A 72,089-nucleotide genomic window follows, 5' to 3' on the forward strand; every position below is an offset into this window, starting at 1 on the left:
CAATGATGTTAACCTTAAAAAGGTCTTAGCTGGTAACATTTTAATTGAGTTATTTTATTCAAGAATGTTTATTTATTAATTTATCAATGCATGGAAAAGATCAACAATCTTTTTTTTCTTCTTCTTTTTTTAATCATCCTCTTGTTTCACAATTTGGAATGACATGAGGATGAGTAAATGATGGCAGAGTTTTTATTTTTGGGTTAATGTTCCTTTAAGACTTGTCTTACTGTGCTGCTAGTGCACCCGCTGTGGCCCAGTCCTTATTTGCAACTCTATGCCATGATGTGTTCCACAATTAGCATCCAAATTAAGAGTATAAAGAAGGAACATTGGCCCTGAGATTTATTGCCCTGTCCCAAAATGCACTCCCACAAAGGGCACAGCAGGGTGACTGGGTTTTAGCCCAGTACTGACAGCCCAAGCGCTTTTTGTCCCCAATAAAGGGTATGTCTAAATTATTAAGTTGTTTTTTGATATACTTTTTTACACATAGATAATGAAAAAAACAAAAAACAACTTTTAGTCTTGTCAATTTAAATGTTAAAGACAAATATTTGCTAAAAAAAAAAAAAAAAAAAAAAATTCTCAAGACATTTCAGTTTGCCCTCCAGCCATTGCTTGGTGGGCACGGGATACAGACCTGGTCCCAGAGGTTGGCCTGAATGAACAGTGGGTCACAATGAGCCCTTTCCCTGCTGCTGGAGCAGCTGCAGTCCTTTGATAGAATGAGGTCAATTCAAGAATGGAGATGGCTGGAACTGATTGAGGGGCCTATTCAAAGAAATAAGGTACAAACTGTTTTGTATTGGTGAAAAAAGAGTGGCACACCCCCTCCCCCCTTTCCCTTCCCCTCCTCCCACTTTTATTGCTTTGCTTGTCGGTGTCAGGAATAAATCATTTAAATTGTTCTCTGATTCCCCCTCCTACCATTTGGCAAAATGATAATTGAAACATTAATAGGACATTAATAGGATGTGTGTCCCGGTAACCTTTGAGATAAATCTCTGTATAATAGGATGAATTCACCCTGACCAACAGGAATCTAGAGTAATTAAACATGAGGTGACGAGGCTCATTTGGGCATGTCTTATAATTCATTTGTAGCTCAGAGCAGTGTGCGCTGCGATTGGAACAGATTTAGTAGTCAGAGGAAGAACTCATTTGTTGGTCATTACACCGAGTTTGTTTGCAGTACTAATGATGGGGACTACAAGCCTTTTTGAATTAGATGTGTAGAAGTGTAGTGTCCTATTAGCGCCCCTACTTCTGAACACCATTAAAACAACATAACATAGTGCAGTGCAGTCAGTCCAATGCATGTTTGAATTTTGTGGTCCAGGTCCTGCTTAAAATTTGTAACGATGAGCCCCTTTCTCTTTCATTTTGTCTTTTGTCAGATGTTATTTTGACAGATAAGTAGCATAGCATTGCACTGGGTATGAATCCAAGTAGTGATGTACTTGGCCAGAATTGCGTGCATCATCCACTTCAGCAAATTAGAACGACCACCGATTTGAAATTGACACTCCTCAGTTGGATGATTCTCAAACGGCTGCTTTGTTTGGCAGCATTAGGTGTATTTTCTGCTGTCGTTTGTAATTTTTGCAATTAGTCAGAATCAGGATATCTAAAAAGGATGTTGCAGAATGATTTTGCAGGGAAGCATTCAGATTGGACCTCAGCGAAAACTAATTTTCATTTGATTGTCATCACAGCAGCCGCCATTGCCACACACATTAGCATTTTACTTTCGGGGAAAATTAACAGTAGATATTCATATCACATTATAGATTTTAATGAATTATGGCAAGACAAAGGATCGCTTAAGAAAGGATAATTGCTGTATGCTGAACTCGGGTTGCGCTCATTACTTTTCAACAATGCCGTCTCACTCTTTTCCTCTCCAGTCGAGACGGATCTATTCCATTATGAGCCATTTGATGGCAAATTAAAAAGAGTGTGATGGAAACATGCAGAACTGATGAATTTAGACAAGGAGACAAAGTGGAGAACATTTAATAGTTTAATAATAAGCTGCAGTATACATTCAGTGATAATTCTGTTTTTCATGTTGCCAGAAGCTGTTTGGTGAGACCAGCAAAAACATTCAGCTACTAGATCTATATCTTTTTCACACATTGCTGCTGTTTGTACTTTCCACATTATAAAATGAATATTGCAAAGAAACTGATTTTGCAATTTCTCTCCGTCCGCTGCTATGGTAATTCCACCAAATCAGTTTTTTTTCTCCTGCAGTAAAACAAACTTGTTTGGTTGGGCTTGGTACAGCGTTCTTATATGATCTGGAAAAATGGAGGGCTGTACTCGATGATAGATAGCAAAGCAAGTCTGTCTCAGAGCATCTGGGTTTGCTTTACATGGAACTTACTTCCATTTAGCGCCTCTCAAACACTTCAGAAATGAGTGAAACCACTTCCAGTGACTCGAAATGGTAGTTTTACTCTTACCCTTACTTGAGTATTAAGATTAAACAACAACCTGTTATCTTGAAAGTTTAATGTTTGTTGCAATTTTTTGGTTTCTTTTGCTATCTCACTCTAAGCTCATTGTACTGACACACAACTGTTGGTGTTGAATTTTTTTTTTTTTTTTTTTTTGTCTTTTTTTTTTTGCCCACACAGAAACTTGATGGCACGAAAACTGACCAATAAGAAACTCTTTTACAACAAGGTAGACTGCAATCAACAGTTGCCAGGGGTAACACAGTCAACAAAAATTCAAGATCAATTGAAAATGTAAAAAAAAAGGATAAAAGAAGAAATAACAAAGTCAATAAAAAGGGGACAAATAAAGAAAAAAGCCAGTTAATTTCAAGTATAACTTACTGATAAAATAACTACACAGCATTAAATATTCTCATTATACATTTTAAATTATTTATAAAATATATTTTGGCATATATGTTTTTTTTTTTTTTCCTTTTTGTCTTTGTGTACAAACGCTACTGTAGCTTTAGTTGAACACCAATGTTTATTTTAATTTTTTTTTTTACTTTCGCAACAAAACATTAAAGGGATTGTCACATAACAACAGATTATTAAAAATGATAGTATTAAACCCTAAACAGAGTTTCACATAGCAAGACGTAAGTGACGACCCCTTCTATCCTAGCCCCATAGTCAAAATCCAAAAAAGTACAAGACCAGAGCACGAAGTTCTAGTAAACTGCGCTCCACTGGCTACAATCAGGAAAGGGCACAGGAGATTTCAAAAGCAACAAGTCTTATGTTTTTTTCTTCTTCTTGTTTTTGTCCATATATATATATATATATATATATATATATATATATATATATATATGGCTGTAAGTCTGGGGGATCGGTCTCTCCCTATTCCAGTTTTTCGGTGAGCTTGAGCTGATAGCGCAAGTTCATTTAGCTCCATCAGAGATAAAAAATAAGCAGTGTAATGACCTCATGGTTTGCTGACATTGGAATATCTTGAGGGAAACAGAGAGGGGTTGTCTTATCAGACCAGTGAGAAGCCACTGAAATGAAATGAAATCTGAGGGAGTGTTCCTGTGCGCTCTCCCGCAATTGGACGGCTTATGTCATATGGGAAGAGTCTCGCTAATCTGTAGCGTCAGAGAGACCCACGTCCTCTTCGGGAACAGTGAGCGGTTTGGCAGCTGAAGCAAAAACTGCATACCAAAGAAGGCATTAGAAGAAAGTTAGAAGTCTCTTTCGAGTCTACAAGGCATGACTTTACTCAGGTGTCACTGGCGGTGCCCTGGAAGGTCTTTCTCCTCTAAGGGCAAGACGTGAGGGCAGGGTGGAGCGTGTCACGCAGCACAGAGGAACCAGCCTGTCCACTGCAGATAGACGATTGCGACGAACGTACAAGCGTTGTTGTTACTACCAAGCCACGATGACAGTCTGAGCTCGCAGACACATTTTCAACTTAGTTTGTTCGGTCTCTGGAGAATACATTGTGCTGCACATGTGTCTCACCCTTCTTTCCCCAGGCCCGTTCGGCTCAACGCTCGCAAAAGCACACAAATATACACACACGCACACGTCGGCACACACTCGTAGTAGCGTATGCGTTCTGTGTACACGTGGGAGCCGTTTAAAGCACGATGTCCTTCAGCCGCTTGCTGCCAGGGGACTCCTTCTCACGGCCGTCCTGCAAGAGCGTGTTGATCTCCCGCATAGCCGGCTCACTGTCCTTCCCCTCCGGCTGCCGCAGCAGGCTGTGGTTGGCTATGCGCTCTACGTCCCGGCATTTCAGTGTGTTGTAAGCAGAGGGTGGTTTGGACTGGGGGCTCTTCAGGTGCACTGGGGAGGTGATGGGGCTAACGGCCTCTCGGCCATTTCCGGCCTCGCGAACTGTGCCGTTGGTCTTGGGGCTGCAGACGGCCGGCTCTGCCGTTTGCCGCCTGCCCCTCTGTTCAGCCCGCTCCTCGTCCGGCCCATCTTTGCCAAAGGTGGCAAAAGTCCTTTTGGTGGTGCCACAGTCCTCGTAATGAGGTACGTCCACGGTTGTGGCCTCGATGGACAGAGCGATGACATTGCGGCCGTGTTCGGGAGACTTCACTTTCGCTGGCATCGGCACCCGGGGCATCCAACAGCGATCCGAGTGGCCAAGGATACGACATTCGTCTTGGCAGTGGAACCCCTCTGACTGATCTGCACAAAATGAGAGAGAAAGAGAGGAGGAGTTAGTTTTGTTGTCTAAACCAGGGCTTTTAAAACTGTGCATGCAATCACTTGGTTTCAGTAAATGACACACACACACACACACACACACACACACACACACACACAAAAGCAGTTTAGTCTAGGGCTGCACGATATACCAACATTAAATAGAAATCGCGATATTGCTTATGATTTACAAATAAATGCTGTGATTTAATTGTATAAGTATTTGTGCTAGCTGCGTGTTATATAGAGAAGCGTTGGCGTGCAACTTGTAAAAATGTTTTCTGTGTCTCAGAGGGGCTCATTTCATTATTAAGCTGCTTGGTGCACATTATTAACGAAACTCGTTCGCATTACACCAGAGAATTCAAATGTCACAAAAGGCTGTTTCAGGTCTGTTCATCTGTTCAACTTAGCGCTGTTATCTTTCAGAGACATGGTTGTAAGAGTGCGTTCTTTGCGTTCTCCTATGTGCATTTGGCTACCTACCAACACAAGAAAAATATGTCTGTAAAAAGCTTTTTACATGTACACACAGAACGGACATGAGAGCGTTTTCTGGGCTAAACACCCCAACGAGTTTAACACTCGCAGCGCGGATCACAGTTCATATCCAGACCAGTGCGAGCATGTTTCAAAATGCTATGGACATATTTCATCTCATCTAATGCTCCAAACGTGAACCAGTGGCGTGTATGATGGATTATTCACGTAAACAGTACTTTGTTGTTATGGGTTTATTTTTTAATAAATAAACCCCCCTTCCCCCCATAGTTCACTTAAAAATATTTTGGTGCATCTTGAGAAAGATGCTTGTTTAGGCGGGTCCTGGAATGAAAATGTTTGGGAACCCCTGGTCTAAACTGTGCCATTTGCACAGATTCTGCTTATTTGGGGTTTCTTTCATAGATTTCAGGCATGGTTTGTTTTGGGGCTTTCATCTTTCCAGCACATGTCAGTGCTGGAATAGGGGGAAAAAAAGACTCTGGCATGCTGAAGAGCCCTGCTCCATTTTAATGTAAGCTGGCACTATTTCTTCAACAAGTTTTAATGCTAGAACTTTTGAGGGCCTTTTAATAAACCAATTAAAGGGTGCATTGTTAAATCAAAAGTGGATCCACATCTTGTGAGTAATTGTTTCACTCTGTTGCCAGGCTTGATGAAAGGAGGGTTTAGACAGTGCAATCACAGATTTCACAGTGAGGGACACTGGCAAAGTAGCCTCATTGTTAAATGCTGAACATTTTGCTCTGTCTCTGTCATCTAGCTGGCAGTTATTAATATGTAATGATGTTTTAAAGCTGTTGTGGAATAAAAAAAAAAGAACTAAAAAAAAAAAAGGATTTGTCTGAGTCCGTATTACTACAGATCTGTCCTTTGTTGTGTTGGAGGGAATTGCTTTCAAGCTGCTTTTTGTATCATTATAACTACAAAAAAGCCAAGCTCTCTCTCGCTCAAGTTGAGGAGCTGTCTGCCTCTTTCAATTCCCTTTTATTTAAAAGAGATGCATCTGTGATAATCAAGGCAGCTCTCTTTTTATTAGCAGTCAGCCCAAAACAGCTTTCTGTGTGAGTCCTTTTGACTCCATACATATTTCATTATTGGCCATCTGGATAGACAAGCACGACAAGGGCACTCTCTCTGCTTATATGTTTGCTAATACACACAAATGGTATTTGCATAACAAAATCACATTTTCAGATTGCTGTTTCCACATGCACCGCTCACATATAATAATAATAATAATAAAGAGCGTAATTAGGGATGCACTGTTAATTCTGGCCAATAGAGATAATACTAATTATTTTTAGATCGCTGATCACCACTAAATTACTGATATTAAAACTAGTTTATTTAGGCATCCAAATTCTTATTTGAATCTTTATTCTGATTGCACCACAATATTTATACATAAAAAATCCATTAAATAATAGCATTATAATTTATAATATTCGTGTGTGTGTGTGTGTGTGGAACAAAACTGATAAATGTTTTAAAAATCTCTGCTATCAATAAATAACTGATATGGTACCAATATATGAGTATGTAAGCATTACATTCCAAAGTCATATTGATGAATGTTGATATAGAGTTTGCAGTAATTGTAAAGCCAGAGAACACCTGTTATAAGTTCACATCCCATCAACCAAAATAGACAGATAATATTCCACACAGATGTTTGTTGACACATTTGGTCAGCTTTCTTATTGGTAAATCAGCCCAAGGGTTGAGACCTTGCTACATACTTGTTGCCCTCGGTGACAGCGAGAGATTGTGGGAAGGATTCACACATTTACATCTGAAACTCTGAGCTTGACGGATCATCCAATTAAAATCACTAATTATCTGCTTTTCCTGCTCTTTCAGGACTCGGAGGGACAACACAGCTTTGGGGCCTGAATCAATATTTAAAGATTGGAGCGTTACTTTCCAAGATCTCCACAGCCAAAACTGTCACCCTTAAAATGTGATCTAATGAGATTGACAGATTACTAACTTAAGTCTGGAGACACTTCAGATACCCTGCAACACATGTGAGAAGATAAAAGCTCCTGTGTGCTTGTGTATCTGTATCTCGGTGTATTATTAGAGATTTGACCCACATATATAGTCGCACCATTCACACACAGACCGTCACACACGCATGCTTCCTCATACTAAAACTCAGCCGAGCAGCAGGGAGAATGGAGAAATTAAATTGAAAAAGTAAAAAATAAATTGGAAAGTAAAGCTCTGGATCGACTACGGTATCTCAAGTGGCTCAAATTTAGCCCATAATTACCAAGCCCTGTGAACACACACACAAGTCCACATCTTGAAAGGGCTTTTCATCACCAAAAGTCAATGTTATCACCATAGCAACAAGGGTGAGTCTCACCATTATCCACATATACAGCGAGCGAGTGCCGAGGACACCACACCTGCCACGTTGCAATCTGCCTACCCAGAATTCCTCCTTTCATTTCATAAGAATCTGCTTTTCTACAGAAGCATGGATTTATCTGCATCCTGTGGATCAATAGGAGGCACTTTAACAAGATTCAAATCGTGTTCACCTCTTGAATGGGCAACACACAAAAATAGAGTGCATTTTCCAATTCCCCTTCCTTATGACAGTAGGGACACGTCCATTCATTGAATGTTGTCATCTTTTTCAGCCTCTGTCCTTTAAGGGGACCCCCATGGAGCGATTCTCTTGTAAATTACATCACTGTGAAAGCAGAACGCCATTAACAGCTCTCTCACATCCTGTCAGTGGTTTATCCACAAAACTCACAGATGTTTCTCTCAAAGATCTACGCTAACCACAAAACAAATTGCAGTAAGACATGACAGCCTGTCAACCCCTGACAAAACAAGAATCTCTTCCTATCTTTTTTTGCCCTACGAGAGATAGAAATATAATGCCAACAAGTGAAGCAATTAAAGCTTCAATGCAGCTGATCTTTGAGTTGTGCAGAAGAGAGCAGTAAAAGGGAGACGGCCCTCCTACAGAGAATGTCTATTGAAAGTCATCAGGAAAATACGCTTGCCAATCAGTTCCGGGAAAAGACTTAAAATACAGTCCAGAGCACTATGTCAGAAGGAACATTTGCTGTCTAGGATTTAAAGCCTAATTATGGGCTTGGCTCTTGCTGGAGCCGGAAGCATCCTTACTCTTCCACATTTGTAAGTAAAGCACAGAGTTTATAAAAAAAAAAAAAAAAATCATGGGGATGAGAGTCCCACAGCAGTGCTGAGTATCGGAAATATTAGGATTTAATTTTTGCACTGAGAGGATGAAAGAATGCACAAGGTGTTTTGGACTGTTTTAAATATGTGTACCACTATCTGCATTCTGCAAAGCTGAAGAATAATAAATAGTCCACTTGTAATGCAAAGGCTCTTGTGATAAGAACCCACCACTGCTGTCAGCTTGTAGTAGAATGGCATCAGTTTACTTCATGAGAGAAGAACTCTGTCCCATAATGAGGCTAGAGAGAACCTTAACTCGTTCCTTAAGCCCCAGCTCCGGCAGGTCAGAGGTCTCTACCAATAAACAGGTTGTACTCCATTCAGAATTGAATATGGTATATCTTCTAAATACCAATTCGGTTCATGAGTTTGAATTAATGTAGCAAACACGATGCAGAAATTTACAGAAAGACAAGATGGATGGACGGATGGATGGATGGATAGATAGATTATGAAATCAGAACTTTGCACAACACTGCTACCAAAAAAAAGGGATTTTAATCCATTTAAAATGTCTGTTATCTTAAACATGGCTAAATGAGCTAAATTTGTGGGTGGGCTGAGTTTTGCATACCCAAAACAAAAGGAATGGCTTTTAATCTGGAAAAAAATTCTGAACATCTTTTGTGTCACTGCCAGACTTTCATCTTGTTTGGAAGCTATTATGCTCCTTCTTGGAAAACACACTTTCTTTTCTCTCCAAAAATCCGTGTACGAGCGCTGGAGGTCTGCATTGTTGATGTAATGCGAGAGAGGGCCAGAGAAAATGCAGCTAATGTACCTGTTTAAATAGGCTCGGGCTCAGGGAGTATGTAAGGGGAAAGTGGGCATGCTCATACACTCTCAAACACTCGACTGGGGAAGAAATTGCAACCACGGGGCTCTGCAGTTTTCACAGTGACACTATTCAGTCACTTTGGATTTACAGGCTTGGGGAAAGAATGTCATTTCTTTGAGGAACAAGGTGAAACAGCCAAAGAAACAAGCAAGACGTTCCTAATAAATCAAACTATTCTGAGCAACATGATGCATCGGTTTAAAGATTAACTATATTAAACCTGAGCATGTTTTGCTGCGGTTTTGAGCATAATGATCATATAAATCATATTTAGATGCATTCTGCCTCAAAAACTCATTTTTCCTCTTGTTTGTCTCTCTCTATTGTTGTTCCGTGTAGACTGATGAAACGATTCAGCTGCAGCCGACTCCTGTGAGAAATAATGTACTGGAGTGAGAGGCCAGACATTGGTTGTGGCGCTCACTTTTGCACATTCTTTTTTATTATTCTTATAATAATAAATTTGTGTTTAATTTCATGATTTCCCACCAGTGTTTAGAAAGCTAAACGAAACAGTAATGTTAAATTATGTATCTTGTTTACTAGTATTATTATTATTTAATAGGCTACTATTATTATAATTATGGCTATTTTATTGTCTTATTTTTGTCCCTGTTTTATTTTTATTTATTATTTCTCTTATTTATTTATATTTTATGTATTACCTCTGGACCTTTGTGGGACAAGCACTTGGCAATGGCACATTATTTATTATTTAATAATAAATAATACATTTAAAAAAAAAATCTAATTTCCTGCCAGTCGTTAGAAAGCAGAATGAAACCGTAATAATGTTGTTTTTTTTTTTTTTACATTATTATTATTATATTTTGTTATTTTACTTTTATTTATTATCTCTCTTATTATTTATTTATTATTGCTGGACCTTTCTGCTGACCCACACTTTGCAATAGGTGGCACATTAAACTGTGCGTTAATGTTAATTTGGCTATATGAGAGACTTAAATAAATGTCATGCAACTATGGTTCATCTCATTCGCATCATTCGTTGGAGGCACAGGAAGTGACCGGGAGGTCCTGGGTGACATTGCAGCACGTCCGTCCAGGATGGGGGTCATGTTGTCTCCACTCTAACACTATCGCAAGCTGCCATGCACAGGCTACAACAAGCCAGGCAGACACTGAGGGCTTCCCACGAGGGAGAGTCCAAGTGCTGCTGTCATCCCAGCCAGGCAATTCAGTCTGTGCACCATAAATCAGCCGCGAGCCCTCAGCCCTGCGGGACCACAAGATGGAGTGTGATGGTCTTGTTTTTACAAACAGTGGAGGAGGATGCGTCACTGAGCCACGAAGAAGGCACTCCATGCAGAGACCTTGCCATCTAGAGCAGCTCTCCAAGATTCTCACTCCATCTGCTTGCTCCCTGTCTTTCTCTTTTTTTTTCCTCCCTCCCTCTTTCACACCATTGGAAAAATAGTTTCTGTATTACACCTGTACATCTGCTTTTCTCTGTCTTGTACCTTCAATATCTGTGACTCCTTCAGGAAAGTGACCTTGACATCCTCCGTCTTCCTTTGGCTCGGATATTAATTATTGAGGATATTATACCTGCTGCTTAGCCTTGTTAAGGACTGTCACACGGATGGCAAATCAAGGGTTGCCTGTGCCCGCTTCTGTGTCTTAACATTAGTACCAGTCAATTTATCAGGAAGTAAATCAGGGTCTGGTCTATCCCGCTCTGGTAAGTGTGTCTGACAGCCAGTCTCCTCAGTGAAGCCACCTGCACTCCTATAATCTCAAACTCACACTGACAGCTTAACTTATATCTGTGGTTTACTGCTGCATTGTTCTTTTTTTGACCGCTGCCTTTGTGAGAATTAGTAGCACAGCTCCAAAATATGTCTTTCCACCTCTCTTCCCGCCCCATCAGACCCTCTGTGGCTGGTCCTAGTTAAAGAATGAATTTCTAAACTGGTGCTGACAAACAATGCAGTATATAGATTGGTACAAACAGTATCTGCTTAGCAGCTGTGTAACTACATGAGGGAAAAAGACACTGTGATGCTGTATTATGAATCACTTTGAAGCTTTATGTGGGAGAAGAGGAGGGTGGAGGTTAGCAAATGGACTGCTTGATGCTGTGGTAATGAGCTGAGCATGTGCCTCACACAGGTAGAATATTTATTTACTTCATGTTGAGGGACGGTTTAGTAGCATTACTTGTTTGCAATAGCACTACGATATAATTGTTACAAATCCAGTTTATATAATGCTATATTCTCCTGTTGTGATCCATTGCTCGCTAACATTTACAATTACTATAGGTCAGGGGTTTTAAAAGTTTGTGGGCCACCAAATATATGACCTGCTTTCAAGAGACTCCCTCCTTAAAATATGAAGGTTGCTATGTATGTTTATATATAAACACCCATTAATACAGTGAAAAATAAATGAATATAAATATTTACATACATATTTACTTTCTAATAAGCTGACAGTGTTTCATTTTCTATTCACTATTAGAGTACTTTTAGATGTATAAACGAGAAACCATAAAATAATTTGTGATTCATTTTATGATCTTAAGTCTTTAGAAAGCAGAATGCAACAATTATAATGTCAAAATGTCAAATTCTCTACATTTATTTGTTACTAAATTATTATTAATGCTATTGCTATTTTATTGTTTTCTTCTTTTTATTTTTTTCTCTGGGCTTTTCTGCTTGCCCACAGTTTTCAAGCTACTCATGACTAAATCCTTAGCTGAAAGTATCAACAGGTGACGTCTTGAAGCCATTTTGTGGGCAAGGGATCTTAAGAATAGTTTAGTCATAATTGTCAACAGTATATCTGAATGAATTTAACCATTGAAATTAAAAGGTTGATTATGAAGGATGCAGTTACTGTCTTTCTGCTCTTTATTTTATAGAACGCTTCAGAGCCACTATGAGGAGTTGAACTGAACTAATGGGTTAGAATCCCCCGAGGATGACCAGAAACCGATGTCATCTCCCTGTTGCCGTGCCACTGCACCCGTATAGCTCTCCACTGGATGGTGTCACGGCCTGAGAAGTAGATAGCATGCTAATATAGGGTGAAGCGACTTCTTAGAGCCCATTATTATAAAAAATGGGGGATATCTGACAGAAAACAGGATATTATGTCTCTGGGTTTGGGAATGACAGATTCGCTTATTAGTTCTGTAAAATCACAGAGAAGGCCATTGTAGTGGTCTCGACTCCAGAGTCCCAAATTAACCTGACTCATAGATCCGGCTCTTCTTTTCCAAAAGGATTGGTTTGTGGAGGACATCTTTAAATACTCTGTTACAAATGCTGTATTCTGTGTTTAAGCTTGACCGAGCAATGTAGCTAATTTACTCAGAAACCCTTGAGTCTGAGAAGAGCGAGAGGGACAAAGCAGACAGTAAATTACATCTGTGAGGGGACGGGCTGGGCTTTGGGGGTTAAGGGTTTGGGTGGGTGGGGAGGGGGGGTGTAACGGAGGACGCAAACTCATTGGCTGCAGCAAATTAAATCATCTGTGAGAAGCACATTGCTAAAGTCGGTGAACTCCTCTGAAATCTGCAGGCCAGCCTCTTTTCTTGAAGCAAGCCTATAAGATATTCTTCTATTAGGGCTTTATTTGCTATTCATAAAGCATCCAGCCTAGAGAATGTAACTTGCTTCAGGGCAGGGGTGGCAAAAATAGATTTGTGGGTGGATGAATGTACAGTTTTCCTTCTATTTATCTGTGCCTCTTGACCTTCATTCTTTTAAGTTCTTCATTCAATTACTGCTTGCATTTGAGCTGAGAAATATAAAAAGAATAATTCATTGCAATATATACAATATCTTACTTTTCAAATGTTTGAGGAGGGGAGAGTCTATTGTGCTCACCACGGTTACATTTATTTGATTTAGAAATACAGTAAAAACAGTACATTTTTTGAAATTATTATTATTACAATTTAAAATAACCTTTCTATATTGATATGTTTTAAAATGTAATTTATTCCTGTGACAAATGTGTATTTTCAGCCATTACTCTTTAGTATTAGTCTTTAGTGTCACATGATCATTCAGAAGTCATTCTAATATGCTGATCCGGTGCTCAAGAAATATTTCTTATAATTAAAGTTGAAAAGAGTTGTGCTGCCTAATATTTTTGCGAACTCTTTGATGATGAAATAACATTTATTTCAATAGAAATCATTTGTAACGTCTCCACTGTAACTTTTGATCAATTCAATGCATCGTTGCTGAATAAAGGATTCAAGTGAACCTTAAACATTTTAAAGGTAGTGTATATAAATATATATGTTAATCAAAAGCCAAATGATTCATGAATTGACCAAAGCAGAAGTGGCTATTTAAATCCAAAAAGGAGAGTCAACTTAAAAATCTTAACATCCTTTACCACAAGCTGCTATTGCTTCATTTTCCTCCTATTGAGCTATTTTTTATTCAGTGGGAATAAAGCCGATGCCCTGTTCCTGTCAAGCAAAGACTGACAGAAACGTACCTGGACACAATGCAACCCGAGTGCATAAAATCAGTGTGTCTTCTCTTCAACAGCTGGGCCCAACTGTGTCAACCGAATACTAATATCTGCAGACTGTCATCCCCTGTGAGACGTGTGTGAGCGGCCTGCTTGCATAGACTGTGTTACATAATTAATGCAGTGTGTCTTCTCATTCAGGCATGTTCACTGTGTCAACCTTGGCTATGCGTTTTATATTCCGTTTTATCTTGTTTTTCAAGCTGGCCTATCTCATTCGCTTTCTTTCATTCTTTTGTCTTTCTCTTCTTCTGTCTCTCACTCTCTTCTTCATGCCCATGTCTGCCTCTTTCTCCTACTTTCTTTTAACCGACTCCCTCATTATTTCCCACATGCCCCTTCTGCCTCTCTCCTTCTTTCACATTCTTTCTTTTCAGATAATGCAGAGAGACTGTACACAGTCTGACTGCTTGTTAACGTTCCATTCGTCTTTATTTTTCCAGAGTTGATTTTCCTACGCATATAAAGGCGGTTGGGAAAGTGCTACCTGCTACCTAAGTAAGAACTGCATTCCATCAAGTCATCATTGGCCGGCATGACAAGAGTCAGCAGCCAAGAGGAGGAGCCCTGCTGGCTCACCTGATGCTTATTGTACCGCAGAAGATATATACAGCATTGAAATCCAGGTCCAGGTGCAGTATAGCCGCGCCACCTCTAAGTCGGTAACCATCTGGCCTCGCACCAGTGACGCCACACCCTGTTTTGTTCTCACATCCCTATGGACACTTATAGTCTCCCTTTTTATTAGTATTTCAAGAGTTTTCACTCCCCACATGCCCAAAACAGCAGCTCTGGCCAACCATTGCAAAACATGGTGTAACACTGAGTAAAATTGACAGGCAGAGCGACACTGCATCTGAAATGGCAGCAGACCTTGCCTTGAATCGCAACCAGACGGTGGGGAGGGGACATTTGTGATTGCTCATCTATATGCTGCAAAAGCTTACCTTAAAGAAAGCATGAGTCACGCACTGAGATTCAGCAGTGGGGCGTATTCCTCAGTGAAAACCCTGAGATCACAAACAAGAAGAAAAACAGCACAGACTAATATTCGACTCGAGTTGAGTCAAAGGAAGTTAGTGTGTCATTGGCGATGGAAGGCACCCGGTTGTGCCAGAGGGGTGGGTGGGATTGCGAAAGGCACAATGTGGGCAGTGTTGCTGTGGCTGAAGTTAATTGGATTTCCTTGGTGCCCACTCTTGGCCACATGCGGGGCCGTGACATTAAATGCCCTTATCTATGACAGAAGAATAAAACCAAGTACAGAGAAAGCCACTAGTCTTAAGAAGCCTTACTGGCAGTCCCCAGTCACCTCTTGTGCTCTTTCACAATTCCAGCTCAACTGGGGCAGAACTGGACTGCAGGGGTGGGCAGCTTGAGTTTGGCATGAAGAGTGACCCCAGAAAGTAGTAGGACACTTAGTCACACTTAAAAGGTATGAATTTCATTCAAGAATATTAATCCAAGTGGCATCTGCTAACATGACATCTGCTATTATGCTAGCAGAACTAATTTTCCTTTTCCTTTTCTTTTTATTTATTTTCGTGGATGTGCTCTACCATTCAGAAGTTTGGGATCAGTTTTTAAGATTTTTTTTTTAAAGAAATCAATATTTTTATCCAGTAGGGACTTATTAAATTGATCAAAAGTGACAGTAAAGACATTTGTAATGCTGGTTTGGCGAGCATAAGATGCATCTGTCAAAAACATTAAAAATCTTACTGACCCTTACTGAAGTTCAACACAGGTGTTCAAGCAAAATAGCCCCTGGTCTTGCTTGAGGATCAGAAGCAAAGCCCACGAGAGGAGCTCTACATGGGAGCTAATGATCCCATAAAGGCCAGAGATTAAATTAGACATCTATCACCAATGCGAAATTAGGCTGTAAGTGACAGCGTAGATTTGGATGGAGACATATTAGGCTGCCTTTTTAAAACTTTTGTGATGTTAATGTGACAAAAATTATGAGCAAGATTGCACATTATCCTTTAACAAAGGGCCTGAGCCCCCGCTGTGATGTTTGGCCCATTTGATTGTGTTGATCTCTAGTCTTGCAGTGCAGCGGCCCATTCCAGCCTACTCTTTAATGGATAGTGCATGAGAGCAGGGGAGCATCATTAAAAAAACCATTTTGAGGCCTCCCTGTCTCCCATTAAACTTAACAGCCAGCCTCCCCCATTAGTTTTTATACTCTTTTTTAAGGGGTTGGGGGCAAGGGCCCTAAAACCATGAAGGTTAATTGGCTACCCAGAGGATGGAGTGATTGAGTTCAATCTCCTCTTTTTGGAAGCCTTGAAAACAGACCGTAGGGGCGGCATGTAGGAAAACAAAGTCTGTTGCAGTGGCACGCTCAGAATGCAAGCCACACAGCCTTTTTTTCCTCTGAGGAAAACGATTGCTTAAGCTCTGGGGAGAGCTGACCGCTTTGAGGGAAAGAAAAGAGGGTATTTGCACGTAAAAGGGTTGCTGAGGTTTTCTGCTTTGTGAAGCTGACATTATACAGAGATAACGCCTTTGGGCAAAGTGGGGAGACTCCCAGGGTTTGTGGCCATAACTGATCTCACTCACCAGTTCCTGTCTTTAATCTTTCATCAATAGCTGATAATCTGTCATTTTTATGCAGGAGGAAACTGAACTAAATTTTAACCCACTGAGATCATCTGCAATGGAGTGAGTGAGGATGCAGTGAGGACAGAGGGATGAAGCAGTGACAAGATGAAGGCATCCCTGTGAACTCAACAGCACAGTCATTGCTTTGATGTTAGGTCTGCGTATGCATTTCAGCCGATCATTTATGTTTACACCAGGGCAAATGAATATACATCAGAGTGACAGGATACAGAAAGGGCAGCTGCCCAGGGTTTTAACCTTTTCGTAATGGCTGTAATTACCTCAGATGAGCAGAAGGCGTCATTTCAGTGTAACAATTCAGAAGTCGTAATACGGGAGAAATGCAATGCCATAACGGGTTATATAAAGATAAAACAGGAAATATAGCATGGAAAGGGAATGGAGGACGGCTTCTATTCACTCAAATGCATGCTGCATTAATAGGAAGGGGGTTAAAAGAGAAATTCTCGCACTGCCGCAGTGACAGAGCAGCCAGTTCTCCCTTGTATATTTTTCTCCACTCTCTTTTCTCGCTCACACTCCCCTCTCTCTTTTCTACCCAGCTGCAGTGATAAATGTCTCTTTGTATTCTGGACAGAAAACTGCCGGGTACAATGTACTTGTCAGAAGACAGCCGATTTTTTTCCCCCTTTACCGCTGCAGAGTTTATTCGTAATCTTTCCTTGAGTGAGCGAACCCCGGCGGTTCTAGAAAAAAATGCAATACAAAATTGACATTTGCTCAAGTAAATAATGTGTGCAACAGATTATCCTGTTTGTATAAGCGCGGGTGTGTTTTGTGAGGGCAGTACGTTCTTTTAATCAGCGTGTATTTCGGTGTACGCGCGTGTAGTTTTGTCCGTAAGCGTGAATCAGGAATGTCGAGTTTTAGTGAAGCTAGTTGAGCAATTCTAATGGGAGTTAATGGAGTTGAGTCGGACTTGCTGTGGGTGCTGTGGGCTTCATGCCAGCAAGGATCTCATCCTGCCATCTATTAAACCAACTGCCTACAGATCAAGGCTCACTTTTTGGCAGCACTCGCCACACAGTCCTATCCCATCACTGTCAAACAGAGCGGCTGTGAGGATGAGGGCCTGGTTCAGCTTGGGATCGGTGCTGATGGGATTCTGCTGATTGGATAAATTTCCTAGTTCTCGGTATGTGATCTGCAATGTACGTGACCCCTACAGGATTCAACAATTTTTTGTTTCAATTTTTTTTTCTTTTTTCTGCTGGTCCTGCTCATATATTCACTGACCCCAACACAAAAGAATTGTTTATTTTTATTTAGTAATGTATATTTATTTGTGTAATGTTTCTTTATTATATTAATGGGAGTGTTTACACATCTTTTTATGTTTTAAAATATTTTTTTTTATATTTGTAATTATATTTTATATTTTTCCTTTGACAAATGAAAATTTGCAACAAACTGGAAATGTATACAATGTAATATATCTCCATAAAAAAAGTTTAAATCCGCAAGGCATAAAAATGAATGTAAAAGATCAGTGAATGCAAACTTTTCGGTGACAGCGCAGCACTGGCCTGAAAGGACAAGTGACGATCCCATCAACTGACCCAAAAATCTCTGACGCTGGCCAGTGCCATCCTTATTATTGAGCCCTGCTCTATCCCTCCCGGGTAAAAGAATTTGGGATGGGATGCAAGCAATGCTTACTTTAAGATCCGGGCACCCCAGTAACAGTTGTTACGATGAGCCCATTACAGTCCAGGAGCCATCTACTGGGATGGACTTTGTCTCACCTCACTATTAGTTACATTCCGGTTAAAGCACAGCTGGGGATGCAATGTGGTTAGCTTCATTTTCCCTTGTGCACCCTAGAGGATGCTTTGCCCCTGGGCTTTGTTACTTGTGGATTTTCATGACTGAGAGAGAGAGAGAGAGAGAGAGAGAGAGAGAGAGAGAGAGAGCAATGTGGGTTTGGATAAGGGCCACAAGTCAGGAAGGACCAGGAGTGTATGGAGCAGATGGACATGAGGATGAAAGGTGTGTGGCAAAGAAATCCAGCGTCGTTAAAGACAGCTCTCCAAAAACAGATCAATCAGGATAGCACAATTTGGCACACTGCAGACAGCATGGCGCCGCGTTTCAGCTGACCTATCCATCTACAGTATCAGGCTAAAACCCTCACTCATTGCTTTTCCTTTTGCACAGTCCCTCTCTCATTAAACCCTTAGATGCACACTTTTTCATTTCTCCTTCCTTTTAGTCTACCAAATTGACTTGAGATTGAAGAGCAGTGGTTCTTGCTCACCGTGACTATCAAACAGCACATTACCTTGCCTTAATCTTCTCCTCTGTCGTGCACAAGGCCAATCTCTCAGCATTCCTATCTACGCAAAATTGTACCCAGTTACATACGTGTTCAACAAACAATTGGGATTCAGCCTGTTTTCTGAGGAGATTATTAACACACAGCCGCAAGCATTGGTCCTGAATAGGCAATGGAATCCTGAGCCTTCTTTTCCTCACCGTCCCGCTCTCTTTCTCGCCTTCCGTGAATCAAAGCTAGGAATGTCTGGAAAATGAGCTGTCAACTGAGGGTTCACAATGAGATACATCAACCTCATTGCCAACCCTGGAAATAATGAACCGCTCCTTTTTTTTCCCCCTTCTGATTTGTTCAATAAGCTTCCCATAACAAGTGCAGAAAGATAAGAAGCCCCCTCTTGAGCTGATTAAACCCCGTTGCGAGTATTCAGAAGAAGGGTTTTGGAGATTGGGGGTTCAAGGCAGAGCAGTGCTATCAAGAGTTATGTGATTGTCTGAGTGTTTTCATGTTTTTGAGAGGAAGGCACACCTTCAAAGAGAACGACCTCAAGGCCTACCAGCCAGAGTATTGCGCGAAAGCACTGAATAAAAACACGATTCATTTCCTCATTTGTACACAATGTTTTGAAGGTAACCGCTGGAGAGCTAAGCTATAACACCTTGCAGTAATACTCTGACACGTTATTGAAAGAAAAATGCTTTAATGCAGGAAAGTAAACAGCACGTTTAAGAGGACGTTCACACAGGCACTCTATCTGTGCTATTTGTTTAATCGCTAGATGGACCAGGCCAAAAATCATGTTCTGTTCAAATCTGTTGGGCTCTGCCTAGCTTGTGTTTTTAAGACATGACATCACACACAGCCGATGTTCTTTTTTTTTAAATCTTAAAAAAATATTTGAGTCTTTATAGTTTTTGACTTTTGATGGATATACAGAATCCTTTAAATTTTGTCAATATTTCATCATGACATTCATTATTTTAGTCCGTTTTACTCGGACTATAATTTTAGTAAACAAAAATAATATATATATATATAATATAATACCAAATAATTAAAAATGTTATTCATTTACATTTAAATTTATGATTGGAATATTTGAACAATAGTATTCTCTCTTGTTAATGTTGTTTTTTCTTGTCATATTTTTGTCAACAGTTCGTTTTCCTTGAAATTTTTTAATTATTGTCATGATGTGCATTTGTCATTTCATCTTCATTATTGTTGACAAAATTCAAACCCTTCATTAACGACCATTTTCATCAGTAATTTCATTGACTAATTTAACACTGCACTTAGCCACTTTAAGGCAAAAATGTTTTTCATGACATTTTCATTAATTACATGCCATGCAAATGTAATTAAATGCAATAAGTCCAAATGATATAACCATTTATTTATTTATATACCTGTGTCTCATATCAGGCAGAAACTCGGTGAGACTTTAATGTCTGATTCATTCAAATGTTAATATTAGTTTTTAAGAGAAGTCAGCTGTCATCATGCACCCTTGAGGCTGCAGTTTAGTTCAGAGTCGAGAGAAAACCGCACTAGACTGTCAAAGACATCATTTCTCCTGCTCTCTGCTCCCTGCTTACCTGACTCGGAGTCCTCTTTCTGTCTTTCTCTGTTCCTGTCTTCATTTCGACATCTGTTGCATTTGCATTAGGTGATCAGAGACCCCCCCATGCAAAAAAACAACAAAAACAAAATCCCACCTAAAGGTTTTGGGTGAAACTGGAGTGCAAAACCTGTTATTTATAGTTGTCAATTATTTTAATATGAGGAAAACTGGCAGGAAAACTGAGCAGTACAGTGCGTATACAGATCTTGCCAGTAACGTGTTGAAGAGAATGAGAGGGTGAACGAGGAGGAGGAGTTTGTGATGGGTGAGGGGTCCATGGGGGGTGATGGAGACAAAAAAGGAAACTCTTTTATCAATTTCATCAAAATCAATTAGAAGCCAGAGTCTACTGATGGGGCACTGGGTGGTGGAGGGAGTGTGAAATCCTGGGGCATGGGAGGAGATACAAGCCCGTGGGGACAGAGGAATTGATGAATAAAAGACTCCCGGGGTCGGGGACACTCTGAGTGGAACATGCTGGAACTCAGCAGCTGCAAATTGAGCTGCCAAAGCTCCTCAATCTCCTCTGGGGGTGGGAAAAAAAAGAGCGAGGAGAAGAATAGCTTAATGGTGACTGTCATTTTGTCTGGTGGGACTGGGAACTCTACAAATAGCCTTCAACCAAACCTCTGGCCTAGAACAAGCAAAATCAGCAGTCAATCCTTGAGATTCACAGATTTGTTTGGGCCCATACAGGGCCGTAAATGCTCTTGAAGGGATGTGGAAAGTAAATGCATAAGTATTTTTCATGTTTATATGCTATTTCTATCAGGTACCATCATTCTCAAGAGTCTTTTGCTTGTAAACTGATGTATAATTCAACGCAGGGAGGCTTTAAACACAGAGGGAAGGGTTCAGTCAGCGACTGAGCACTGTAGGTAATTCTGCCCTAATTCAATCATTAGTTTTGGCTCTTGACCACCACAGCCCTGCTACAGTAGCATTAGCACCATCTCCTACGCTTTCCTGTCAAGAACACGCCATCTCCCGATAAGTGCAATGTTTTGTGCCATAGAAGCCTCTATAAATTGCCGTATTCTTGAAAGAAAAGGAGTGCAAACTGCACGAAATAGACATAGATCCTGGTAATAGAATAAAAAGGCTATGAAGGAAGCACCCCTGAGGAAGTTTGTGTATTGTGTATTAAGAGACTATAGTCCTAAGAGGACTTTTTTTCTCCATTCACACTAGATCTCACAATGGAAGGGAAGTTGGGGAGGAGCCATTTTAAATCGGAGGTAACACTGTGTCTCTGGTGCAAACGTTAACTTTTCAAAGAGCTGCGTGAATCATAAACATTTACACTGCTAGGGAGCCTGGGGAACGAGACAGGAGGGAGCTTACTATCCCTCAACTTCCTGCCTCTGTTTGTTTCCAGGAAGAATGAGGGTAAAAAAAAAAACATAAAAACAAAAGCAAAAAGGGGAAACATAGGAGAGTCTTTATATCCAGACTCTCTGTTTATGTCCTTTGGCAATTGCAGTTTAAACTTGTTTCACTGTGCTAGAACAGTTAAAGGGTAGATCAGAGGTATTCCCACTACAACTGCTATATATGCCTTAGTGTCTTGGTGAATGAGTGTGTCTTTTTCCTCGCTGGAAATTCAGCCTTAGGTTGTTTTTTGGGGAATCTATGATTGTCAAAATATTTTACACTAACACCAAACTCTGGTGTAGCACCTTTTATGATACAAAATAAGGTAAACGAGCCACTAAACGTGAGAATCTGTCAGAACCTTCGGCAAACAGTCCACCTGAGATTTCTGAAGCCGTCTCATCCTGGTTTGAGAGATTTAAATGTTTCGAGCCAATTTAGTCAGTAAGTCAGCTTTAGCAATATAATAAAGTGCAACAGTTCCTGCCCACATTTTAAGTAGCCTTGGCTCCAGATGTAGTTTCCCATACGGATTGTGTTATAAGAGTTATAAGCCATGAACCAAACCAACAAGCAACGAGGTGAATCACAAAACGGCAAACTTTGAGGGAAAAATTGAATGAGGAGAAGAAACTACAATCCCATGAAGCATCGCGAATGACAATAAAATAAAATAAAAATATGGAGAAATGTAAAACTATTCGTTTAAAGAAATGTAAAACTATTCATCCTAATTTTCATTGATTTTATTGATTTATTTTTGCAGAATAGTGGGTAATGTAGTTTTTCACTAGGTATTTTGCTGTTAAACATGGTTATTTAAAAAAATATATGTTTAAATAATGTGAGTTGATGGTTTCAACAAAAACAGAAAGTGACATGGATTTTTATTTCCGGAACCCAACAGCTGCAATTACAATTACAGAGATTGTAATGGTGGATTAATTCCATTATATTTCTGCATATGCAATGTCCATGGGTAAAGGGGCCAGTAACTGCTGCAGAATAATATGATAGAAGACATGCCTCAAAAGGAGTAGTAGTAGTATCTGATATTTGTCACCGTCTAATGGCTTTGGTTAAAACCGTTGACAGTGCTTGCTCATTTTGCTTATCTGCTATCCTTTATTTTCAATGTTTGCTTGCTCATGAGCAGATAAGAGCTTTGCTAATGATAAAATGGCTGACCTGGAAAAGCTTCATCTAGTTGTAACATTCTCTGTACATTTTTCTACTTGTGTCCAATTATGTAAGTGCCGAGCTCGAGGGTATGTCAGAGTGCATTTTATGAGTCCTATACTGTATATTAATTTCTCTTACAGAGAGACGTCTACAACAGCTTAAACTGTAGTCGTGAGACATACTAATTGTTCATTACACGTTGACAGGAAGTTGGCGGTGAAAGAAATGCAGAAAGATCTCCATCATGGAAACCCAGAGGCTTGTAATTCCTCTCAGCGGTTTCCATAGTGCAGACATAACATGGACGCCACGGCGAGCCTAACAACGCTCAAACAAATTTACATATAAAAATTTAAATGGGAATATGAGAATGGAATTTAAATGTTTCCTCCCTCCGGTTGTCAAGTAGCCATACGTCGTGTGATTCATCTGGAGAACAAACCGGTTAATTAGCCTGCTGGAATTAGCCATAGAGCACACGATCTGGACCAAATGAGATCTTAATTGGTTCACCTGCCAATTCTACATAATTCAGGCTCCTGCTTTACAGAGGGGAAAAAACACAATGAGGAAGAACAAGCTAAATTATTTTATAGCCGTTAACTCTGTCTTTTCTCATCCCTAGCTCTCTTATTAGGCTCTTCTTCTCTAAGCAAGACACCAAGATCTGTAAGCGGCAGTACTATGACTCAGACGCAGCCAGGCTTGATTTAGCGCATCACAGGCGAGCCACAATGCCTCACGTTCTTTAAACTCCTATCTGAGCGACCGTCCTGCCGATTTTAATGACCATTTTTTATTTTAATAACGATTTTAATGATTCATCTCCCTCAGAAATGCTCCATTTTCTATTCAGCATTCAGCAAATGTCAAGCTCTCATTGTAATTCAGAAAATTGGTTGACTAATTTCCATCCGACAAGAATAGAGTTTTTCGCTATTGACTATTAGCGACTGCTAGAGGTGTTCAATTGTTCTAAATTACATAGATCAAAGGCTGATTGAGCATGACAACACAAAACAATCGGTGCAATAAAACCATTCGGAGCCCTCCTTTGGTCTTCTCCGCGCTTTGATTCTCAGTAGCGCTGCCATTCGTCGCTCTATAACTTTGTAGCATTGAGTGGCAGTAGCTGAGAGTGAACATGACCTCTTACTGACTCCTGCCATCATACCGACTCCTGCCATCACACCGGATGTCTTTAACGGCAGTCGGAAAAAAAAGAAACATCAACATTAATTCCCTGCTAAATGATCCACGTGAATTATGTATGAGGAGACTGCGTGATATGTAGATTTCCACCTTCAACCTTTGTCAGCCTAATTGCTGCCATTTAGGTCTGGATCTGAAGTGTAGCAGTCGACTGCAGACGTTGCTCACATCCGTCAATAATGTTCTCGGGCTCGTATCAAAGACTCCAGGAAGAGAAGTGCTGCCTGTGCATTAGCGAGGCGCCTCTGGGCCAACTCTGCCTGCGAAGCTAAGTCTTGATTTTTTTTTTCTTCCTACAGTATATGCATTCAGCTAGTCAAGATCTTTCTGTCTTACCTTGGTCATGTAGCTGCGAGTTGTTGGGGGGTACGGTCATATTCAGTACGTCGTTGACAGCCGTGTCAGCGTAGTGCCCTCTCTGAACATCATGTTCGCTGTCGGTTTGGTCGCTCTCCTCGTGCCCGCTGTCCTTCAGACTGTTTCCTTCCATGTCCTTGAATGTTGACGTGCTACAGTCAGGTGAAGGAGAAAAGACAAGAAAGAAGGATAGTGTTATTTAACTGTCAACTTTGGTTTCATCATTCACTCTCTCTTCACCCCTTGCTACCTTTATTTATCTTCCAGCCACACAGAAAGTGTAGCTGAAAATAGGTGTTTTTTACTCAAATTCTTATATGGTGGGATAAAGGATCGGGGGTCAATGGCCTGCACTCACTGTGGCTGTGCAGAGCTCTTTTGTGTTGCTTCGGCTTTCTATAGAGTGTTTCAGAAATGTGTCTGTTGATTGCAGTGGCATTTATGGGGTAGTCATCATTTACTCACCCCCATGTCAGACTCTCAAGCACTGGCTTTCTCTCGTCTATGTAACATTCTCTCTAATGAAAGTAAATGAGGACTAGGGTTGTCAAAATCCAAATTGACTTAAAAAAAAAACATCATAAAAGTGGTGCATATGACTTGATGGATTTTTGTGAGGAACAGACCAAAATTAAGGCATATTATATAGTAATGATGATGTAAGTTAATAAAAGTGGTGCCATACAGTATATGTCCTGAGAGGTTAATATTTTTTCTTCAGAACAATGTCCAAAATTACTTCCCTCTTTTACTTTCATTGTATTGACACAGTTTTCTTAAAATTTGCAGTAACACTTTACAATAAAAAATTTAAATCAAAAGTATAACATTATTTAATAGACCTGAACAAGTACTAACAATGAACAGTTTTATTTTTTTTATCTGGCATTAATAATGATGAATAAATACTGTAACAAAGGTACTGCTCATTTTTATTTATTTAAGGCATTAACCAGTGTTAACTAATGGAACCTGAGGGTGTGTAAAAAGAACTATCTATCTAAAAAAGTATATTTATATTCATGTGAATAAAACTGCACAGACATAGATATCTTGTATAACACCCCTGCATACAGATGAGCCATCAATATTTATGGTTAATTTTCCTGGAAGAGACAAAAGCTACGATTCTTTTATTGCATAGTTGTTGTTTTTTACGTAAACAAAATCAGGCCACTTCCTTTTATTTAGGAAAACTTATGTTGGTCACATAAACCCCTGGATGTTTAAAGAAAGAGGTTTAATAATTTGAGCAAACTGTGCTTTCCCTCTTTACCCACATTATATGACTTGATAAAGCGAGAGGGGTAAAAATAAAAAAAAAAGGCTGCCAAGAGACAGCTGCAGTGAACAAGCCTGATTTCCCTTAATTTGATAGTTAGCCCAGTGGAACACATTCAGCCTCTGAAGCAACAGAGGATCAGAAACGCATGCATACACATACACACACTGACATACATAGACAAAAACATCTCTGCAGCCTCTTCTAAGGAGATAGAGAGGAGGGAGAGAGGGATTCTAGCAATGTCACCGCAATGGTGGTAGTGCAGCCTCTGATTTTATCAGTCTAATTGCACCTGTCCCAGTCTGTGCGCCCACAGGCTCCAGAGGGGATTTCTTTGTAGTGTCGCAGAGCCAAACAGTCGACACTTGAATACTCTTTGTTTATGTAAACATAGGCAGTGCTTTTTTAGAAGATAAAATTGCTGTAATTGGTTTGAAAAATGCGGTACTGAGGTACATCGGAATGTTTTTTTTCTTTACAGTCCCTGTGCACATCCGTAGCAGCCAGGGCCCCAGGCGGCCAAGGACCTTCATTAGGGACGTCTGCATGCCAATGCTCCATGCCAGTCAATAGCTTCCTTTTAGGTGGACTGAGGAATGCTAGCCAAGTCCTGCCAGTACAAAGGATCTATTGTCCTTGCTCTTTTCTTCCACGATACGAAATAACGTTACCTTTTCCTTATCTCCGTGGCCTTACAAAGCCCTCCTTGTGTGCACTGAGGAAGAATCCTTTGGAATTCCGGGATTAAAATTCATGTAGATTTAGCTATCAGATTAACATCTACACAGATGTAGCTTAACCGCCCTAGCCTCCTCCGCTCTGGGCTACAGTTTTACTATTCTCTAACATGTAATATGTATACACGTTTGCAGGGATTTGATGGAATTATTCATATAAAAAAATTTGATGAGGATGTGCTAAATCTCTTACAATACTGAATTATTAAAGCTTAACACTGCCATTTATAAACATTCTGAGCACTCATATCTTGCCTATACGATATGTGACCAACCCTAAGACTTTATTTGTTGGTTATTTTTAATGAAAAATGGCATCTTAAACGGGACATATCATAAGTTTTTGTTGTTGTTAAATAAAGGGTGTTGTAATTTTGTACTGTACTGTAATTGTATGTCCACCCATTGAAACTAATATGCAAAAACATCTCATTCCGAAATACATGACACTTGGTACACCCAGTTGACGTGATTAAAAAGCAGAATATATACTATAATACTTGTTTTGCTCTTTGCACAGGCAGATGTTTAGCATAATACAAAAGAAAATTTGAAAAACAAAACAAGCTATGATCTGACCGCTTTAAGAACGCATCAAAATAAGTTAGATAAGTTAATCTAATTGCTTTATAAAGACATACCTTTTAATTAGGTGTGCTCTGCTGTTTACATAACTGGAGTCAATGGAATAATTCTCCGTCTGGGGGAAAGAGACAGAATTAAAGAGGGAGAGAGAGAGAAAGAAAGAGAGAGAGAGAGAGAGGGAACAAAAATGAATTTAATTATGCAGCAACCAAAATAATGTCACCAGTAATTGCCTTTCAATATAAATGTTATTTTACACAAAGACTCTAGTTAGCTGCCTGGGCTTTCAAAGGCAAACTCCCCCATTCTCTTTCTAAGCACATGTGGCCTGTTCTGCTGCAGTGAGTCTGCTCCTGTCGTCACTCCTCCAGCCTCCCCCACCCAAAAAACATCCTTAGTCAGACCACACTCTTCAAAATGTCATTAAGCCAGACTGGGGAATAGAGGAGTGGTGTTGGGGGTTAGAGAAGAAAGTTTCCTCTCTTCGAGTGCTGCTTTTCCTCACAACACTTTTGAGGATGCTAATGTGGAAATATCAAAGAAATAAATATACAGAGGGAAGAAATTAAGAGCGTGCCAGGGGATTTTTTTAACTTTGCAATTGCAGATGAAAAGGCCTCAATGATCTGCATTTGATGACTCTTTGACCCACATTGAGAAAGAGACTTCAGAGTCTTCTGGAAGGCAGCGCTTTCTAAATAAATGACTAGAAGTACACAGTAGAACTGGGTGATATATTTATTGAGTATTCGCAGTATATTTGTGGCGGTATTGCTAGTGTTGTGAAATTAAATCAACATCATGAATAATGCAAAGACTTCAATGCACTTCATATTTGGTCATTAAATTTTGTAAACAGCATGATTAATTTCACAATCCTCTTTGACTTGTGACTTGCAGGAATTAGAGTGTTGAGAAAGACCTGTTCCTAAGTCTTGTTGGTAAGTTCAATTAATTGACTAATGAATCACTTTAAACTGTTCATTTCAGTGAATCGGGACTCTAGCCCCCGGTTTCACAGACAAGGCTAAAGCCTAGTGTGCCTGTTTGAAGCTTGAGCTGTTTTAACTGAAACCAACTTGCACTGACATATCTTAAAATATGTTTCTAAGACATTGTTTATAAAAGCTACTTAAATGTCCTAATTGAACTAAGGCCTAATCCTGTTTGTGAAACCAGGCCTAGATTCAACGATTAATTTGCTTGGTCAAAAAGTCTCCACATGGCATTTTTCATATTTAAAATGATTAGTATAAACATATATGCAGCTTAATATCACTGTAAATGGCTGTTGCTTAATTGGTACATAAAGGATAAGAAATATTATGTTAATTTAGTGGAAAAACTGGCTACTATTGATGCATGTATTTTCCATTGGGAGAAACCTGCCTCTCAGATTCAACTTCAGCTCATTCTAAACTGAGATAGAAAATAATTCAATGGCTTCCTTCCAGGGGTATGTCTAGCCATCAGCCCCTCTGACAACAGCAGTCACCCAGACGATAAGAAGGTTAATGCAGACAGTGCAACAAGACCTATGATTATGCCGCCAGCCAGGGACCTCCACACTAGCTGCTGGGAGACAGATACAAGCTATCATAATCACAGACGGAATAACTCTGCATAAAGATCTATGATCTCAAAAATATGCCCATTTCCTTCATCTGTGTATATCACCAGTGACTAGGAGATCCCTACAGCGCAAGTAGTGCATGTCAACAACTACATAAGTGACATGTTATGCAGGATTCATTTCACAATGGATTTATTGGATCCTACTTCTGGAAACATACTTTTACTGGTTTTTAATATTTTTTATATTATATTATATTTAGCAACAGCAGCATGCGTAGCAGATTTAGCCTGCCAAGACCAAATACATTAACGTGATTGTCATGATTGAATTCATTTTAACAATATATATTTTTAAATGAAATATGTCATATCTTTAGAGGCCTGTTATATATATATATTCAAATAAAATAAAATAAAATAAAAAGAATCTTGTTTTTCTAGTGTAGTAATGCTCATCACTGTCCACCTCAGATCTTCTTCCATCTCCAGTCAATAAGCTGCTTACTGCCTCACCTCCACACATCTTAATTACCTCCACGCACGATAATGTTTTAATTACAAGTGACGGGTGACCAGGCGTCTAATTGAGATGTTTGGGCTGGTGAAATCTGTACCCACTGAAGGTTAACGTTCTCTTTTGTGTGTGTGTGTGTGTGTGTGTGTGTGTGTGTGTGTGTGTGTGTGTGTGTGTGTGTGTGTGTGTGTGTGTGTGTGTGTGTGTATGTGTGTGTGTGTGTGTGTGTGTGTGTGTGAGGGTAGGGGTAGGGGTAGGGGTGGGGGGGGGGTTGTTGCCTGTGTGGGTGTTTGCTATGTTTCTAATTAAACCTTAAGTCATTGTAATCACAGAGATAATTTGTAAAAAGCCATTTTAATTAACATTATATTAGCAGACTTCAATTTGGAACATACTCTTGTTTGTTCTCATTGTAGCTCACAAGTTAGTTATTTGCCTCTTTGTTCTTGTCAGGGCTGACTCCATTAATATCAAAGTAACAGGCATGAGCAAATATTTCAGAAGTGAGGTATATATCTAAATATATACATATACACACTATATAGATAGATAGATAGATAGATAGATAGATAGATAGATAGATAGATAGATAGATAGATAGATAGATAGATAGATAGATAGATAGATAGATAGATAGATAGATAGATAGATAGATAGATAGATAGATAGATAGATAGATAGGTAGGTAGGTAGGTAGGTAGGTGAAGGTGTGTGTGTGTGTGTGTGTGTGTGTGTGTGTGTGTGTGTGTTTTATGCCACCTGTGCTCTACTTTAGTCCCTGTGAGAACTCATTACAGAACCTTTCCATCTCTACAGTCGTCCACAAAAGGACTAATGAATAGCAATGGACTAAGTAACAAGGGGAAAGCTTCATTAAAAAAGACAGTATACAAATTTCCAAATGATGTGCCTCTATGTGGCCGGCCCATAATTGGTTCTGAGCGGCGTTATCCAGATCTCTGCTGGGAGAGCGAGAGTCCGTCCTACTTGTGTATCTACACATACGAAGCTATGCTCTCACTCTCCTCGGCCACGGCACTTAAAACAAATGAGAGCACTGTTGAAACGCAGTTACACTGCACGGATCACTAACCCTTTTACGAGAAGAGTCACTGTCGATGATGCAGGCTCCGTCATCTCAGCAGATTTCCTTCTGTTGACATTTTGATCCCTCCGCTTATATCAGAATGGGCTAATTGGAGTAATAGCTTCAGTTATGCAAATGCAGCTGCTGTTCCATAGAGGCATCTCACTGCTGGAGATTACGAAATGCACTTCAGTACTGTATTCAAGCAGATATCAACACGTTCTTTGAAGAACGTGATAGATAAGTGCCATTATTCCACAACAAAAGCATCTATTGATGTGTGGTGATGATTCACTAATGGATCATGATAATTAGTAAGCTTCCCCCAAAAAGTGATATCAATTGTATTCCGCAATGTTCTTGTGTTTTTCATTAATTCAGGTTGATGGCCAGAGGGCATTTAAGAGGCGCCCTTGGCCCTTAGAGGTCTTTATGCCAGAGAGCTTCCATGCATTAGCGGCAATCTTCCTGTAAAGTAATGTACTGTATGCCTACACCACTGACCGCCATCAAATCATAAGGACTATCAATATTTCTTTCACAGAGGTTGGGTTTCAGGCTCGGAGATGAGGGTTGTTTAAACTACAGACGAGCTGCCACAAATGGCTACTTAATCAGGTTCTACAATGTGTTGTTATGATCCGAGCGGCCCCAGTTTGGCGGCCAGTGTCACCCTATCCCTGTAATTATTGTTGTGTTTCTTCCCACATACTTAAGGCTCTGGTGGGGCAAATCACACCTTAAGAGCTCTGTGAGCGAAGGCGGAAAGGCCAGAGAGGAAAGTAATGGAAAGGGGGCGGTAAACGAGACCTTCAGAGAGCTAGGCGACACCCTAACCTAATTTTTCTCTCTCTCTCTCTTTCTCTCCAACCTGCAGCTTCTAACCCCAACCGAACTCTTCCAACTTCAGCTAGTGGAGAGGAAAAGCAATCTCCTCGCTTAGTTGCCGCTGTGAGATTTGATTTGCCTTCTTCCCAGCGTGACAATTGGTTCCATAGTCCGGATGCGAAAGCGTTCATTGCACAGAGGCCAGATGCAACGAGCGAGCGGAGCAGGAGTTCTTCAGGTGGCAAAAAAATGGGAAAATAACATACTTGTCACACCTCTGCCGCAATTTATGTATTATCTCTTCTGAGACTGATACATCAGCCCGTACTTGCATTTACACATGCAAATTATACACTAATTCAAACTGCACGCCAGAACAGCAATTAATAATTATCAGACTGTACCCTTGTTTTCACCACCGTAGATAAAATGCCCATTAAATTAATTCCAGGACACAAAACTAGTTAAATAAACTAATTTTTTTTTTTCATTTTAGGTAGTGGTTGGGGATTTAAAAAAATAAATAATAAAACATGTATAAAAGATCAAGTGAGTCCCCTTTTCTTCTTTCTAACTCCACTAAAGTTCAGATGCTCCTAATATGTCATAGTCAGAGGTGGAAAAGCATATTCTCCTCTGAATACCAATGCTGCGGCTAATTAATATTTTTTATATATATATATATATATATATAAAAAAATATATGTATTACATGAACTAAAAAAAACAATATGAAGGACCTCAATTAAAATTAAACCATTCCATTACCTCATTTTAATAGCAGTTTGGTGCTCGCAGATATTTGGAAGCTGACTCTTCAGTCATCTTAAAGCTTATTTACACAGTCCCAAGAGTGCTGGGAGGAAATCGGCACTCATAATGAGTACTGTTGTTTATTTACCTCCATCCACAAGGAGCTTACCGAGGAGAGGTTATCAAAGGCAGGTAGTGCATAGTGCATTCAAAAAATGGCAAAACTGGAGACAGACTTTGTTGAGCAGAGCTTAGTGATAGGAGCAGAAATGAGCCTGTAGCAACGGTGGCATTTTCCACGGAGGCTTAGGAGATGTCTATATGTCTACAAATGTATTGCTGCAGTGAGGCTGCACAGAAATTACGTGTGAGCCGTTTGACTGTGTGAATGGAACAGGGGAGTCTCTCACCCGCCGGCATATTGAAAGCCAATCTCAACATGGAGTCGCTCTGCACAGACATCACACACTCTTCCTTTTTCCTTCTATGACATGCAGGCCTTCCTTTACTTTTATTTTCATTGTTTTCTTGCCTCCTACTCTCTTGAAGCCTTCTATTTTCACCCCAGCATCTTTTTGGTGGGTCTGCAGCATCTCTAAGCCGCTCGTCTCCTTCCACGCGGCACCCGTGACGACAGGAACGGACCACAGCAGCTTCATCTTCGCACCTGGTAGGAGTGGATTTATCCTTCCTTCCCCAGCTCAGAGAAACACAGCGCTCCTCAGCCCGGTGTTAGGTTGCCAACCCCTGATTATAGAATTTCCCATAGATCCTCTGCCATCTGCTAGATTATAGATCCCCCCCCCCACCCCCCACCCCCCAGATTCTCTTCCAGACTGTGTGAGCCCTAGGGGAGGCTCGACAGTATAAAGGGAGGTGAAGGAGCGCCTCAGGCTCACCCTGGCATCGGGATGAGATTACGTTTTCTATTTCTGCCTCTTCGGCAGGAACCATGATGAATATGAGGACTTGTTGCTGTTTAATAGCAGCCGGCTACCTACAAACACAAATTATAACGAATCAATCGCTACGGGAGCCCATGTGACAAATAAGCTGCCATATCCCTGAGATCATTCCACTTCATCACCTGTCAATTCACACTCAACTCAGTTTGGCCCGTTGCAAATCCATCTTATTATGAAAGGGAGCCATTTTCGAGGATAAACGCTTTTGGAGCTTTAAACTGGCTGTATGGTGTTCACTTGTTAAAAAACAAAAACAAAAAAAACACCTAGTGGGTTCAAATTGATTTGTATTTTCAAAAAACAACTTCACCAAAAAATCCGTAAAGGAATCATTTTTAAGCCTGTATCCTGCAGTAACCTTCGCACATTCGGCATTGCATTATTCCACTAACTAAAGCATTTCTCCATGGGGACAAAACAGTGTGTTACAAATGAGTAAACACAATACACTTCCCTACCTCATTCATTCAGCGTTGCTTTTCCTGTGAAGTGTAGTAGATATATTTCCTTTAAGAAAACAATCACAAAGCTCTTATAAACAACCAAAGCAGAAATGGCTATTTCCTAGCTCAACAGCTGCACCGTTAACAGAGAAGGGAAAAAGAAAATGCCCTTCTGTTTGATCCTGTAAAGACTCAATCTACATATGCTAAGGGCTATAGGCTCCATTCAGTTTGTGTGTGATTAATTATGCATACATTAATAGCAGCAATGTTAATAATTCATAAGGTCATCATATGTCAGAACTCTGCCTTTTTGTGTGATGAAAAGATTTAAATAACCTTTCCTATCATGCATATCTGCATTCCTGCAAGGAGGGTCATTCTGTTGAGTCGTTTGCTAACGTTAGGCCACATTCCTACTGTGACACTCCTTTCTGATCTACTGTACATGTGAGGGTGTGTGTGCGTACTTTGATATTTCTCTTTTACAAGAACACTTGGGTTTGTTGTTGGCCTGTGGTGTTTGGGAATTGATCAGATACTCTGTCCACTATAAATAGCTCTTTGGATGTTACAATATCCTTCTCAACCCGTAGTCTGTGTCTGTGTGTGTTTCGAAGAATTCACAATCTGCTTGGATGCTTTACAGGAAGCATACTGGTCATAATAGAAGAAAAGTGTGTGTGTGTAATTGTGGTGGTGTGTGGGTGGGGGGCCTTGGCTATAATATTGCATTTTCAAAGGACAATTTAGCCATAGTAACTAATGAAACTCGCAGAACTTGCAGAAGTCACTCCTATGGAATGTTATTCTATTTCAAATGCTTAGACTAAAAGGCATTCACTCCTTTTATTCAAAAGGCTCCTCGCATCCACCTGGTGTCACCAGGGATGGAAAAGGAGAGTCACCTGGACGATAGATAATAGCAGGATGTACAAACCTGTGTCGGTTCACTTGCCTTCAGATAAAAGGATGTGAGTGACACGCACATGTTATTGAGGTCTTTATTTTCCTACTGAATTAGTAGAATTTTCTTTTAATTGTGGCTCTTAGTATTTTTAGGAAATCTATCATGACTACATTACTATTCTAAAGATTGTGGTTAGTAATTTTTTTGTGTATATACTCACCAAGGCTGTATTTATTTGATAATTTGAGTGAAATATTATAACCATTTAAAATAACTGTTTTCTATTTCATTATATTTTAAAATGCAATTCATTCCTGTGATGGCAAAGCTGAATTTTCAGCATCATTACTCCAGTCTTCAGAGCCACATGATCCTTCAGAAATGATCTAATATGCTGATTTGGTGCTCCAGAATGATCGGAATATGACAAAAACATGTATCCTATTATTATAATTGTTGAAAACAGTTAAGTATTCTTTCAACCAACATAATTCAACAGAATAGCATTTGTTTAAAAAAAATTATATTTTGTAAAAATGTAAGTCTTTACTGTCATTTTTGATCAATTTGATGCATCCTAGCTTAATAAAATTATAAATTTCTTTTAAAAATCTTACTGACAAACTTTTGAACAGTACAAATTAATCATGAATATTTTAAAGTATAAATATATGATAATCATATACATTAATTTTCAAACAATTCTTTTAATCTAAATACTTAAACAGCTCTGTTTGTATCATCTAGCATTTTTAGTGGTTCTTGTTAATTTGCTTATTCTTAAAATTAGAGGTTTGCTCATGATAGATAGATAGATAGATAGATAGATAGATAGATAGATAGATAGATAGATAGATAGATAGATAGATAGATAGATAGATAGATAGATAGATAGATATATAGATAGATAGATAGATAGATAGATGGATAGATGGATAGATACATATTTTTACACCATAGTCATGCATCTTTCTGTTTCTCTCTCCCTCACAGACACACTCGCTAATACACACAGAGACTCATTCGACAGGCGTGAGCGGACATGAGCGATGTGAACACCTTTACATCAGTGTAATATCCAGCACTGGGCTCCAGCAGGGAGTGCCGACTCATCCATTCTGGATGCTGCTTTTGTTATGAGTGTAAATCATATATCCGCTTGACACTTTGATCCAAAATAATGACATAGTATCTAGGGGTATGTTCTCCCAAATATCTGTCAACGTACTGAGATGTCTAACAGACCCCCCATCCCCCACACACACTTTCAGCCCATTTGCCTCCCCCGCCTAAAGCGCGGCACCTTTTCACAATGACAAGGCACAAAAGCATCTTTCCAGGATTCTTTTTTTTCCCCCTGTGGATGGAAATTTGCAGCAACTCATTACAGACTCTTAGTCTTCCCGGATATACTCCCTGTCTGTCTCTGCCTCAAGTGCACTTTCTCTTTCCTCACTCGTCTTTTCATTTCTCTCTTTTCCCCCTTTCTAAGATGGATTGAGCCTGCCTCCTTATTGACATCTCCTTATTGACATCCCTAACAGATGAGATGCGGGGAGATGCAATGTGCAAACAGGAAGCGGTGCGAACTTCATCATCTTTCACTAATCCCTCCAACCTTCCCCACTTATTCAAACAAACAATGTTTACTGCATACTTGGCTTCGGATCCTGGGCTCCAGAGCGACAGTGTAGCAGTTAGCACGGTCTAGACATTTTAAGGTGATGCTAATACGGATGACATATTCAAGCCTCTCTCTCCTTCCACTATGTAACAATCTAACTGTGGTTCTCATAAGGGGTTCTAAAAATCATTCACTTCTTCACATTTAAATCAGCCGCTTTAACAATACTTTCTTTCTCTTTATACTGTATGTTGCTGAGGGTTTTATTCCTCATCCTCATCTTTCTTTCTTTTTAAAATGCATTCAATGCGAAAAAGCCAATTGAAAATGCTAAGTTAATAATGTTAAATAATGTTAAAAAAAAAGAAAGGAAAATTAAAGACTTTAAACGTACCTGCCCTTTTAATACTGTTGGCTCCTTTATTTCTTAACTTTTTTTGGATTTTAATCCATTTTTGGACAAAATTATCTGCTAAATAATGTATTGGTATTTTTTAGCGCAATTTTCCTACGGACAAAATTGCGATTGTTAACTCATGATTTCTGTTCTGTCTGTGCGCACCAATCTTGCACTTCTATCTCCTCCTCAACCAGACCACCTAGAGACTTCGGGTTTTCGGCATTATGTTAAGGAAGGTCTAATCTCGGGAACGCACAAAAAAAAAAAAAAAAAAAACCTAAAAAGATTTACTATCTCTTAGTGTTGTGATCCCATGACGTCAGAAAATTGCGCTAAAACACTCAGAGTTTTTATTACTTGTTTTTTTTTATTACATTCTGTAACAATGTTTTGTTCTGTTTTTCTAGCAAAAAACGCAGATCCATTGCAATTAAAGACTGCGAAGATGCAAAAACCAACCCCCGCCTTTTCTCCAAGCTCTTGTTGCAGTTTATGCCCTCATGCACTTTACCACCTTACTAAGCGTTGCTGGATGACAGACGTAGTAGTGGCTGGGCGCTAATGCCCTAATGGACAGATGGGAGGATAAAAACTCAACTGTAATCATAACAAGCTTGACCCAATCAGCACAATTCATGATGCAATACTATAAGAGTACACATACTAACACATCTGCTCCTAATATTGGAAATGGCCTTTTTTAGCAGCTGTCAGCATCGGGATTGAGAGCGACACTTTATCTTGCCACACATCAGTGGCTCATCTGTAGACCAATGAGCAGATGTTCATCAGGGTGCTGACAGTCTGCCATCACCACTCCACAACATCGTCCCCTCACACCATTGCGTTGTGCGTTACACGAGGGACTGTCTTTCAATCAGCGATTTGCTTCAAAACATTCCCCCAACTACACCACAACACTTATTTAACACCCTTCCCTTCACTCCTTTAACACTGCACAAACAAATAAACCCACATAAGCAGCAACACACTTTACATGCATGCTGACAGGCTCACACCCTTGTTTTACATTCCCACATCCTGGGCCCGGCCACATGTGCACGCACACACACTCTCCTAAGTGGGCCAGTAGGGGTGCTGCTCTGCTCCAGCTCCCAGAGAGAGCGGAGCAGCTTGTGGGCTTGCTGTGGCGAGGAGGGCCAGATGCTGTGGGCTTGACCCCACGCCGTCGCAGCAGCTGAAACACACCAGGATTATCTGTGCTGACTTTCTTTAATTTAATTTGTATTAGACCATCTTTAGGGCCAAACAGGTTTGGGGGGAGGAGAGCATGGCAAGGGGGTTGTGGGCAACAACAAAAAACAACAGCATACGGACGGCACATCACCCCCTCTGTGCTTCAAACATCTGCATTTGCGCTGTTAAAGATCAGATTTGTATTTGGCATTGTGCCGGTATAATGAGAGTAATAGCACACCTTGTGTCACATTATTGTCACCAAGACTGGCTTGCACCGTAAACAATGTGTGGTAATTGTCTCTTATCAAAGACGTCAGGGTGCATTCATGTGCATGCACACGTGGGTGTGCTTGTGTATTTTTGCTTTTGTGCAGCAGTTTTCAAAGCTTGACATATCTTAAGGCTCACTGTGTGTCTGTACAGATTCAGATGTGTTAGTTTGTCTTTGTGTCAAGAGCAGTGGCGAACCATTTCATTCATCTTTTGTCATTCGGCTCCTCCTGATTAGCGGCCAATTTTATTCCTTGCAGGCTAATAAAAAATGTGATATCCTATAGAGCTGGACTCTTTTCATTTATTCAGAGGGCTCCAACTGTGGCCTTTCCATTTAATCTACATTATGTTTTTCAAAAGCAAAGTGGTGAAATCCCTCTGCAGTTGGACAATTTAAGCTTCAAAAACCAATACTTAACTGGGATTCAAGCTAAGCTTGGGCGAAAATGGTTCCGCCTCCGTATGCACAGCGTAGCTGTATCTCTAATTTAGCATTTTAATGCTGCTCTTCAGAGAAAGTCGTGGCCATTTTGCATGATGAGCCACAGGATTCTCTGTGTTTTTGTTCAGGTGGCAGGCTTGTTGATGAAGCTATCGTGCACTAAAAAAAGCATAGCAACGGCACACAGATGCGAACATGCAGCGTATGCTATGAAAAAAAAAAATGAAATAACATCAGTGCAGCACAGACGGATCAAGAGTGCGAACATCTATAAAAAGATAGTACTGCTGGAGAGTGTCAAAGTGGAGAAGAGTTAATCTTCCTCTGTTTTGATGACAAGTGGAATAATTGGTCTCTCTTACACTCATTACAGGAGAATAATGCCAACCTAAGAGATCTTCAACAGCTCCAATTTTGTTCAGTTCGAGCTTTGAAAAATAGCACTTCCTCTGATTAGCAGAAACAGAGAAGATCTGACACCTGGGGTCCTGTGCTGTAGGTTAATAAGCAATTTAAGATATTTTTTTTGAAAATGAGTCTTTAAAATGGGGTTATAACATCTACAGGGGGAATTTGATGGGAGTTTTAGTAGCTTGTGCTCAGGTAATTATTGACACAAAATATGCAGTTTCATTCTTTGACTGTATTTGTCTTCGAAATCCTTGTGTTATCTGAAAACACTCCACATATCATCCCAGTTTTATCCAGATATGCCAACAAACTACTAATATGGTAAGTGAAGCTGATTTTTACATTTAATGACTAGACTCCTTGTTATTCTCTCTATTTTTCTCATTATAACTATCACAATCAACCATCTACATTTATAGATGCCCATACTGAGAGTGTAGTTGGACGAACATACCTGGCAAACAGCCCCTCCGATAAATGCGGCATAATTATTGTCCTGGTTAACAGGTCTGCTTTAATAGAGATCATTTGTTAGACTAGAGACGAGGTCAGCCTAAACAATACAGGGGTATCGGTTCTAGGAGAGAGAGAGCATTTATCTCTCCTTTTGTTCTTACAAAACCAATATTTAGTGATTTCTGATAATATGGGTTTCTTGCATATTGTTAGATTCGCTAATTAAAACCTGAACAGATCGGTGGGATTGGATTCTTTGTTAATTAACACCCAGAAAGTAACTTTAAGGTGAATTCAGAGAGAAAGAATCAAGTGACGTCCCTCTCCCGGTGGAGAACAGATGTTCTCAGGAGCATGCAGTTAATAGGAGGTTAAAAAGGTGTCACCTTGTAAACAAGAATTACACACACACCCCTCTATTTTTGCATTGCTCCCTTAGTGATCGTCTCCCCACTGGATACTCGCTTTTCTAGACCAAAAAAGGTTGTGCTCTCTGTGCCTCTGCCCCTGCGGAGTCCTATTTCTCTCGCTCTTCGCCCCCGTGAGACACATGGCAGCCTCTCGCTTTCATGCAATTTCAAACAACACATATCATGACGTGCTGGATTAGTGCTTGTTCCCCTAGCAGCCCTGACAGTGAGACAGCCAAAAACAAAAGAGAAAAAAAGTAACACTTCATTAATGGAGCTTTAAACAAACAGGCTCATTTTGGATGCATTCGCATTTTGCTTTGTGCCTCGCTGCTGCTGCGAAAAAAAGAAAAAAGTAGATAAATAATTCAAGTAATGACAACCACAGGCTTTGTTCACCAACTTCCTTCTAGATCTAAGAGTTATCCACTTTACAAATGCTTGTTTTGCGGTGTTGTATCAAGCGAGTAAATAAAACTTCCAGCTGTCTTGCCATGTTCCGAATACGAATTGTATTCAAAGTGAAAACTGAAAAGGTGTACATTTGCAATCCTGTCAATCCACTTCCTGTAGATAAATAAATAAATATATATAGGCATAGCTAAACAGCTGTGTCTCGGATTATGAAAAGGATCAATTCACAAAACCAAAAAATGCAGCTTTCATGTTATGTTTTGCTGCCTAACTATTTAGAAATGAATATGAAGGTTTAATTATTAAAAAAATACATATATGTATGTCTATAGCAAAATTAACAGACATTCATATTTCTTATTTTTTATTTTGATAAATTTATCTACTCTTATGAATATGACATTCTTAAGAGTTAGTTAAAGGGATAGTTCATCAAAAAAAAAAAAAAAAAAATTTTTTTGCCATAATTTACTCACCCTCATGTTCCTTTCTCTCTTCTGACAGATAAAAGAAGATATTTTGCACAAAAAAAAAAAAATTGTCTCAAGTGTTTTTTGGTCCATACAGTGGAAGTCATTGGGGTTTCTCTTTATGGACTAAAACAGTTACAGGTTTCCCACACCTTGAAAGGTCCCTTCAAATTCAAGGACAGCCCCTCCGATAAAGGACTTTCCAGGTCCAATACCCTCAAATTCAAGGACTTAATGTGGGGACACATTTCAAGTGAGAGCAAAGTGACATCGTGTTACCTTGTAAGATACATTGTTACAGTTTTCATCTGTCAAACAACTATGCAAAAAAAGCTTCTTTTTTTTTGCATTTATTTTTGGCCATTTGACAGAGATCTGATATTCTATTTGCCGTATTTATGTTTTGCATAAAAGTGTAGAATATTTGGTACATCCTATAAAAAAATAAAAATAATCAAATAAAATATTAAATAAAATAAAAACGTGTCAAGGTCTTGGAACTGATTATTTCAACATGACAACTTGACAGCTCAACAATAAACCATGAGAAAACATGAGATGTGAACTTGCAACAGAACACATATTATTATTTTACATTTGATTATTTTATTTATTTCTACATAACTTTTCAGTATATGTTGGTGTGCCTTAAGCATTTATTTACTACTTAAATTGTGACTACATTATTATGTAATAATTTTATTTTAATAATTTAGCACTTTTTAAAACCTTTTTTAAATGCCATAAATTGTGTATGACATATAGGATCATCATTTATGCATATGTTTAATATTTATAAATGATACATTAATAAATAACATACTGTCTACCAAGCTCTGACAATATATGTTACATTAAGAGATTAACCAAATTTAAAAACAGAAACAAAAAACCAATAGGCCTAACGTTACATCTTTAAAAGCACGGATTCGTCTGCCACGGCGCTTTAACTCAGAAGTCCACCGTGAGCAAATGAAACTGTGCAGTTCGCCTTACATTCATCATTAGTTACTGGACCCATTGATACCTATTTTCATATCTGGAGAGGACGTGAGCTCGACATGGTTTTAAAAATAAACGCGCATTACGCCCGTTTACTAATATGCAATCACCCGCAAATGAATGTGTGGGTCTACACATGTGAAATACGTGACAAATCGCGTCCCGCATTGATTTGATACGGAACCCATCATTTTACCTTTAAATACGGGACAAAAAAATAAATAATTCTTTGTAATCTTCTTTGGTGAGCCAAATATATTGAAACTTGCATTTTCCAGGCATCACATTTCAGCTGTTTCAGCCTATTTTTGAAATGTTTCACGGTATGTCTGTATCGTCGTAGAATTTCGTGCATGGCAACGTACAACACAAAGTACCTCACGCGGGAAACGCGTAACTAACGTAAATCAAGCAAGCTAGTAGCCTATGCATAGTTCACGAAGTGTTGGCGAAATAACACATTAGCGGACCGGAGAGAATAATATGGATTTTGTTCCAGAAAACTTCTTGCACAAAATAAATTCAAGCACTTTCAAGGACCTATTTTCATGAACTTTCCAGGGCCTTGAAAAAAAAAAATCAGATTCACAAACTTTCAAGGATTTCAAGGACCCGTGGGAACCCTGCAGTTAAAACATTTTTTTTAAATACCATCTTGTTTAGTTTCAGAGGTTTTTAAATCACTTCTTAAAACTTAGTTGTTTTATGTAACATTTGAAACTATGCTAGTGTAGTATTAATACTATTATTGACTTTTATACTATTATACTATAGGCTATTATTATTGTATATTTGTTTAGCACTTTGGGTGATTTTGTTTTTAAATGTGCTATATATGTGTGACTGTTTTTTTTTGTGTGTGTTCAACAGAAAAAAGAAAGTCATGCAGGTTTGGAATGAGTAAATTATTTTTAGGGGAATTATCCCTTTAGGAATTAGAAATAGAGTAAAATATGAATGTCTAAATAATAACACGGATATAAAACATGTCCTACTGATTTTCAAGAGGCTAGATTATATGTGACCAATGGAAGATGGGTTTATATTTCTAGAAAATGTTATTAAACTGAAAACAGATGTAAGCTTCCTAACATACTGTTTTCCTGCCTTAGGAATTAATAGCTTCCTACTGCTTGTTTTACTCATTTCCTCCAATATTGCATGATCTCAGTACTTTCTGCTTGCTTATACAATAGGTGTATTCTATAGGTGATACATAATCGCTAATATATGGCCACATTATCTGACTGTAACTAGTGTCATATATACACTTTTTTGGAAGTCACTGGGAAGTGTTGAGGGAAGCTCTGATAAGCAGCTCTTATCCTTTTAAGACTGCCCCTTAATCCGACAGAGGGAAAGCTGCAGCTTTAAGAGATTTAGTCTGGATTATTGCTAGTCTTCCAAATTAAACCAAAAGTCAGCTTTTTGTGGTTGCTCATGCAAGCTACAGCCCACCACAGCACTGTGGCTGGAGCATTATAATTAGAATCACTCCCTGTCTCTCTTTCTTTCCCTATCCAGTCCAGTAAGCAGCACCCAGGTAGCATCTCTCCACTATCTCTGAGCGGATGTCTGCCCACTCAAATTCTCCATCCTGGCAGCCTGGTCCTTCTAGTGGCTAAACCTGAGGCGTTCCTCTTAACCAGGGTGAGTTGTCTCAGGCACAACAAATCTGGTCTTAAGCCTGTGGAGTAATCATTATTAAGACACGAACAGATGAAAGAGAGTCCTGAGAGTCTCTCCGACGTCCCCTAATCTGTCAGACATGCTTGTCTGCGGTGCATTAGCACGTCTATAAAGCATTGCCCAGGACCGCAGGGCTATAGATGGCAGGGAGGGCTCGCTAGCACCTGTGTTCTATCTAATGGCGAGCAATGTTTTGAAGTAACTAAATCAGCCAAGGCCATAAAATATGAAAATACCATAAAGCAAACACTGTCAGCGAGAGCCCAGAGCTACATTGTCAAGCTACCTCTCCTGTACCTTCGTATTTCAGGACACGACATAAAAATAGACCACAATAACAATTAATCACGCTCTGTGGGGAGAAGCTAAGAACCCCTGAGAGAAAACTGTCTCTCTCCATTTGTTATATGAAACACCCAAGACATAATAAACAAGAGACCAACAGAGAATAACACCCCTCCGCACCACACACCACCCCCTCCGGCTATATTTATGACAGATCAACTTGCGTGTTCGGGGGCGTCTTCTTGGGCTTTTGTCGCTATAACGGGCTCTGTCGGTTCGCTTTAGGCTAACGACGTCTCAGAATTTTGGGCCGCCGAACACACGTCTTTAGAGTGACCTGCACCCCTAAGGACAAATTAAACCCTTATCATTAAAGCTGAGAAGCAAGACTCATCAACCCTGTGCGATTCCAGTCTCTCGTTCACTCACATTCTTCATCGTTCTCTCTTTCAAAGCAGCTGTCTTGTCAGAATGTGGTTAGAGAGGCTGCAGCCCAGGCTGAGAGCGCAGTGCCCAGAAACAGAGCAGCAAATCAGAACACACCGATCTCATTCATTAACTTTGGCTCCCTGGCTGCAGGACATCAAACGCTGGACGTGACGAGAGAGTCAAAGCAAACCTCCATTGTGTCTTGCGAAGTGGTCTCCGAAAAAAAAAAAGGCAGCTTATAATCGTTTTTGCATTTTCTGTTGCATCATAGACATTCAATTTCAGGAGCTTTTCAGGAGCTGATGTTTATTTTGGTCTGTTGGGCTTTCAAACGCATTTGACTCTGCATGTCTCAGGCTTTCAGGTAAAAAATAAAATAAAATAAAAAAAACACACTCAAGAAACAACAAATCGTGTCGGTGAAGTAGGGCTACTGGAATCCCATTTATGCAGGAGGCTTGAGCAATCAAAATGCAAAACAGGATCAAACCTGTCCAACCCCACGAAAAACCAAGTCAGTAGAAAATTCTCACAGCATCTTGCAGATAACATCAACATATTTCTCACTAAACTTCTTAAACTTCTAAATAAGATTCTTGGTGGCCCGTGTCAAGGCTTATATTTACTCACCCTCATGGCTTCCCTTTCTTCAGAAGAAGTCATGCAGGTTTGAAACAACATGAGGGTGAGTAAATTATGACCGAATTTTCCTCTTTGGATGAAATATAAAAGTATATAATAAAAGACAAAACAAAGAACAGCCAGAAGCGGTAGGGAAGAAGAGGGGGTTATTGGGTTCTTTGAAAGAAAGTCAAGGGGGAATGGGCAATAGCAATGATTGGAGTGGCTAAGGCCCCTGGAAGGATGAACCTGGTCATAGCCCATTAGGAAAGACGTGAGCGGGTGCTACAGCTCATTACATGCTCTGCCTCCTGTTCTATGGCTGAACAATGCACAATTATGTTGGCCTGCTGTTTTCTCAGCACTACAGCTATACAGCGGTCTCCCTGCCAACAATCTTGCTGTTCATTAAACCACCCCAACACACACTCAGCACACCCTTCCTACTAGACAAATAACCCCGGTTGCCAATAGACCCACGAAGGGGCTGGTTATTCTTGCTCTTGTAAACCCAGTGAATGCAGAAATTAATCTCAGCAGATATATGGTGCAATATTTTGTACACATTCTCTCAAGAAAGACTTTTTTTCTTTTCATAAATATAGAGGCGAGTAATAAGGGTGAGTTCTTGATATGTAATTGACTCGATACATCAGAAGACTGTATTAGACGCAGAAAAGTGAGGCAAGCACAGATCAATACATAAACAAATTACATGTTCAGATATTAATCTGTGAAAATAAATGCACAAAAAACAACCAAAAATGCAATATCACACATTCTAACAAACTGCACAAGGATTTTATAACGTACAACACTGGGGATAAAAGTGCTAGGCACTGTTATGGTGAACTAACTTTCTATCTATCTTTCATATATCCAATTTATGATAATGAATGTAATCCCTGGCACGGAGAGAACAATTTAAAGTAAAAAATAAATAAAAATAAGTACAAAAACAAATTCAGTTTGGCCACCTCAAAAGGTGTGTTTGTATGAGATTTTAGCTTTAAAAACAATATTTATAATGGCTGTTCTTTTCTTTTTTGTTATAATGCCACATGAACTTCCTATACCTCCAAATGCTTTTGGATCCTTTACTATGGGGTAAGGGAACATCCTGTTAACATCCAGAGTACTGGCCATCAATTGATTGTAAACTTCAAATGAATAACCAGCTTATAACGAGCTTAACAAAAGAATGTTTTATAAAACCACCTCTGTACTTGGGCATATTTATAGCATCCCACTTTCAAATGATTCAGACAGCAGTTTATACTGTAATGCAAATGACTGACTGTGAAAAAACAGAGAGTTAAATAGATATTTAATTTCCCTAAAAGGTCTATCCATGTGCAGATCCCCTGGTAGTTTAATTGGCAAGTAGGTGTAAAAATATTTGGAAGGACATCTGCTCTCACAAATCTGATAGTTTGCACATATACATACAACCCACCAGTTTGAATTGCAAATTTTCTAGAATTCTAGAATTTTCCTGAATTATCTTCTGGGTTCTTTTTTTGCTGTTGTTCATGTCAGGGCACTACACATGTAACTGTGAATATTGCACATAATCTGCAAGTTAAAATAAGCGAACAATGGTGTACCCTGTCCATTATCCTCTCTATATAATTTAACGAATCAACTAATATTCTGATAAACCATGTAAAAAGTTGTCTGTTCGTCATTCCCTGTGGCAATGCCTTGTGTTAGAAAATGTAGGCCGACCTTTCCCATCCTATTAATTTAACCACAGGCATTTTCAGCGCTGGCAGCTAAATCTGTGTTAATGAGAGATGAGGCTAAGAGAGAGAGAAATCATTTATATAGTTATTTTCCTCTCTTGTGGGTCTCAACTGTATCTGTATCTGTGTCTGGCCAGCTACTTTTCCATCAGAAGTCCTTTTTCACAGGTTCTATCTTGTCGCCCTGATCTAAGCGATATCACACATTAAGTGTTACTTTGCAAAAGTGTGAAAAAATTTGTTGTTGTTTTTTTATGAAAGTAAACATGCAAAGAGAATTAAAAAAAAATTAAACATGAATGGCTGCTGATTTTAATATACTGTATATGAACATACACAGTACAGTATGTACATACACAGTATGTATAATGCAAAAAGACTAAATGGGACTGTTAAAAAACATTGAGAAAAAAATGCTTTCATGACCATAAAAGACTATAGAACCATACAAATATAAAAAATGCTTTCATGACCATTCCAAATATTCAATCCAAGTAAAGCTTACGTAACAGTCAATTTCTTAAATCAAATTCTTTTTTCATAAGCATGTGTCATAAGGGTATATTTATATTAAAATGACTACTATATTTTGGATGTAATATTTTTTAACGGATGAATCCTCTGATCTACAGGTTGTTTCATGATAACTGATCTAAACTTCAAGGAATAACTTTTTTCAGGTACAGTAAAATATTTCATAGAGATGCCTAAAAATTTGTTTAGTACTGCACCATAATACAAGAAGTTGGTAGCACTTAATAGGGGGAAAAAAAGCTATTTGTCTTCCATTTCTGTTTTTAGCATGTGTCACTTTGCAGATGCTTTCATATTAGGGTGCTTTTCTTCTCTCCATTCTCTCACTCTCTCCTTTTTGTACTGACTGACTAAAGACATTACATTGTCAGCTTTTTGTCATAAATGTTTGAGAGCGGACATCAAATTATAGTGCTTATGTCAGCTCATGACTGGAGTCACAAAGATAGCATTAGGGGGGTTTCTTATTCCAGATGAGGCTATGAATGCCTCATCTGCAGGCTACAGTAAGACAATTTAAAGAGAATGAGTTTGCTTGACTATATTTCTCTAATAATGTCTCACTTGAACGTCAGAGTTCAGCGAATGGTTGAACATCCGTGCTATAATGGAACTGTGGCCCTTTTATTAGATCCAGAAATGTTCCTGTTAGTAGGCGACTCTTGAAGGCAGAATGCCAGCCGAGTCTGTGGCTTACAAATATAACCTTTGAAAACTCCCATCTTCATCTGCCAGAATCCAATCAGAACGCATCGCAAGGTACTTGAGATAAGGCATATCTCTCACTTCCTTATCCTTTTTCTTCCTGCTCTGTCTCTCGTACTGTCTATTTTTCTCTTTGGCACATAACATAAAATAAAGAACAGGAGAGCTCAAGTTGATAAAAATATGTCAAGTTTAGGCAGTCTGTGTTGTTTTTCGACATGTCTTTCTTTTCTTTCCTTCTTTCTTTCTTTCTTTCTTTCTTTCTTTCTTTCTTTCTTTCTTTCTTTCTTTCTTTCTTTCTTTCTTTCTTTCTTTCTTTCTTTCTTTCTGTTTACTAATTCCCCACCTAATTGAAAGTGGCAAAATCCAAGTTCTTCATCAGAGCAGCCCAGTTCAGTGAAGCCTTTCTGAAAGCCCTTCAGGGAGGCAGCATGCTGTGGCCTTTACCTTATCGTGTATGGGATTTAGAATGATTAATTGGCTTAGTCTGACGAAAGTCAGAGAAACACAAAACCCCAGCGGTTCAGTTAAGTCAAAACATTTTCAAAACCCTGACCTAAAAGGTGAAACAAATGATTTTTCAAAAGCAATTGTGTGTTGAAAAACAACTGAATGATGGAGAAGAAATTTATTTTAAACAGACAAACGTGAATAAATAAATAAATATGGTAGCCTAATTGCAACTAATAGTATGCAAACAACAGATCATGTAGCTCTGGAATAATTCTGAGGGTTTGTCAAACCAAAAGTTCTCCAACAAAGGTTTAACTTCATTAATAGGGGCTAATGTATTCAACTCTTTCAGTAGATAGAGTCTGAGCATGAGCCATAGGCTAGTCCTAAGTGGCTGAAATGACTGGCAGCAGATGAAAAGAATGTGTAGCCTATTATTTTTTACATGGCATGACATTGCTTTGTATATTCAAAATTACATGACAATGAGTCTTGTGTGGAGAAACATTATTATGAAGCTGTAAGTGCATTCTGGATATGCGACTGATTAGTTTGGCACCCAGGAGAATAGGGCTAACATAACATTAACACAAAGTGAATGTATTCGTAGCTTTGCTTCATTATAATGAAAAGACAACTCTCAAAATGATATGTCTGTATCACTCAATAATCTCATCAAATGTACATTATAATGAAAAGACAACTCTCGAAATGATATGTCTGTATCACTATAGTACTATATGTGAATAATCTAATCAAATGTACAGATCCTTATTGACAGGCTGATCTCAAATATTAAAATAAATAAGTACCATATGCTAGCAGTGGGATTTATGAGCTATTTTTTTTTCGGTAACAGAATGCTAGCATCTGGACGAACAGTACTTCAATTATTGCTCCAAAACCAGAGACAGTGGGTTTTCACACTCTCCTTAAAACATTCATCTTTTTTAAGGGAACTACAGTACATAAATTAGCAGGATGCTTTCTCCAAGCACCAACACAAGGCAGATCAATACTTGATGATTTTTAGCTTTTTATCAGTGTCATAGATGAAAAGAAGCCTCGTTTTAGTTTGAGCAGATTGTCATGTGTGCTTATGCTGCAAGATTCGCTACTGATCTTGTATAATCGGCTAGAGAGAGACATCTCTGCTGCGGCTTGAACCTTATTTTGGAGACAACCACAGACAGGTTAACCACGTGGCTTTGTACAAACAATGTGACTCCTCAGAGACTGGGACCACTGAATCATCTCCAGAGAGTCAGTATGGTAAACACAGAGCTTTCCTGTAGCCTTGAGATACAAATTGCTGCTATCGCTATACATCTTCTATCTTCTACTCTGTTCTGCCCTCGTGTTACTGCCTCCTTAGGAGTCATTGTATTCCTCATTTGTAAGTCACTTTGGATAATCACATCTGCTAAATGAATAAATATAAATCTTGGCAAGTTTTCAGCCCTGTTATGTGCCCTCGTTCAATGGTGGTCTTATACCACAAGTATATCTGCCACTGCTGTTGTGTTGTGCTCTGCATGTTCACAAAAAAACACACCGTGTGCTCTGCAAAAGCACGCTATCAGTAGCATCAGTGTGCATATACTATCTAGATTATCAGATTAGCTTCATTATCAATAAGCCGGCAGTGTGTAATTTTAATTAAAACTATGCAATATTTCTTCACTTGCAGAAAAAAGAAAATTGGCATAGCACTCTTCCTAACATCCATTTTCAGAATATAAGCTCCAACTGGAACTGTAAAGTAAACAAACAAACCACGTCTCCAAATCATGCTTAAATCACGAAATGCTGGAAAACAGCCCTCAGGCCTTGATACTTCATGACAAGGAGATGCACGGTTAATCACAACTGTGTACCAACCAGTGTGTCCTCAGCAGACCTCTGGGAAACCCTGACTTGTGGAGTCAAAAGCTTCCAAGCCCAGGCTCATAATGCGTGACAGAGCTATTATCAGTCATTTCACAGCTGCAATGTTTGATTGTGCCCCACATAAATGGATGCGTAATTACATTGAGAACATTTTTCATATACAGCATGTTGAATGGGGAGTCACTGTATTTTGCAAATGTCACACAGAAGGGGAAAAGGATATGGGCGACTGTAGTCAGCCCATCTTCGGGGACTGGTGGAGAAATATGCAGAAATGTGGTCAAAGAGATGTTTGTTAATGTCAGGTGGAGCGCCGTGCATGATGAAACCAGCATACAAATAAGCCCACAGCTTTATCAGGCCAATCACTGGCCCATATGAAAATTGGAAAATGTGCTATAGGCCCTGATACACACCGGCCCCCTCTCTCTCTCTCTCTCTCTCTCTCTCTCTCTCTCTCTCTCTCTCTCTCTCTCTCTCTCTCTCTCTCTCTCTCTCTCTCTTCTATGCTGCAGTGAAACAACAAAGCTTTGCATTAGTTTATTGTACTATCACACTCAATCTACAGGCTTATTCAGCCCACACCACCCCCCTTCCTTAATTCTTTGTCTTTTCATCAGTTGAGAAAAATAGATGTTCGTTAATCCTGCTGCTTAGGAAGTTTTATTAAAGGATTAAGCTACCATGCCTACCTAGCTACTACATTTGCTGTTACACTCTGTAATTCCTTTGTCCAGCCAGCGTGCAGCTTCAAGTCTTGCGTTAACCTCTGTGTAGTCTGACATACTGGATGATGGTAAGTAGGGCTCTGTCTGTATATTCCTTCATTCAAAAGTTGGATTTTAAATATCCTCAATGGTTTACTTGATCATCTGGTGACAGCTTCAATATAGTAGTGCTATAACTGCGTTCTATTGATTTCCACAGGCTTTACAAACGACCAAGAGGGCTGAATCAGCCAATCAATGAATAGGTGCAAATTTAACCTCTCTCATTTTGCCAGCAGTGAAACTTCTCATGTGTGCTAAGTCTTTTTGTGTACTGCCTGACAACTCAAACAGCCATTCCACTATAATTGAAACTACAATATACAATTGAGTCTATACATTTGCATGTCCCTTGTGAAATGTATACAAATTAAGCTATAAGGTCTTTTTTATTTAGTACTGCCCATCGATATTTCCCAAAAGTCAAAGTGATAGTGAAATCGATCATCCTTTTCAACAGTGTACATCTCATTATTTCTTAATGCATCATTTTTCCTTATTGAGCATTAATGAATGTTTGCGCCTTTAGTAATAGTTGTGTATGAGTCCCTTAAGGCGGGCATACACGGTGCGATGTCTGTGCGATTTCAGCAAGGTTACCTACTCACACTGAACGAGTAGATCGCATGCGATGTAAAGCCAAAGCTCACGTTTTATGCCCTCACACTATACGGTCCGATCATCGAGCTGCGACTTGACTGCTCACACTATACGTGTGAAATATGTGTGATAAACCCCTGTGCCGGGTTGCACCAATAGACCATGATATCGTGTATCCAGAGATATTGTCAAAACAAGCATCAGCTATCAATATCAAGAGTATTTAGCATTTCCAATGTATTAAATTATTAGTAGTATTAATGTATTATTATTAGGGAAAGGCCTACTTTTATTATTACATTTATAGGCTATTATAATTCATTTGCCACGCAATAATTTTATAGCGCATCCCCACATAACTGATATGCTGCAAAGATTAGATAGAAGCTTACTCCTCATCATTGAAAATTGTCTAAAAACATTTAGGTCGATTACAATGAATTATAGGCCTATAATTAAAATTATTAACAGTCTATGTCCGAACACTGCAATAATCAGTCATCAATGAAAATTAAAAACAGCTTTATTTCAAAAACGGCTTGTTTAACATGAGCATTTAACAAATTAATAAAAGAGGCACGGAAGCTACATCGCAAGACGTGGGTATTATGGTTTATCCATTTTGCAACAAGAACTGGAGGTAAGCAACAGTAATTTGTAGTTAGTTTGATATCTACAGAACTTAAAGATCTCCCTCTTTTCGTTTTCTTTCTTGCTGCTTTAAAGATCAAATGGTTAAACTTCTGTTTTCACGCAGGCGAAAATCGCACAGTGTATGCCCGCCTTTAGTTATCCTCAGTCACTGTTGGGAACAGCTTAAATGATTCTGGAAAGTCAAAAAACATGCAGTAGCTGGAGGGTTTTTTAATTTTTCAGTGGGCAGCTTCATTACTCGGGACAAATCAGGGACTTAAGCACAGTTGTCACAAACATGCAAACAGTTGTTGATCACTGCGGAACCTACGTACCATCATAAGAACCAAGATGCATCATAAAACTTTTATATAGTGTCTAATTTCTCTTTTCATTGCCATTGAGGTCCTAAAGCAACCTAATTGGTTGATTACGTCACTGTTGATTACCCCTGTCATCGCGATTAATCCTGCTTATCACTGTGTAACTCTGCTGCAAACAGATTTAATTTTGCCTTTTCATTTCAGATGTCCACCATAAACCACTGCATGCCACCCATGAAGAAAGAGAACTTGGGTGTGAATCGTTGTTTTGGCAATGGTTGTTCTTAATGGTTGCACCTGAAATTACATGCAGTGCTGCCGATTAGCCAGGTCAGTGCATTTGGCAGATGTTCAGGCTACAGCTCTTTTGTTCAGCACGAAAAAGAGAGAGCAGAAACAGAGGTGGCCAAATAATCCACTTTGGCAACTGTCCAATGTTGGCTGTCTCACTTTTTTATTTTACCTATACTTAGGTTTCCAACACCGAAAAATAATGCAAGCATGGATTAGTATAGGTATGCAGGCTTAGTTAAAGGGATAGTTCACAAAAAATGAAAATTCTGTCATTAATTACTCACCCTCATGTCGTTCCAAACCCTTAAGACTTTCGTTCATCTTCGGAACACAAATGAAGATCTTTTTGATGAAATATGAGAGCTTTCTGTCCCTCCATAGACAGCTACGCAACTGACACTTTGATGCTTCAAAAAGTACATAAATTGAGCAGTTTAGTCCAAATTTTCTGCAGAGACTCGATCGCTTCATATGATGAACAGATTGAATTTAGGTTTTTATTCACATATAAGCATTGATCAGCGAACATAAACAGAAGCTTAACCTAAGCTCCTTGAACGCGCGAGAACAAACCTCTTGTAGAAGCTCATTGGTTCTTGCACATCAAGCGTCTCTTCAGAAAATGTTTGACTAAACCTCTGAATTTATATGGTTTAGTTTTATGACCTCTTTATGAACTTTTTGAAGTGTCCCGTAGCTGTCTATTTAGGGACAGAAAGCTCTTAGATTTCATCAAAAGATCCTCATTTGTGTTCGGAAGATGAACGAAAGTCTTACGGTTTTGAAACGACATTAGGGTGAGTAATTAATGAAGGAATTTTCATTTTTGGGTCAACTATCCCTTTAAAAGAAACCATATTTCAATTTTCCAGTACTGCAGTTAAAAACAAACAAGAACAAAGGAACCGAGTAAAAGAAACCGCTAGCTATCAGTAAGCTAATTTTGCTTTTTTGACTAGGTTGGAATAGCAGCCCTACGACGGATCTCCCTCGACCCTCCCTTGACCCCTCCCTTGCCGCTGGTAGCCGTGGCAGGCTGAAGGATGGAGCAGACTGGAGCAAATCTCACCTCAGGCAGCGGCATGCCGTTGATGATGAGGTCAGGCTGCTGAGGGCCCTGCCCTGTGAAGGTATGGTGGAAGCCATGGTTGGGTGCAGCATTCCTGGAGTTCTGGTTCTCCACGTTGAGGAAGGTGCTCTCGGAGCGCCTGCAGCCCAGCGGCAGAGTCTGCTGGTGGTAGTCGAAGTAGTTGAGCGAAGAGGTGAGAGACGAACAACTCACCACATTCATCTTGTCCGTCTCCTCCACGTCCCGCGGCACCAGCCGGATGTCGTTCTTGCTCAGCTTCTTCTTCTTGCTGGTCTTCTTCTGGTTGCCGTAGGAGTACTCCGCCACCCTGCGCAGGTACAAGAAACTGAACAGACTCAATAAAGCAGTGCTCTGTCTTCCTCACTGCACACACAGCCAGCACCAGGTCCTCGCCTGGCTCGGGCTAAGGTGCCAGACCCATATTCATTGGCGGCTCAAGAGAGATCGGCCACATTCGAGCGACCTCCGGCCGCCAATGGAGCCGACCTCCCTCATTTGTTTGCATTTCCATGCTCGGCGACTCGACTTGTCACAAACACACATACACAATGCAAACATGCTAAACCACAGAAGCACACACAGCGACAAATGATACTAAGCGTCATAGCAAGTGTAAGCAATAATATTCAAAGCAAAGCCCGCATTTGTCAGCTTCTTTTTTTTTTTTTTTGCTCGTGTTACAAACCAGCCCGCTGGCAGGTGGGTTGTGAATTTCAATTCTCTGAGCTACACTCTGTGGCTACTGTTAACTTGATTTGAGGGTTTTGATTCTAATCACAGTAAATGAGAAACTTTGAGATCTTACCCCGAAGGATGCTTAAGTTGCAATCTAAACATAAACTTATGAGCTCATAAAGAAAGTTAGTGTAGTTATGCCTGAGCTATCCCCCCCTGACCCCTCTCTCTTTTTCCCATGAGGATCATTACATCTTATATCCTGAAACAATCTTACACTTATTTCTTTCTGTGTCCTTAGAAGGGCACACATTCATCGGAACTTACAGCTTTAGCTTAATGGTACGCTGGCTCTGCCTGCAAAACACAAAGCTCCTCTTTCTGTGCTTTTCATTTGGATTCAGCCTGTGCCTCCCTGCTCTTTACTTTTTTGTGTCTCGGAAAAATGATAACGGTGCAGGACCTTATCTTTTTAGGAGGCATCTAAAAGCATTTTTTCCTCTGTGCGAGTTAAAGCACACACCTTTTTTTTTTAAAATTAGGCGGCCCAAAGCATGCTTAATAACTGGTCGAAAAAAATTACTATTGTGTTGTCGATGGAATAGTGAATTTGTTTATTTTGTTAAAGAGATTAAATTGCAAATATGTAAGAAGAGATTTAGAGTGGTTACTTTCTGGAGGCTCTTCATATTTAATATGATGATGTGAATTATTATTATGAATATTATATGGTGGTGGCGTTGTCCGTGTTGTTTTAATAAAAAACTATTTGTTTTTGTTCTGTAAACTGCAACAGCATCAGTGTATTTTATTTAACTGTGTTAATGAAGTCGTCTCAATGGTCTGTTTGGTCATATGTGTTTTGGCTCTCGTCGCAGTGAACACAATCCAAAGAATCTCAGATGAGCCAGAAAGGAGAGTCTGTGAGCACTGCAGAAGAAAACCGTATAAAGCACTCTCACTAACCCCCTGTTGGGAGAGCTGAAAGCCTCCATCAGGTTTCTATCAGGAGAGGAAAATAAATGTTAACAGCAGCAATCTAAACACAGGCCATCTCTAACCATCTTGCGATCACGGCATGGTAGATACTTTGCGTGACTAAACATCGAAATCACGATCTAGCCTTCTTCAAAAAGTTTGATTGCATTCATCTCTGTTAAGATGGATCATTTACTGTATGCTGCTGCATTACAAGACAGAAACATCAACAACAATTTGAGGTAAAAATATGCTAATGGTTTCAGGTTAAATTTGCAAAAGCAATTTATATGGAAATGTTGAGTGGTAATGTAGCAGAGGGAAATCAACACAGTGGCCAATGTTACAGATTGATAAGTATTCATATTACAGTAGATTAACAAAATAATATTCTCCCCTACACACTATGTGTCAAAGACTATTACAGGTCTATACATTTGCATGATTTACCTTTTATGAGCATAATTGTTATTATGAAAGTGTGATTGTTGCCACAGCAACATTTGGTTACTATGTCATTGCTATTGTTTTTTGATATAGTCCACCTCTATGATCACAACCATAATATGTTGTCATTCAACCCATAAACAAAATCTCTAAATGTGTTTTCTAGTCAATTTTTTGATTAGAGCAAATTTGAGAGAAGACTGAGAGGTCATAAAATTACACCAATAATGTATTCAGGCACCAGTCTCAGTGCAGATGGTGTGTATGAGGAAAGGCCTGTGCTTGCTTAACCTTCCTTACTTAGAATACATCAGTCACCAAGTAAGGGTACACATATAAAGTTGTTTTTGCTTATTTTAGAGCACCCTATCATTTAGCTTGTACTGTTCTATTGTTTACTTATTTCAGAGATAACCCACTAAACTTAGGTTTAATTGCCGCTTACAGTAAGTATATAAGTACTTATCATTAAGTGATAAGTTGGAATGGTTGGAAACAAAGAGGTTGTTAGAAGAAAATTGGGGGGAAAATACGTAAATATATATTTTGGTATTGCTATTGTATCTGCTATTTGTTTGCTACATATTTTTAATAAATGTATTTTAAGCTAATGTAAGGTTCTCCTCATATAACTGTGTAATTAAAAGAAAATTATGCAGCTTTGTAAGAAGTAATATTTATGATGGTGTAAATATAATTGATAAACGGTGATGATTACTAAAATTATATCATGTTATGCTTATTTATGTCATCAGTAATGGCAGCAGCAGAGCAAGGCCTGAAGCGCATGCACAGTTGACGACACGGCGCGTGCACAGCCAATATACACATCAAACATGCTCTCCTATGTCTTAATCATTATATGCTGTCTCATTCATTAATCATTGTATGCTGATTCATTTGTAGTACAAATATATGCAGGATAGACCAGAGTGCGAATTATGGGATGGTTGGTGGGGTCTGACCCCCTAAATAAGGCCTGAACTAAAATTATTTGTTGGCCTTTCCATATTTTACGTGTACACATTTAATTCTTAGTTTTTCATTTTAAAACAACGCTGGCGGAATTTCTGCCAGTAATTTTCAAAGCCAATTAAGTCAGTCTCGCGCAACCAAAATTGTTCTTTGGCGCCCCAAGCAGCACAGCTAACCGCCAACTACCCAAAGATGTTTGAAATATACAAACTTTTTTTGTTATTTACTAATGTAAATAATGATAAATGTTTAATGTGGTCATACAAACAGTAGGCTAGGCCTACTACTTATATTCCATTCCGTCCTAACGGAAAGACCTCGAGCAACGTACTGTTGCTATGGTTACCACCTCAGGTGAACAGTTTCCGTCGGTGAGCTTGTGTTTGGCTTTTGGGGTTAGGCCTTTTATTAACTCCGTTTTAGACCAGTTAATAATTCGCACGCTGAACTAGGTTGTTTTTAACTTAAAATAATGTATCAAAGATTGTTTGGGTACCTGCAGTTGTATGTTCGGATTTCCTTGTTATCCCTTTTGCACTTGACTGCCACAAAGATCATTGTGACAAACAGGATGACTGCGATAGAACCCAGGGCAATGATGAAAATGAGAGACAGGTTGACGGGTCCGATTTGCTCCTGTGCATTGAGATCAGGGGAGAGATAAATGACAATATAGGCAGAGGCAGATAGAGAAGTTTGGCCGTGGTCGTGCGCCACCACCGTTATTTGATAGGATGGTTTTGCGTTCTCCCCAAATGTCTTTGTGGTTCGCACCTCTCCGTTTATCTGGTCTATTTCAAAGTATGCCATGTCTCCTTCTGAAATTGAATACGTTAACCTTCCGTTTTCCCCCTCATCGTAATCATCAGCTTTTATTTGCGTAACCAAATAACCAACTCCAGCATTTTTCGGAATTGACACCTCCGCGGTGCCATTGACCAGGGGCGGGGTGGTCATCACTGGTGTGTTGTCATTTACATCCAGTACAACAATGCGCACGGTGGCGTTGCTGGTCAAAGGTGGATCTCCCCCATCCTTCGCAGAGACTTTAAACTCAAAAGTCCGCGTATCTTCGTGATTAAAAGCCCTAACGCCGTATATTTCGCCGTTTGAGTTCACAGTAACGTAAGATTCCACAGACATGCCCCGCACCTCCGATTTGATGATTTCATACGACACAGTGCCGTTCATGCCCAGGTCAGGGTCCCTGGCGGACACCGCCAGTAGAAAAGCACCTGGGACGTTATTTTCGAGGACCATGGCTTGATAATGTGGCTTAGTGAAGTACGGGGGGTTGTCGTTTTCATCTGTGACTTTCACTGCAAAAGATTTCGAGCTTCTTAACGGGGGATATCCGCTGTCCTCGGCTAGAATGGTCAAATTGTACATGTCTCTCTGCTCCCTATCCAGGCGGCCATCAACAAGTAAGGTGGAGAAGCTCTCGAACTCGTTGAGTCTAAAAGGCACATTGCCCTGCAGTCTGCACTGCACTTTTCCATTCGGTCCCGAATCGTTGTCTGAGACTCTCACCAGAGCTATTACATATCCTAGAGGAGCGTTTTCGCTCACCTCTACAATCTCACTGTTTTCTGACAACAGTTTGATCTCTGGCGCGTTGTCGTTTATGTCGATTACATTAACAATCACTTTGCAGTGGGCAGGGATTGAATTTGGACCCAGATCTTTGGCTTGGACATCAATTTCGTGGACGTGCAATTCCTCGTGGTCCAAAACGCCATTCACGGTGATCACGCCTGTTTTAGGGTCGATTTTAAACATTTGTTTGGTCAGGTTGGAGACAAAGTTTATGAATGAGTAGACCACCTCGCCATTGGTTCCTTCGTCCGGGTCCGTGGCGTTCAAGTCTATGACTAGCGTACTAATGGGGGAATTCTCCAGCACGTTTACAGTGTATACTGGCTCATCGAAAACTGGGTTGTTATCGTTGGAGTCTATGACTTTGATGTTAAGTTGCACAGTCCCAGACTTTGGGGGGTCTCCACCATCCTCCGCTGTGAGTTCAAACGTGTAACGCGACTGCGTCTCTCTGTCTAAAGTCTTTTCCACCACAAGTTCTGCGATTTTGGACCCGTCTCCCCTCGTCTTAATCTCGAGACCGAAAATATCATTAGGGGTAATTGTGTACGTCTGAATGCCGTTGCTCCCCGAGTCCGGATCGCTTGCCCCCTCTAGGGGAAATCGGGTACCGGGAGCGGCATTTTCCGAGATTTCTATGTCAATGTGGCTGGTGGGGAAGCGGGGCGCGTTGTCGTTTACGTCGATAATCTCAATTTTAATCACGCAGATCTCCATCGAGTTCGACATCACCTCCAACGAAATAAAACACTTCGGTGTCTGTCGGCAAACAGCATCCCGATCAATTTTTTGTTTTGTGATGAGCAGTCCGGCGGGGCTCAGATTAACCCATCGCGGCTCGGAATTGGAGATAACCCGTAAATAAGGCTGTCGGTTTCCCAGTGCAAAACCCGCAACTTTTGCGTCCGCCGTCACGTTGGCTATCTTTGTGCCTGGACGCAGCTCTTCTTCCACGGTGTATTTCAAATTGAAAACGGCATTGACTCCAGCCCAGCACAAGAGAAAGCACAAAAACATTTGTACGATATCCATGTCCTTGGAATGCATTATAGCCTACCTGTTGATGTATGTCTTCACACGCTCATTTGCATGAACTTTTATTAACATTTAAACCTATGAACATTCGGTAGCCTACGAGGTAAAAATAAATAAAAAAGCTCCAATAAGTCAAACGAACAAAATCACAGTCTGGTAGATATCCTTTAGAATGAACGAAAATGTTTATATCTGCGATGAAATTCATCTGACTTGTAGGCTACTGATTACGCAGTTAATAACTTCCATTTACTTTATCGAAATCTTATCAGGTCACCCATCTCTTGCATTATTTTTGAAAAGCATATGAAGAAAACTGGTGAATAATTCTTCATAATGAATGTGAAAACATTGTGAACGAAAAACATGGCTTCATCATGAACATTTGTGTAGTTCAGGATAACCGAGATGTAAACCGACCATTTTGAGCCAGTGAAAGAAATATGCAATACAAATGTAGGCTAAATGTCCGCTGGAAGGTCCTCAACTTGTGAATGAATGAAAAGAAGGATCCAATTCAAAAATGTTTGCTCTCGGTATCATGATTCGCGATGAACACTTGACATTGAGTTAAATCATCGCTCGTGCCTCAATCCATTTAAAGATGTTAAGTTGGGATGTCTCCTCCTTGATCAGCATTTATGTCCATGCACATATCCAACTGAAACAGAAGGAAAAAAATCAGTACAATCTCTGAAACTGGAACAATGATGGAAAACCAATATTAATAAAATATCAGTCCAGTTCACAATTCAGTGATATTCCCATTCGAGCAAGAGGTGGGTGCCTTGTCCAGTGAAGATTTCTCTCGACAAGCGACAATTTCTTGTATGAAGGTATTTCAGCTGGCCTTAGTCCAGAAAGAATGAAACTAAATCCGAATAAAACACTGAGGAAAGATCAGTGAAAAAAAAATCAAGCATTTGTAAGTGCAGCTGGGCTCGTCTTGCCGTGATAAAAGCGCCCGGTCAGAAATATCCAGCCTCTGGATGAAACGAAATAGTTCTTGATATAGTTTTTAAATGTGTATCACTGAGGTAAACGCACGGCGCTCATCTTCAGCGCATACTGTCGAATGCACAGCTCAGTGTCTCGCGCTCAGTCTCAGGACCCGCAATCCCCACAGCCAATCAGAGGTTACACTGGAGAGCTGGATTTGCTGGTGGGTGGGGCAAAACTACAGATATGAACTCGGCCAACTAGCTCTAGTTCATGCAACACACAGTAGCCTATGTCACGCGTGCCAGTTATGTCTGGACATACAGTGTTTGAATTGTACAATTGTTGATTTTCCGGAGGGGCAACTTTTTATAAGGAATTCCCGTAAGCAATTTTCAAGGTGCAATTAGTTGAGGTAGATATAACGTCTTAAAGTATAAAGAAATAATAAATAGTATATATATATATATATATATATATATATATATATATATATATATATATATATATACATTTTGTCTAATGATTCGTCCGATTTTTCGTGTTGCTATTCCTCCCAAAAAATATTTTTCGCGAATTCCGTTTTATTAAACTAAGTTTTGTAGACTACATTTAAGTTTACCCTAATTTAGATAAGGTAATGTATGCTATTATACCTATAATAACGATACGATGTCTATCCAAATCAAAAGTTGACGATTAATATTCTCAAGCGAAAGTAGGCTAACTGGACGACTCTTGACAGGCTACCTAATCAATATATTCAAAATTAAACAATTTTATAGTGGTATTTTCTTGACCTAAAGCAGGTGTGCATCTATTTCATCCGCTGGCAGAAAGGACCTATGCTAGCCTATCAGCTTCATTAGTAGAAATATGAATAGTCTGCCTAATTTTAGATCAGGCAGATCTGAGTAGTATCCACGTCATATTAGCCTACGCCTGACATTGCCTACGTTTTTTACTCACTTGTCTACGAGATTCAGTAAAGGTGAGATGCACGTGTTGCGCTTGGGGTAGCTGTGTTAAGAAATATTAATGGCATACATGCATATGAAAGGGATCACTGCACAATATCAATACTATAGGGCTTGGAATTATAGCGTTTGCGCTAATTACGAATCTTTCAGCCTTTCATTCCCATCACTGATGACGGCCACAACATATCAATGACTCTCTCTCTCTCTCTCTCTCTCTCTCTCTCTCTCTCTCTCTCTCTCTCTCTCTCTCTCTCTCTCTCTCTGTCTGTGTGTGTGACACACACAGACAGAAAGAAATAGAGGCGCGCTCGGGCGTAACATGATATGAAATGCGAGACTAAGGGACAAATAATATTAATTATTATTAGTTATTAATTGCATTATTATAAATCCGCGTATTTTTGTCATTACTTATTCCTTGTCAATATTACATAGGTTATACTGCGGCCTTTTTTTTTTTTTTTTTATTCCTCACAATCTGGCTCATGTACACGCACAAGAAGAGTCAGGAGTCATGTGCACACATGACAGCATGTTGAGGGTAAATCGTGTTTAAAGTCACAAGGCTGACACCTAGCGGCAGACACCACTTTCTCCTCATATTTGAAGAAACTATTTTTTGTTTGTTTGTTTGTTTGTTATGCTCAGATATAAATGTTGGATAACTACAAATACAAATGTACAAATTTATATTTATGCAAAACCCCGATTTAGTATATAGTATTTAAACTTATAAGATTACACATTAACAATGCATTTTATCTTATTTATTTATCTATGTATCTAGTTAGTTAGTTAGTTAGTTAGTTAGTTAGTTAGTTAGTTACGCATACATCTATGATGTAGATATAATGCTAAAATGAAAACACTTCAGATGGCATTTAATAATGCATTAAGAATTTTGCTTAAACTCCCAAGGTGGACAAGTGCAAGCCAAATGTTCGTAGTGATGTTCCTATAATGGTCATAATGGTCTTAAATGATCCAACATTAAGTGATACAAGTTATTCCTCCTGGTTCTGGAAGCAGTGGAATTCAAGTTTGTATGTCCTTAAATAATGTTTGTTGTATGTAGGTCTATGTTTGTATGTTATTCTTTTCTTTCTTTTTCTTTTACTTTGTGATATGGACCTAAGGGTCTGAAATAAAGAACGAGTTAGTTAGTTAGTTAGTTAGTTAGTTAGTTAGTTAGTTAGTTAGTTAGTTAGTTAGTTAGTAAGTGAAGGAAACATTCTTGCTGCCACTTGATGCAATTAATCTGTATATTCCTGGGGTATATACTCTTGTATATTCCAAAAGATTTGACTTGGCTGACCAGAAGCATCGCTTCTTTGTTTGCCATACAGCCATGAAAGTTCTCAAACAGTCATATTAATGAGCAAGCACAGATGTCATCATCTTTAAATATTCCAGTTTATTTCCAGCTTGAAATGCTTTAGGGACAGCTGTCAACCTGTTGCTCTGCTGACTGTTGAAACCTGCCTTGCTTCCAAAGCAAAAACAAGATACTGAAGGTGTATTTCACAGCTAGTTTTATCATCTTGGTGTAGAAAGATTGAATTATGAGGGTGACTGATATTTTTCCTCAAGCCTTTTAAAATTTAGCAGTGCTATATTCCATCAATAAAACTATGAAGGAAATGGTGTATGTGTGCAATGGACTCCTGCCTTGACAAGTTGTTTATCTCACTTTCCTCACACAATACAAGCTCACGTGTTTTGACATGCACCTTCACTTTGACATCAAGGTTAATAGATTTAGCTGGTTTGTCAATGTCAACACACACAGAATGCATTACGCTATACAAATTGTTTGCTCAAATAAAGATATTTGTTGATTATTGTTGTGCAACATTCTTAGAATTGTCTTTGATAATTCAACAGCATGTGGAGATTTTGATTCTGCAATAAGTAATGCATAGGTATGGGGTTTTAATCTTGCTGTGTTCCATTCATTGTAATGGAAGAGAAATGACCATCAAAGACAGAGTGATTTTAGCCCAGTGGGGGGAGAGAGCATAAAATGGATCCTGCATCAAAAAAGCAGTGATGGCTCTCAAATAAATAACAACACTGCATAGAAAAACAAATCCTTTTCAGTAAGGGTTAGGGTAGAAAAAGAGCAAGAAGAATGGGGGATCTGTCTTTCTATCTACCAGGCTGTCCAAATATATTTTTCGTATGAAAAATGCTTTTGTAAATGATGCTAGAATATTGTTTATATAATTTATGTATAATTTGTTTACGTTTTCTAAAATCACTTTCATAATGGAGAATTCAAGTTGTGTTTGTTATTTATGCATTATTTTGTTAATTATAAATTGCAGTACTTTTATTTTGAAGGCTTGGTTCAAGTTTATGCGCAAATTAAATCGAAGAACTTAGGCAACTGATATGACGTCATTTCGAAAAAAAAAAAATCAAGCCGAAACGAAGTTTGTTCGGAGTTCATTTTGGAAAAACAGCTTTGCCGAAGCGAAATTTACGGAAAACTCTACGTAACAGGTAGGTGTGCTGTGTGCACATAGGCTCCGCCTTCTTTCACGTGAAAATCTTTTGGCCTTTTCATTTGGCCTGTTCACTATCATAGACAGTAAAACAAATGGACACAACGACCCCATTGGATTCAACGGAGACAAGTGAAGTCAATTAGAAGCTCTCAATTCCTCGGGGGTCGAGCGTACTGCGCAGACTCAAACTGAGCTTGACGACGTAGATGTGACGTGAGCAACCCGTCTGTCTTCTAGCTGTGCCAAGAGAAATCTGAATCATTCCCTTCCGAAACTTGCGGAGACGGAGATTGTGAGTAGGAGAAACTTTTGCGTATTCTGATTAATTATTTTGTCATTTTGCCTCCACATCCCCCCAATTGCGCGCAAGCTTTTGCTCCTGTCCATACGGTAATTTCTCTACTGTGCGACAGAGAGTCGCGTGGTTATGATGCAATCGTTAGCCTATGTTTACAAAAATTGCTTCTACAGGGCCATAACGTAAGATACAAGGCAATGGAGCCTTTTATACATTTTCGTGTTTATATAGAAATAAATAATGGACAAATTGTGTCTTTAAACGCCTCAGATGTAAAGTTATTCACTGTCAAAGTGACGCCAAAATGAATGGGAGTCAATGGAATGCTAACAGCAGGTGGGGGTCCGCTAATCAATGGCGGCACCCGGGGAAGCTTCAAAATAATATGAAACCCTGCCCCCCTGTTCACTATGGAGTCGGTCGCGATAAGACGCCCGTGAGTAAAACATGAACACACTGGAGAGCTGCTTTATTGTTGAAAATGAAGGTACTTCTGACGAAACTAGACATGAAAAGCTGCTTGATTTTAAGCTATCTGTTGTATAAAGTGAAATATAAATAAGTGTGACTTTATTAGAGTGCCTCGTGCAAGCCACGTTGCTATGATCATATGCTTTTCTAATTCTTTATTAAAATGCTTGCTGTTTTCTCAGTTTTGTTGTGTTTATTTTATTATTGAGATGAAAGTGTAGCCTATGGCACATATTTAGATATTCATTTAACCATTGCTCTTGGTGTCATATGTTTGATACCAGTATTTCGACCTTCATTTTACCCCTAAACAAATAACGAAAAAATAACTTCACCTGAGTATATCAGGGCCTTTAGTTCCTGCAAGCACGGGCAAATGCCTTGATAAACGCTTATTCTCGTCAAAAAAGGACTTGAACGCTCATAAGGAAGATTCAAAGACTAATTCTCTTTCTCGCAGCATGCAGCCAATGAGTTATTTTGTTTTATTTTTCTGTATTTTGTGTCAGTAAAATGCCATTACATCTGTTGCGCAAGCTTTTGTGCATGTTTTCGCTTTGTGTCAAGCTAATGTGATTTCTGCTTTATGTTGTTATACTGTATTTCGTTTTCACAGTGGATTTGGAGAAAAGTCTTCAAATAAACCAGTAGCAAAGAACCACTTGTGTCTGCGTATGCTTGGAGGGAGATACAACTTTCTTAGCGCTGTCGCTGCAGTGTTTTCGGCCCAGTACCCCTCTAACTGCTTTTTTTTTTTTGCAGTAACCCTCTGTGTGAATTGCTAAGTAAAGTAGCTGAAAGGTGCACACAGTCTGAAGTCCAAGCTACTTTCTGCAGCGGGAGCCACTCAATCATGCAGTGGTTTTGAACTTTTTTAAGACACTTTTTTTTGTTCCCAGACTTGAGCCAACACTTTCCACAGTACATAGAGAATAACTGATTTGGTGCTATATTTTGCTGCTAAAGCATGGCACACTTCTGTAGCCAGTCCCTTCTGCTCACTTTGAAAAAAAAAAATCTGAGCTCGGCTGATATGTTGCTGCCTTATTACCCTTGGTGTGCAGCAGCCAATCTTCTGCTGAATAGCATGGGCGTTCACTGAGACTCAAATCTACAAGTGTCCTTTGGAAAAGAGAGAGAGAGAGAGAGGAGAGAGAGCATGATTTATGGTGAGATGGAGGCTCTTTCTTTGGCTGGATGTAGCTACAAAGAGGACTACTCCATTATGGTCTTCATCTTAGGGTATTTCAGGCATTTGATTTCCTCCTATGATCGTGGCTGGAAGCAGACAGCAAGATGACTGACAGGCCCATCCTCAGTGTAGCCTTGTCCTCCTATCCGTGCCTTGATACATTGTTTTAAAACATCCTCTCTCCATCTGAGCACCCCTGCTAAGCTGGAGGAGGGCACCTTTGCATCAGTGATGGAGCTCTCAATATATTAAAATGCTTGTTGTTTGTCACTTGGTAAAATGGAGTTACGAAGGGCAGTCTTTTTATTTGAGTTCCAGACGATTCAGTTTTAGCACATTGTTTGTGTTTGTATCTAAATATGTCAGTTTCATATGCATATATTTGTTAGGAGACTGAGTGTCGTTTTCAGCTATTACTGAGCGCTTTTACCATCTTCTGTCCTTTGCTGTGTCTGGCAGAAACTGCTAAGCAGAGGTCATGATAAAATATTTGGTCTATTGAGCCGAGCTACCCTGCATTGCTGATGAGGACCTTGAAGCACATCCTTAAATGTTTTATTGACAGTAGAAAGTATACAGGAATAATTCTCCCGCTTAGCGTTGTCATGTCTCCTTTTTCCATAGCCTGGCTGATGGAGAACTGTTTAACAATTGATATGTGATATTAACATGTTACTTTAACACAACAACTGTTTCCACTGGAACCTCTAAAAGCTATTATAAGGCTCTGAGAGGTTTTAGCGATGGCTGTATTTAAGATTTCATTAGGAAGAAAAAAAAAATGTTTGTAGTGTGAAATGAAACTGCTGTTAACTGTTGTTGGCAACTGTTTACACAGCCTGAGTAAAGACTGGCACAATACCAGAAAACCATTTGCTTCAAGTCATCATTTTTCAACAGAGCATATTGTGTCATGTTTTTACAGATGTTTTACTTTGAAGATATTTCATTTTTATAGTGAGTTAAATTGCAATCATGTGCAAAAACGAATGACTATTTAAAATGAGAAGTCATAAATGTGTTTGCATGTATTTAGATGGACAACATGTACTATGCTATTAGATTAACTCTAAATGATGAGCAATTAGTCCATTTAAATTATTGAAATAATATTGCCAGCTTGGCCTTGTAATGTCAAAGACTTGCTATCAGCAAGAGCTGGAGAGGGAATACTCAAGGGATGAAATGTACACAGTGGTGCCAGTCACGTCGTAGGATTCATCACTGTAACTGGCACTCGGCACAGCTGCAACCAATTAGATTTTACTCCACTCTAGGCCCAAACACGATTGAGCTGTATTCACACTTCATTGTGGAACTTATGATGGCTGCAAGTGAGACTAATAATTAGTAACCCAACATCCCATTTGCCTTCACTATGACATGTTTAAGAGCACTGTGCTCTATTTATGCAAGATTAGTTTGAATATTTCAGCATTTAGATAGCAATTAATACATGTAGTTCCACCATCTTTATGGAAAATGTAATCCCTTTAAGGCTCATTTTTCTCTAATTGCCGTAATGGCTTTTAATACATACCTCTTGATGGTGAGTTTTGAGAGCTGAAATAATTTAATAATAATGCAGACTTGGTTTATCTTAAAGGGATAGTTCTGAAAATGAGAATTTAAAAGGTTTTGGTTTGGAATTGCAAGGGTCAGTAAATGATGACATCATTTTTATTTTTGGGTGACCTATCCCTTTAAGGGTCCATAAAATAATCTTCTGCACTGGAATATCTGCCATCCGACTTTGAATGGTACACAGCATAAAAGCCATGAAAATCACATTTTGATGTTAAACGTAAGTTCTTCTCCAGGGCTGCGTTTCCCAAAAGCATAGTAAGCTAAGCCTAAGTTGACCGCAGAGACCATTGGTGGCAATCGACTTGGCAAAACTTAGGCATACGATGCTTTTGGGAAACACAGCCCAGAATAGACACCAATGCCCAGTTTCTACAGTTTCCATTTGAGCGCTAATGTTTAGCATTCATTTCCTCACCTCACACTACCCAGACAATGTGCATAATCATGTGTTCAATACACCATGAGAGACTGGAATTCCAGTCATGATTACCCCTATATGCAGAAATCAGTGGCCTTTGTTTAGCAGTCAGCTCAAGTGCAAAGACCACCTCTCACAATCATAACCACTAAAACGTACAATAGCATGGCACGGTCCATTCTCGTTGCCTTCTGAACTACCTGTACTATCTATGATATGATTTTATGATTATTTTTCATTCCTTTTTTTAAGCCCAGGGTCTGATTGATGTCAGAACATGTAGGCTAAAACACCTGGAAATGTGCAGCCCTGGGCGGGGCAGGCCTTTGTCTGATAGCATCAGCAGGATGGGGATCTTATCAGCCCTCGTCCCCCTGGGTGTGTGTTTACAGCTGTTCTCTAGTCAAGACAAATTAGTAGACTATCAGCCATTAGGCCACTTCAGACGCTTTTTTATGTGTTCGCAAAGGAGGTTTATGCGCCTATGTGTCTTTGTGTTCTGTTTAGATCAGATCATTTCAGGTAAATGAAAGCCAGTGGGTGGTGAAAGCATAATCGAAAACAGTGCACAGACTTGGATTCGTCTTGGGCACTGCTTGACAGTATGGTAAGAGAACATATGTGACATCAAGTGTATTTATTCACAAGGGCTTAACAGGGAATGACATATTGCTGTTGTTTATTTTCCTTCTAAATCTGTCTGTCTAATCTAATATCTAAATATATATTTTTGAGTAGCTGGGCCAGCTTTATCCCTCATATTACTGCAAATCTCCTTCAGTCTCTCCAGTCAATTGTTAGCTTAATCCACAGAAAGTAAACATGTACTGAGTCGAGTGCAAGTCATCGTTCTGAATGAAACTAAGCGTGTTTATGTGCACTTACAGGTCAGGAGGAATCAGCTTTCATCAATAGTTAGATAAATCAAAACACTATGCTCAAGAGTGGTGGTAGTTTTGAGTGTTTTATATAATCAGCCTATTTAATCACACAAAGATCTTTTTTAAATGCATGTTGATAAGTTCTTTACACCAGGGTCAATACAGCACATGTTATATAAACCTAGTCTTACTATCATCTTAAAGCCTATGTTCTACTTTGCGATTTATTCTGGCCAAGAACCACCCACTTAAACAAGACCATCTGAATATTTTTGAAAGCACTTTCTGTGTTGTTTCTGCATGCATTTTAAGTCGTGCCCTAAACCAGATGCACTGTAAAACAACAAGCGATCTCTTTCATGTGAAGTAATGTATTTGCCCTAACCATGTGGCACTACATTTCAGGTGTCTTCGACTTCATGTGGCACTGCACAGATCAATTAGCGTTTGACTTGAAGCAGTGCATGCTGGTTAGAAATTTTACGTCATCATCAAAGTACTGCGAGAGCAATTAAATAGCAGTCGGCTGGCTCGTTCTATGCAGGATCTTCAGAGCGGCTGCACAAGCTCTGATGACGACACAGCTGTTCATCAAGATTGGCCTGATTCATAGATGTCAAAGATGGTGTGTGTTTCATGTTTATTTTGACAGTTCCACTAATGCTCACAAATCCTTTTTTTTTAACAGTAAAAACTCTTTTCATGTAATCATAATGTTATAATGTGTCATGTTTTATTAAAATTTAACTGCTAAAAAAATATAGACCTTTCTTTTTGGTCTATATTAACTAGGCTATTATTTACTATATAGACTAACATTGTAAAACAATCTTTTTTTATTTTAGTAAACTAAACTTGATTTACTGTGTTTATGCAATTGATTCATCCAATGTATCCCAGATAGCATGCATATCTGGGCCTCATCTGTGCCAACTATGGCTTTGAAGTTGTTTTTACAGCTAAAAATAACTGGAAGTAGATGTACAGGTTACAAATGGCCATGTCCGCTCTAAAGTTAAAAAGTAGGCAGCTAAAGCCTATTCATTTCTAAGGCAATGAGAAATTTTTCTATGAGCAATTTGTTTTACTGAAAAACCTGTTGCACAAAATCTAACACATTCCTTCTGCACTGATATTTCATACTTTTTTAGAAAGTAAAATGCCTTTCAGTCAATCATTTAAAAAAAACTGTCCACCTTCAGGTTGTGGTACACGTATATTTTTTCTGTGAAACTTTTGTTTTTTAAAAAAGGATTCATCATATTTTCTAAATAATAATGTTAAAATGTTTGTAGTCTATATCAAATATGACACAACAGGGTTTGGAGGAAAGGGTTGAGGGTTTGCATCTCTCAACCATTTTACTGCATTAAACGTTTTGCCTCGCAATATTAAAACCACAGATCTTTGATTATAAAACTATAAGCATTTAAATATAATCTATCTTACTAATACATTTTATTGGGAGTTGTGGAGTGGCAACTGATATTAGTATGCATTTTATGTAAGTAGTCTTATAAAGTCTTGATTTACATTACAAACCATATTACTTTTTGGCGATGTAGATACAACTGCATATTGCATATTTCTGCTCAGTTTTAGGCAGAAAATTAAGGCATTTTTCCTCTTTGAGTGTGAGCTTACTATATTTTCAGTATATCATGTTTGTTTGTTTTTAAATATATATATATTGTATATTAGGGTGGTCCTTATTTTTAAAGTACCCAATTGTCATGCTCTTAACCCTTCAAATTGTTCCTTTATATAAGAAAATACAGCATGCCAATTTTTATGGCAGTAACATAATAATTACTGGTAGCTCAATAGCTTTAAACTTTCTGAGATTGTGATGATTTTCGTAAAAACAGATCATTTGATTTGGTATTGTACCTGGCTAGTAAAATTCCAAAAAAATCTCCATAAAAGCATCTAATGCACCATATATTCCTAAATATGTATTTTAGATACATATCTCAGTTTACTTATTGTAGAAACTAAATCCAAATTAATCCATCCATGACCCGGTTTAGCAGATTTACCTTTCCTGGTGGAATCAATACATATTTCTATTGATGATCACCTTGGTTATTGTTTGGGTTTAGAGCACATTTTTTGGTTTAAAAAATTACGTTCCTTGAAATTGACCCGGAACTTTGGCCGAATCGAGCAGATTATCAGGAGGCACAGGCAACCATGCAATGAAAGTAGTCAATGATCAAGCCGAGAGAGGAGTGGCTCTGATTCAAGAATACAATGGCTATCTCACACACTCTGAAGAACAATTACAGTTTCTCCTTCATGTGGTGGAAGATCACCGACGGATCTATCCAGACTGCAAAAAGTCAACACTGGCTGCTGAGCATCAGAAATGAGGGATTGTTGAAAACTTTGTGCTTTTTTGAGATTGTTGTCATTGTTGTAATGTCAGTGTTGCTCTGATTTCAATAAAATGTAGTTCATTTGCAGCAACTTTTAATATTACTTCCATATCACAATAACGCCGCACAGCTTAACATAGGCAATCTTCCACATGATTGAGCTACCTCTAAATATCATTTTTTTTTGTCAACATTTTTGCATATTTCTAATTTAAAAGGAACAGTTTAAAAGGTTAAGACACTAACATTTTGCACACACAAAAAAAAATCGGACTTGATAAGGACCACACTATTGTATATAGGCACAATAAACTGTTCCTTTTTTTTAATAGTTTTTTTCTGACTTATTTCATATGTCAGGCTTTACAGGGTTAAGCAACAATCCGATATATTATGTAACATAACACAAAAATAAACTGCGATAAGAATGCAATAATAGACTGTGATAACTGTTAGTCTGCCAGCAAACATAAACAATGTGAAATATGCAGGTCTGCTTTATCTAGTTTATTTTTTACTTATTGCTTCAAACACAACTTTTTGTACATATTTTGAAAGATTTATTGCCACTAAGCTAGCAAACGTTGGCAAATTTAGTGTAAACCTACATTTCAGGAAAGAGGCCATTAAAAATGTATTAAATGCAAAAATCAGGGCAGACCCCTGTCACAGCAGCAAATATTGATGTTGCAGAATATTGGACAAGTGATATAACAAACCCTTGAGAGAGCTCAAACAAACATTGCCAGAAAGCAGCTCTGTAGTGTGCTGAAACGGTTTTGCCAACCAGGCCCCGCCAGACTCCCCTGTCCAGACGATGTGACAGGGAATTGCAGTTTTTTTCTATCTGAATGGTGATATCAATAAAGGTAGCTGTCTGTCGGGACTACTGTCAATCCAATTCCCTTCTCCCAAAGGAGAGTTATAAATGGCTTCTCTGTTGTTTACGTGCATTGTTCTCAGAGGTGTCTCGGACGACTTTTTAGATTCCACACGTGTACCCTGCAATGCAATTTGCCCTTCTGCTATTGGATGAGTTTCACATTGGTGCAAGAATTAAAGGGGACGGCAGAGAAGAAAGAAATTAATATGGAAATTAGCCCGTATAATGCCTCAGACGATTAAGGTGCTTTAAGGGCCAATGAGAAGGTGGCAGTTTCCATTGCAGATAGCTGCTGTACTGCAAACGCAGGGATATAGAGATTTCATTTCTTGGGAGGATCATTCTCCTCCCCGCTGTACGGATTAAGGAAATAGCTTCTGAGAGGCATAGCATGCTGTTTAGTGTGTGCTAATTGCACATCCAGTATTGAAAAGTCTGTTCTGAGCAGATTGTGGCTTTTGTACGTATTTTCCATTTTCTCTCTACCCCTCTCTTTTTCTTTCTTTTCCTCTCTGCAAACTCTCTGGATGAGATTTTTGTTGAGCTTTGACCAGTAGTAGAGGTATACAAGCAAGAATAGCTTATTTC

The 72,089-nt window shown here is 39.2% G+C and overlaps 1 protein-coding gene across 3 annotated transcripts; it reads right to left on the reverse strand.

Annotated features, from left to right (window-relative positions):
* Positions 1–3,304: 3,304 nt before the first annotated feature.
* Positions 3,305–60,131, reverse strand: pcdh19 (protocadherin 19). 3 transcript variants are annotated; one of them, XM_079891763.1, is made up of 5 exons: positions 56,830–60,131; positions 53,451–53,583; positions 27,080–27,138; positions 24,396–24,568; positions 3,305–4,652 (listed from the first exon to the last, which is right to left on the reverse strand). In XM_079891763.1, the coding sequence occupies exons 1-5, from the start codon at positions 58,974–58,976 to the stop codon at positions 4,093–4,095; spliced, it is 3,072 nt and encodes a 1,023-aa protein (XP_079747889.1). In that variant the 5' UTR covers positions 58,977–60,131; the 3' UTR covers positions 3,305–4,092. The 3 variants fall into 3 exon arrangements, with proteins under 3 accessions (XP_079747889.1, XP_079747888.1, XP_079747887.1); XM_079891762.1 differs by having other exon boundaries at positions 53,238–53,565; positions 56,830–60,129; XM_079891761.1 differs by having other exon boundaries at positions 53,238–53,583; positions 56,830–60,129.
* Positions 60,132–72,089: the final 11,958 nt, after the last annotated feature.

This window comes from Squalius cephalus (genome assembly GCF_949319135.1).
Source record: "Squalius cephalus genome assembly, chromosome: 14".
In the NCBI taxonomy this organism is placed as follows: domain Eukaryota; kingdom Metazoa; phylum Chordata; class Actinopteri; order Cypriniformes; family Leuciscidae; genus Squalius; species Squalius cephalus.

Coding starts and splice junctions, on each gene's coding strand:
- pcdh19 (XM_079891761.1), bottom strand. CDS start 58,976: ATGCATTCCAAGGACATGGATATCGTACAAATGTTTTTGTGCTTTCTC. Junction 27,139..53,237: donor ACGGCATGCCGCTGCCTGAG/GTGAGATTTGCT, acceptor TCTTTCCCCCAG/ACGGAGAATTATTCCATTGA. Junction 4,653..24,395: donor CTCGCAGCTACATGACCAAG/GTAAGACAGAAA, acceptor CATTTTGTGCAG/ATCAGTCAGAGGGGTTCCAC.